The 72,089-nt window shown below is 41.6% G+C and overlaps 1 protein-coding gene and 1 long non-coding RNA gene across 2 annotated transcripts; one reads left to right on the top strand and one right to left on the bottom strand.

The window, feature by feature from the left end:
- Positions 1-8,765: 8,765 nt before the first annotated feature.
- Positions 8,766-21,086, bottom strand: STC1 (stanniocalcin 1). The gene is made up of 4 exons (XM_014789843.2): positions 20,758-21,086; positions 18,630-18,772; positions 17,751-17,962; positions 8,766-11,847 (listed from the first exon to the last, which is right to left on the bottom strand). Exons 1-4 carry the CDS (start codon positions 20,873-20,875, stop codon positions 11,577-11,579), a joined length of 744 nt encoding a protein of 247 aa, XP_014645329.1. The 5' UTR covers positions 20,876-21,086; the 3' UTR covers positions 8,766-11,576.
- Positions 21,087-27,877: 6,791 nt separating this feature from the next.
- LOC147915767 (uncharacterized) lies at positions 27,878-49,870 on the top strand. The gene is made up of 3 exons (XR_015553726.1): positions 27,878-28,168; positions 49,196-49,345; positions 49,444-49,870. It is a non-coding gene; the product is annotated as an uncharacterized LOC147915767 (long non-coding RNA).
- Positions 49,871-72,089: the final 22,219 nt, after the last annotated feature.

Raw genomic sequence — 72,089 nt, forward strand, 5'->3', positions numbered from 1 at the left:
CTGAGGAATGGGTTTGATCCAAAGCAGGACAGTTGGTTTTGCTCTGGTTCCTGAACCATGCACGACCTCCCCTACAGCAAGCTACCTTGCAAATGGTCGCCTTTGGTCATAAAGCCAAAGAGAGAGTGGACAGGGGCCAAAGATCAGGTATGAATCTATTTTCCCATTTAGAAAAACAGCTCAAAGTGTGTGCCATCCTGATGGCTTCATCATCATAGGGAAAGGAACAGCAAATTTGTACCCTGGTAGTGGTTTCCACTCAATAAAAAAATAAGAAAAAATTATGAACTGTTAGCACTTTATAGGGGTGAAGGGGGTTGCTAGTCCTGGACTGTGATGAGCACGGAGCCTGGCACTTAGGAGGAGCTGGGTAATTATCTGGCGTGGTATGTGAATTGTCTTGACCTTGAGTTGTGTGTTCCATTTGGCTCTATGAGCAAAATGATTCAGCAGTTTTCTTGGAAAAGACACATATTTATTAACTATTAAAATTATTGGGTGAATACATGAACAGCCGGTGATCAAATATGACAAGGGAATTTGATACTTTAATGAGGCCTTTTATATAAATATATGCAGTCAGAACATGTGAGAACACGTATCAATATTTTGAATCCTTTAAGGTCAAAACAGAGTAGTTTTACAGTAATTAAGTGACTGAATTGTTTAAAGCCTGCTTTTTGATTTTGGTTCTTTAAAATTTTATTTTTGTTTTATTATAAAAATAGTACATTATAAAAATACTGAAAATAGAGAAGAAAACAAAAACATCCATAAAACAAAGCCAAAATGGCAAGTAAGTCTATGAAACAAAGACAATCACTTATCAACATTTTATTATGTAACCTTCTAGTCTTTTATGTAGGGACATATGTACATATTTTCACAAAAATGAGATCATATTGTACATACATTTTGCTAAGTTCTTTTCTCACTTATATATTTTGAACTTTCTCCTGTCTGTAAATATGCTTTGTTTTCTTCTTAATGACTATTATTTCACTACAGTTTCTTTAATCAGTCTATGATGATATATATAATTTTTGTTTATTTGGTAACAGAAAAGTTTTTGTAATAAATATCTCCATAATAAAGTGTTGCATATGTTCATTTCTAATTCTACATTTCTGTTTGTAGAATTTCTAGTTTAAAGGTTTCTGTAAAACTCTAAGATATTGTACAGGTACTGATAGAATATCCCCAAATGGATTCTCTATTTTGCGTTCCCATCAGTAGTGTTTGAGAGTTTTGTTTTCTTCCAACACTGATCAACACTGGAAATTATTATTTACAAAATCTTTTCCAGTTAGACAGTGAAAATGTGCCTATCTTGAATCTTTTTCATCTGCAACAGCCAATTGTATTTGTTCTTTTGGAACTTGCTTTCATTTCCTTTTCCACTTTTCTTACCAGAATGTTGATGCGTATAGATGCTAAGAACAATTTGTGTGTCTCACATATGTCTTGCTGTTGTCCCAGAACAAAATCTTCTGGAAAGAGAATGATCACCTTTTAAGTAAGTTAACTATGCCACATTCTTACTCGATTAAATTTAACAAGTATCTATTGAATGAGTACCTAGTATGTGCGAGGCACTGTGCTAGACAAAAGGCATACAATTTTGAAAAAAGACACTGACGTGGTTCTCAAAGAACACATAGTCTAGTGAGGGAAGAAAAACAGGTCGTTAGTCAATTTAAATTCTCAAGTATAGAAGTAAGCACCAGAAGCTTTGGAAGCAGGTAGAAAGAGTACCTAACCCTGTCTTAGGTAGCCATAGAAGGCTTCTTGGAGAAAGAGATGATTTCACTGAGACCCCCAAAATGAATACCAATTAGCCAGACATGGAAGTATGTGTGTGAGAGAGAGAGTGTGTGTGTGTGTGTAAAATGGAATAGTACTAAGGAAGTATTATTGTTTTGTTACTGAAATGTTATTAACAAAGATCAGGGAGAGGAAGGTAAATGACTGTAATTGCATATGCTACATACATAGCTGGAGCTCACAGTGAGAGAAGTAGGATCGGGGTTGAATTGGTTAGCAAGAGACAAGGCTGAAAAATAAGAAGTGGCCAGATTGTGTAGCATTTTGTATTACATACTAAGCAGTGTGGATCTTTTTCTGATGTTTTAGAGTTGCCGTTGATCGTTTTCAAGCAGTGGAGTGACAGAATCATATTTACTCTCTGGAAAGAACCTTCTGACCCCGAAGAGAGGAATGGATTTGGGGGTGAAGGCAGGATATTCCTGGAATCTGAGAGAGAATTTAGGGGGCTCTTGAGAATGGGGCTTAAATCAAGATAGTAGTAATGTGTACATGGATAAGTGGACAGATTAGAGAGATAATTAGGGAGAAAATCAATAGTTATTATTCGCTGAAAGGAGTGAGGAGAGAGGAGTCAAAGATGGTACCTATATTTCAGGTGGATGAAGGTGCTGTTCAATGAATTTGGGAACACAGATGAGGAACAAGTCTCTGGGGACGAAGGAGGTTTGGAGAATTCCATTTCGGATACATTATGTTTTTGGTGGCTATCATATATCAGAGTGGAGGTATCTAGTTGGATATGTGGAGCTGAAGTGCAGTAGAGTTTTCAAGGGAAATACAGAGTTTTGAAGTTATATTTCACATAACTTCATAATCATATGTTTACTCATAAACAGGAATTGAAATATGGGAGTAGATGATAGTACCAATAGAGAGTACATATAATGAGAAGAAAGGAGGGGCCAGGATAGAAAGCTGAGAAACTCCAACATTTAAGGGATGGGAAGACGAAGTAGAGACTAAGAGGGAGCAGTTAGAGAAAGAAAAAGTTTTGTCATGGAAAGCCTTTTAAGGAGGACAGAATGTTTATCAGTGCCAAATGGTGCAGATTAATCATGTAAGATAAGGATTTTAGATTTAGCAACAAGAAGTATTTTGATCTGGTTTAGAGTCATTTCAGTGGACGTGGATGCCAGACTCTAAAGAATTAAAGAGTGAATGGCAGGCGAGGAAATGAAGAAAATAAATGCAGACATTTCTTTAAAGAAGACTGATTGTGAAAGGACGAGAGAGAGAGGGTGGTAGCTGAAAGACTAGATGGCTCTGAGAGGAAGCAGAGAGAGAGAGGCTGCTGATGTAGGAGAGAGAGGAATACCTGAAGAGCAGAGATCCTGCATGAGGGGGGAAATGGTTGGGATCTAGAACTCAGGTGGATTCATTATCCTGAGACAGGAAGAGAGATTCTGCATCTTTTGTGACAGAAAAAATACAAAAGCATAGATGTGGATGGGTATAGTGGCAGAGAATTGAGGGATTTTCCATGTGATGGTTTCTATGTTGTCTGTGCAGTAGGAGGCAAGATTTTCTGCTGGGCGTTAGAAGAAAGGTGGTTGGGTGGGAGGTTTGAATTGATTGGAGGTTTTAATTGTTGCTATGGAGAGTGGAAAAGGGAGCTAAACAGGGATGGATAAGAAGATTCCCAGACAGCGCTGAGGGTCCTGTTGAGCCTGAAACTGACAAATTTTAAGTGACACCAAATCTATGCATAGTTTTACGATTTTTTTCTCTAGCTGAGAAGGCAGACTCCAGGGCTGGGATTTTTCCAGTTCAGTGTGACAGAAGACTGATAGGGCAAGCTATCTGAGGGCAATGCAATTGCATGGTTGAAGTGATTAACCATGGGTTCAGGGCTGGGCAGGGAGTGGATGATGACAGGATGGGGGTTGAAAGATCAGGAGAATGTAGAAGGGTCAAGGGCCTGGGGGTGAGGGTAAGGTTTAAAAACTGGTGTAGTGCAAATACATGAGTAGGAGAGCTGTAAGAGAAAGGATGTTACAGTCGGAAGGGGAGATTTTGGATTTAAGATTTCAGAATTGTTCCAGTTTTGGAAAAGGATAATATTCAACATATTTTACTGGTCTGACATGGACAATGACCAAGTAGAGTAAACCGCACACAGCCATACTGGTGTGCACCTCTTGATTCCAGGGTATGGCTAAGGGGTGGAGCTGAGGAAGGATTGAAAGTTTGAGCACTGGATGAAGCATTCCCAAGAATACTGAATTTGTTCAGATTGATGATGTGATTTGAGAATGAAAAGGAAAATCATGAGCCTGTTACCAATATCATCGATAAATGAGAGACAATTCCTGTCAATACTGTTCCAAGGTATTTTTGTGCTGGATAACAGTGATAAAGAGAGGAAGAAAGTGGTATAGCTAGACGGCTTGTGTCTTAGTCCCTTGGGGCTGCTATAACAGAATGCCATAGACTGGGTGGCTTAAAAATAACAGAAATTTATTTCTCACTGTTCTGGATGTTGGCAGTTCAAGATCAAGGCATTGGCAGATTTGGTGCCTGGTGAAGGGCTGCTTCCTGGTTCAAAGCTCAATGTGAACCGTCCTCTCACTGTGTGCTCATGTGGCTGAAGGGGTGAGGAAGTTCTCTCAGGTTTCTTTTATAAGGACACTAATCCCATTCATGAGGGCTCCACCCTCATGACCTAATCACCTCTCAAAGGCCCCAACTCCTAATACCATCATCTTAGGGGTTAGGATTTCAATATATGAATTTGAAGGGGGATACAAATATTTAGACCATAGCAGCCCAAGCCTCATTTGGTCATTTTATAAGCCAGTGGCAGAATTATAGTCTGGAGCAGTACTGGGAGAAAGAGGCACACAGACACCACTCGCCAACCTTGACATCTGGAAGAATAAGCAGCCGTTTGAGAAGATTGCAGTGGATAGTGTTCTTTGAGAACCACTGGAGGGGCTGTTAAAAGAGAGAGTGAAGATACAGTAGACTGTATTCACCCTGGAATGGGCAGAGTTTGGAAGGAAGAGAGCAGCGGCAGGTTGACTCAGGGGGAAGGGACATAAAGCAATGTGAGAATATGCCAACAGGAGGTGGCTAGATGTTGGAGAGGCTTAGATCTGAGTGGTGTCTTTGGATGACCATGATACAAGGCATGTAGGTATTAGCAAGCTGCAAGGTTTCCAAATAATTAGTCCTAGCAGTCTCCTAATGGATAGGGGATGGGGAGGAGAGGAGGTCAGGCCAGTGTGGAGGGAGTGAACCACGGCCTGGAGTGATTGTGCTTCCAAGAAATCCCAAGACAGCTGAGCAGGCTGTCATTGGAATTGGTTCCAAGATTTTGACCAAATGTTGGAAACACTGAGAGTCTCTTGTGGGACATATACTGTATCTGGTTTTCCTACAGCAGAGTACACCTGCAGCGTGACTTAATTGTGCTAGAGTTGAGAATAGCATTCTATCCTCAACTGGAAGCCACAAATCCCTTAGCACAGAGTGGGGAGCAGAGATGCATTTAATTGGCAAGCAAGTGTCTGAATTAGTGAGTTCTCAGCTTAACCTGCTGCATGCTGCCCCCAGCTACAGTGTCAGGGAGCACATAGGTCCTCAGTTGATATGTATTCAATAATTGGGCTTCAATTAGTTGTTTGCAAAATAGAGTGATGTGCACTGCTTTTCAGATTTTATGGTAGAGTGGGATGGGCTTAGCCAATATCTCACTCTGGCCCTCAAGTTCTTCCTTGGGGTAAAAAAATCAAAGGACCATGGGGAACACAGTTTATGGCAGAACTTGAGAATAGGGAGGAAGAAATAGTGAACTGAGGGGTATTATAAGAATAACTACATGACAAAATAACTAAGAATACTGAAAACATGATGTGGCTTGGCTTGCAGATGGTCATATTCCTTCTGTGTTCCAGCTCTGTAGTATGATGTCTTGCACAGACTTAGCAAATATCTAAACAGGTTTATTGATGAGTCTTTTGTTGCTCAGTTTACCAGGAGAAAGTAACAGAAAGTGTATACTTTTATCAGGGCTAGTGCTGGAAAGAAATATAATTATGTGGTATTGTTACAAGCTGGCAGATTTAAGGATACCCAAATGGCACCTAGAATTAGTTTCTCTACTCACCATGGCAACATGCCCTCCATTCCCCAGCATACTCTACTATTACTGCTAAGTCCCCAGCATCCTACTGGAGGAAAAGTCATGAATTAGTTGGTGGTGGTGGAAAGATTTCCTTCCTTCCTTCCTACCTCTACTCACAAATGCTTAGTGCATGCCAGCTTTGTGTTAAGCACCGGGAATACAAGCATGACTAAGTCCTCTTTCCTTGCAAGCAGTCTGCAGTGCAATTCGCTACAAGCTTGGCTATGCTGGGAAAGGCTTGCCAGGTAACATGGACTTTGGCGAATGAAAAGGAGTTTGGGGAGAAGAATATTCATTAGAAAGAATGATATGTATGAAGGTAATATGTGAAGGTAATGAGGCAGAAAAGATCATGGTGTCTTTGAGGGAAGAATGAGAAGTTAGCATTGACAGAATCTAGGGTGCATGCTGGAAAGAAGGGCCCAGATTTTTAAGGGCTTAAATTTGAAGTCAAGATGCTTGATTTTTATCTTCTAGGCAATGGGAGCTATTAAAGCAAGGAAGTGAAATGATCATACTTGCAATTTAGCAACATCCTTGTAGTGGCTATGTGGAGGTCTGGAGGACTGAGGAACTGACTCAGTTATGTCGAAACAGTTGGGACCTTGCTACTCAAAGCGTCCTCCGTGGAGAATCAGCATCAGCATCAGTATCACCTGGGAGCATGTTAGAAATGCAGACTTATGGGCCTCACCCAGAGGTACTGAATAATTTTACTGAGATTCCCAGGTGATTTGTATGCACAGTAAATCTGAGAAGCACTGATTCAAGAGCTACACTGATAGCTCTTATGGCATTGATGTAGGCCCCATGGGAGGGATGGCCTGACCTTTTTTCTTCTCTTATATCACAGATTCATGGAACATCCATGATCTTTTTAATACCATTTTTGAAAGACTGATACAAATATAAAAAACATTTTTTAAGTATATTTCAATAACTTGAGAAATTCTATCCTTTTAAGCCATGGCTTTTCAAAACATTTCAGTCCTAGACTGTTAATGTGTAAGTGGATTCAGGGAGGCACACACAAGAGACTATTCTTTCTGTGCTGTTTTATTTCTTAAGCTTGGTGATGGGATGCAGGTGTTCATATATTATAATTTGCTGTTCTTGGTAGGTTGCAATATTTTATCATTCAAATTCATGAAATCTTGATTAAACAGTAATGTTTAGTGATCTACAAAAGGAAAAAGAGCAAGAACCTTCATCCAAAATGGTACCTCAAGACTCATGTCAGAGGTGGGAGTAGAATCTAAATGCTGGTGATAGTATTCATGTAAATGGTAATAGTTACATTTGTTGAGTGCCCAATAAATACTATTTTGGGGGTAATTGCCATGTGCTAGCCACTGTTTTAAGTGCTTTATATATAACTCAATGTTCATGATCACTTTAGGAAGTAGGCCCTATTATTTATCTCTATTTCCTAGGGATATTTTCATAGGTGAAAAAACAAGGTGTGATGTCAGACACTTGGCCCAAGGCCACCGAGAGAGCCAAGGAACTAGCATTTGAATTCAGTTCATGGAAATCCCAGGTCTAAGTTCTTAAACACTACACTATAGTGCAGTATACAGCCTCTCCACATAAATAGATATTGATAGAAGATTGAGGATGAAAGATCAATGTACTCTTTTCCCTTGGCCAGGTCAGAGAAAAGCAAATGTAATACATTTTTGGCCTTGGAGTGACAACTCTTGTGCTATTTGTTAGCTGTCCTGTGCATATCTGATCTTGGGAAAAAGCAATCTGGAGCTAGAAATGAATGATTTTGGGAAAAATGTCCCCATTTGAATTTAAAATATGGAGAAGTCCACTAATTTAAAAAAAAACACCAACTATATGAGACCTCTCCTTGAAAAAACTAAACCACAGAAGTCCCCCTTTTTCTGTGACTGCTCTTGTAACCATCCTTCAAGACCCAGCTAAATGTCTTTCTGCTGTGAATCCTTTCCCCATTTCTGAGATAGAGGTCCCCTCCTTTTGCTTTCATCTCCTCTGCCTGTAATAGCAGCTGACACTCATCGAGCATTGCTGTGCATTGGACATGTTGTAAGCACTTTACTTATCTTATCCTCTTCCAACAGGTATATGGATAGTTACCACTATCCTCATTTTGCAGAGGAAGAAATGGATGTATTTTGAGAATAAGTAACTCGTCTGACATCGTGCAGTTAATAAGTGGCAGAGCCAGAATTCAAATCCCAGAAGGCTGACCCTGAAGCTGGATCCTCATGACCACAGAGCTATCTCCCTCCCTTGTCACATTGATTCAATAGTCTTTTTCCTCTCTTCTGACTCTTTCTAATCATTCATTTAAAGTATGGAGGGTATCCTGTGAGCTGGGGGCTTTTTCAGTGCTGGGAACACATTGGTGAACAACCACAGGCGCTTCCAGTCTAGGCAAAGGTGGAGGGCAAGGTCTTCTAGACAGTAAGAACAGCATCAACAAAGGCCTGGAGGGGACAGAGCACATGGTCCTGTCCAGAACTCCTGCATGGCTGGAGCATAGAATTCACTGAGTGGAAGGAAAGGGAAGTCTGAGCCTGGAGAGTTGAGCAGTGTCCAGGCCATAAACCTTCTTCTGTGCTAGTAAGCAGTCTGGGTGGCAATTTTACTGTGAGGGCAATAGGAGCCTCTAAGTAGTTTTAAGGAATTTGGAAAATGTTGATTTAAACTATATTAATTTACATATTAACACTTAATTAGTGACTTTAAAGAAAGTAATCAGCCATTAACTTCATGTTCAGAAAGTCTCATTCAAGAAGTTTTCAAAGAATAACAATGAAAGACATGGGGAAAAAACCAATAAAACGTTAACACTTTATTATTATTATTATTTATCTTAGAAGGAATTCACCAAAGGCTTCATATTATGCTATGGCATCTTTAATTATAAAAATAAGCAAATAAAATAACTTGCATCTGTCATTACCATGATATGTTTCATAACCTTTATATGCACATGGAGCTTAAAAATGTAATTTAACAATAAATAATGACATATACCAGATATGCTCACTGTTTATTCCAGTACTCAGCCAAAAACCTAAATATCATTTAAATTATAAATACATAATGCAAATATAATGGCACAAAAATGTCTAAAGTGCAACCAAATCACAATAGAAGAATCATGCAAACTGGTCTAGGTCAGCCCCGAATCACTCTGTGCAGCAAATACAAGATGAAGCTTTGGAAGTTTACGGGGGAGTTGGAGAGAGTGGGACGGGAAAAGAGAAGCAAAAAACTAGCAACATTGTGAGAACTGCTTCTTTCCGTAGGTGTAGATATATGTATTATAGATACATATAAGAATATTATTGTGGGGAGAAAAGGGGGGGTACCACGGTTTGAAGAGGTCACAGCAAAAAAGAGAATCTACTGGACTGAAGTAAGAGAATTTTGCTAGGAATACTCATGAACTACTCGTTGCATTGGGGTCCTGGCTTAGTGGGTTTGTGAAATAGACACAACACACAAACTTTAGTAGCTTTTCTGGTTTGGAGAAGTCAGCCTTGCTGGGGGGTGGCGGGTGGGCGAGGGAGGGAGGGGAAGAGTCAACTTAGAGTATGGTCTACCTGATTTTCAAGACGCTAAGGCAGTGTCCATATGTTTAGGGGCCTGGGGATGGGACAGTTCTGAGTATGAAAATGCTCGTAACAATCTGATGTCAGCACGCTTGGAGGCTGTGTGGGGACAAAGGCAGCAACGCTTGTGCTGCTGCTGCTGCTGCTGCTGGGTCTGCTGCAATTGCTCTTGGTCCTTGAGCAGCACGTTACTGGTTTTAAAGGCTTCACGGTAAAGTTGTATTGCTTTTCATTTTTCTGGAGATGTGCCCTCCCTCCTCCCACCAGGATCCCTATCACTCGATTTGGTCAAATCTTGAGTTTAGCCTAGTGAGAGTCAAGCACCAATAGTTTCTACCTAAGCGAGTTTGGAGTGGCCTCTACAGTCCTACCCCTACTCCCTTTTCCTCTATCAACATTGACCTTTGGTGGGCAGTGATGCTCATAAGGGACTGTTGGGTTCAAGGACAGTGACCCTGAGAAATTACTGTTGTTCATAGATAGGTTAATCATTTGGCTTTGGTGGTCGCCATCTTGTAAACATCACGCCAGAAATGATCAAACCACCAGCTCTTTTTTCCCTCTTTCTTTCCTTTTTTTTTTTTTTTTTTTGTGATCCTACAGAGATGGCCCAGCTGCCAGGACTACTTTGGCAGGCAGCGTACTACAGGACAAAAATGTAAGAGGAGTCTATTAAGGCTGGACAGCCCAGGATTATTTATACCCCCTCAGCCCCAAGTCCCCAGAACTAAAGACCCAAAGGCTGATTGACTCATTCCTGATTGATTTAATGGAAAGTCTCCCACCCTATCATCAGTTTGCCAGAGTACCAGGCACCGACGAAAGGCGGCAAGTCAAGAACTGCCACTTCCCAAGGCATAGTAGGCCCCATCACACTCTGAGTGGTCTAAGCCCAAAGGGATGCTCTTTTTGGTTCCTGTAATTCCCGGTTGGATGTGACAGAGCTGTTTCAGAACAGGTCGAAGTCAAGAGTAGCCTCTGGGTTGAGGTGGGCTGGGAGATTAACATCTTACCTGGGGTCCCTCAGATAAACCTGTTGGTTTTTCCTATCTCATATAGGCCCATCTTAAGTTTTGATGTTGCGTAAAACTACTTCTACCCCTTTAGTTATAAAAAAGGCCACAAGGAGCATTTATGTGAATATCTGGAAGTGAGATAGTTATTCCATTCCCAGGAAAAGAAAAATAAAGCTAAGTTACAAAACTAAATCTATATGCAATAAAGTTATTATATACTGCTTCGTTTAAGCAGAGTCCTCTGGAATTTATGTACAGTACACTAGTTTTCAGCTATTTATATTCCACAGTTAGACCTTAAGATTCTCTGGTTTTAAGACAATTGTTAAAGATACTTTTAAAGCTCTGAGCAGTTACAGTACATAAAGATGTTAGCTTTTTGTTTTTCATTAGATGCAAGAAGATGCAGGCTCAAAGTCTGGTTGGAGAGCCAGGCTTGAGCAATTTGGTAAATGTGTTGGAAAGGAAATTAGACACTGGAGGATCAAAACCATAAGACACTAGCTCATGAGAGATCAAGACTTCAAACATGACATTCATATTCGTCCATGGCCAGCACAGATTCATAACACGAATTCCATTCAACATCTTTATGAGCATTTGACATGCATTTAAATTAATTTGCTTTTTATCAGCTAACTCTACTGGGGCAACCATTCTAAAGGGTTCCACATCTTCAAATTACAATGACGGGGGAATTACATAAATGTTTTGTGTTTGAGAGTGGTTTGAGGGGAGCTGCGAAAAGACACGGTAGAAGAAAGTGATAAAAGAGGGTACTTTCTCCTGAGGAGAGGCAGAAAGATTACATGTATTCTGTTTGTGGGAATGCTGCCATTGCAGAATGTTGGGATATTGATTACAGAAGCCTAGTTTCATGCAATTTTCTTTAAAGGGGATAGAAAATAAGAACTACTCAAAAAAAATCAAACCAGGCACAGTACACTCAAAGTTGGCGTGGGAACACCCTTAATATGATACTAGTTTGGTGAGGTTGTGAATACCTCTCCCTGGTTATGCACTCTCATGTGAGGTGCGTTTGATATGGGAGGGAGAGGCCACCTCACCTCGGAGGTTCCTGAGGAGGACTTTCAGCTTCTGTGGCTCGTTGGTGCGCCTCCTGTTGAAGTCACCTCGCGAGTGTGTTTGGGCACAGTGATCTGTCTGCAAGATGTGAAAGAGACTGGCCATGTTGGGCCCAATTTTCTCCATCAGGCTGTCTCTGATTGTGCTGACCGTGTCTTCATCACATTCTAGTAGGCTTCGGACAAGTCTGTTATAGTATCTGTATTGGGAAAGAGGGCACGTGCGACAATCATTCAGTAAGAGCAAGGCAAGACCCAGGCTTTCATCGGGGCTCTAGCCAACACCCGTACCAAATGGCCAGACCATACAAACACAAATAGTCCATCAGCTGAAGGTGGCTGTTGCTTCTAATCTTTATGCAATGTCTTCTTAGCTTGAATGCATATGCTTCCTGGATTTACCACACAATGCAAGCCAGCTCTGTTTTCATGTTTAGGGCTCAGGAGATTTAAATCATACTTTGAATAGTAGGCTGACAGTGATGTCTAAAATTTTTGAAACAGAATCATGGAGACAGATGGGATCACAGAGGTCATTCAGTGACTATTTCATCATCTCATTTTACGGAGAAGAAACTAAGCTAGGAGAGCTACAGCGACTTGTCTAAGGTCATACAATGTGCTGGTGGTAGAAGCAGGACTTAGTCAAATATAATGAGGTGAGCCCAACGCTCAACACGTAGTAATAGTCATTACACATGAATTTGCAGTTATTTTGATGCTTCTTGGTAATTTTTCCCTTTTCTTGGTGATGTGTGTGCAGGTGTATGTGTATATGAGTGCATATTCTGACTAAACTCCTATTTTCAAAAGAGGCCCCTGTCTTCAGTGTCTCTTGCATGTTTCTCTTCAGTCTAATTTCCCGAGCATATACTCAGCTAGCCTTGCTACAGGCTATTGACTGACCCCATTTTCAGTCTTCCTTCAAAGAAGATATATTATAGTCAGAGGGCCAAATGCCAGGCAATAAGGATATTTTAATGGAAAGACTGGTGGTCCTCAATGGTCCATGCTTCAGTAATTCCAAGAAGCCTTCTCCCACTGCTCTAGCTTTTGCCGCCCTCTTCCTTTTTTGGACATTTTATAGATATTTGGTTTAGCATCACACACGTTGGCATTTGATGGATTAGGGATGGTTTTGCTTTCCTGACTAGACTGTGAACTTATCGAAGGAAGGATTCGTGTCCTTATTCTTTGTGGCCTCATGTGCCAGTGTTATAGGGCTATATTGCCTGCTCACAGTCGATCTGTTGATTTATTTTGTCGCCACTGAGGAAATGGAGCTTTAAAAACATAATTCTCTCCAATAAGTCATGATTCCCAGAATAAAAATTATCTGTAGGTCTGGTAAATTTTACTAAAAACTTTGTGTATGGTATAAATTACTTTCATCTTTGGTGCAAGTTCTTTAAATACCCCAAATACTGCAGCTAAGTGTTATGGCTCAGAAAGGATTAAACTGTCTAATATTTATAGCATATAAATTACTCGTCCTGTTCTTGGGAAGACAGTTCAGGTATCTTCCAATTTGAGCTGGGATGCATTTTCTCCATGTTGAGGTGGCAGTTGTCAAAACCCATTAGCTCTGTGTTGATTAATAAGAGACTCTCCTGGTGACACTGATCTGCAATATTCACGTGGAGAGACTTTTCCTCAGAGAAGCCCAAGGATCACCGGGGCCACAAGATCTCTCATGAAAAGGAACCTGTTTATTTTTAACTCACACCTCACAGAGCACAGGATCAAACGTCTTTCTAGAATAGCTTAACCCCCGAGAGAGGTCCTTTCAAGGATGTTCGGTAAATAGAGTGGAACGTGGGTAATGAAGCAAAGCGGTCACCCTTCTGCGAGTGAGCAGAATGAAGCTGGGGACTGAAAGAGAAGTGCTGTGTCTGGGTCTCAGACACAGTCCTGGCTCTACCCCTCCCACGAGGGAGGATTATATCCAGCTGTTGTTAAAATTGGGATTCTCTGGCACAGAAACACATTTTCCAACCCTTTGGAATTATAAAGCACATGAGTCAAAGCAGATCTCACTTGGATGGGGAAATGGGGAGAAAAAAATGGTTTTGGAAAAACTGAGAATAAACTACTTTGTACCAACAGTTTCAGACATCTACATACCCACGTAGACCCCTAGGCATCTCTTTACTCTTGAGTTCTGCTAGGACATGGATCCCCTGGATCTCTGGGTCTACTGCACAGGGTGATTAGATCCTAGAGAATAAGGTTGCTGACTCCTGACCCCACTGTTCCCCAGTAATGACTTTATTACTTAGAAGTTAACCCTTCCACTTCTAGAAAGATCTATTCACACCAGATGACCTTCCAAGTGGGCTGGAGAAGATTGTCTTTCCTTAGATCAACATCGAATAGCTCTTGTCTGGATGAAGAAGTCTAACACCAGTAAGGAAACCAAGCTTCTGTAGCTAGACTTGCCTCTTAAAGGCCAGATGTGTCCCTCTGGCGCTATTTTGTCAAAGTACCTACTCTCTGTCTCTGAGGGCTCCTATCTTTCCTGTTGCTTTCTCTGCTGGCCCAGATATGACACCTGTTCTTGGCGTTTCTTTACGATGACCCTTGCCAGCCTGACTGCCCTTAGTGACTCCCCCCAAATCTACCTTAGCTTCTCTCAGGGAGCTTTGCTAACTCAACAAGGGCAGGCTAAGAGAGCTCCTTAGAACAGAAAATGTCCATGCCTCTGTCAGCAGCTCCTCCACGTCTGGAGAGCCTGTCAGGCTGCCTTGATGTCAACACTGTTAGCCAGAGTGAGCAATGGGTTAACCCTGTGCCTTCCATTAAGGGCTAGAATATGGCATTGACCTCTGGGATTATGTGGGTTAATGAGACAGACTTTTCCTATCTGTAAGTTACTGAGTAAGATTATGTAAGAGATTACTGTCTTCAGCAAAAATTGGCTTAGCAATTGCCACATATTTATTGTACCAAGTCTTGATGTTACTATAGCTATTGGTAAGATGTGCCTTCTCTTTGAGGAGAGAATGTACACACGTTTAATTGCTGATCACCATGGGGCACATTTATCCCATTCTGCTTGGTTTTCTATTTTTGGATTGTGGATATTTCCTGCAGGTTTTACTGGCTGCCATTTTTGAAGTAGAAATCAAATAGCTTGGCTCAAGGCCACATGAGTTCTAGGCCCAACTCTGGCATTCCCTAGCTGTGTGACCTTCAGCAGGTCACTCCCCTCTCTGGGCCTCTGTTCTTTAATCAGTAAAATGAGCCAGTTAGTCTAGATAGCCTCTATGGTCATCTCCAGCTATGACAGTCTATGTTGCTAGAGATTTGATACACATATTCCTTCTCAATTTAACAAAAAATAGTGCAGCTATGCTTAAGGCCCATCCTTTGCAGAAAGAGTTAGAACTACTTAAGAAGATTTCTTTCTTCAACTTTTCAGGGGGTGGTGGGATGTGCTGCAAAGAATTGGTGGGCTAAGTGTTCTGATCACCCAGCCTGGAAGGATCTTTTAAAGCATGTTTCTTTCCTCTCACTTTGAAAATTCCATCTCCGACTTTTTTTTCTTGGTAAAGAATAAGATCAGATATTCTCCATAGCTACTGTTTCAGCCATGCTTACCCAAATACACATACTGCCTAGGAACGTTCTGTGTGAGGGTTTATAAATAGTCCTTTGTTTCCCTTGATCAATATTATTCTTCTGTTTCCTGTTCCCTATCCATGCCCTAGAGAGTTGGAAGCTTCGTCGGTTTTCCCACTGTGGATCTGGATTGGCCTAGTTTCTTCCCAAGCCTCATACTGCCCAGCCTGCCTGATCAATTTTGCCTGATTCCCTCATGGTTGAAAGTGTAGTTTGCAAATTTAGCCAGGGGGACACTCCAGCTATCCTTTCTCTTCTAAGTGCATTTCTCTCATGGAAAACTTCCCTGTTTTGGATCCTGGTCCAGTCACAGGCTTTCAGATTCTCCCAGGCCCAATTCTCATGCTAGATAAGTCACAGGAAGGTGGAATGAACCTGTAACTACTTCCTTTCGCAAATCTGTGCCAACTGGCACAGCTTAGCGTGTCTCTATGGTGGGACAGAGGCTGGGAAAGCAGGATGTTTCAGGAGAGTGAGGAGCTTAAATAGAGCAAATCAAGCCCAGCATGGAACCGGAAATCGCAACAGTTCTGAGCAGGAATAATATTAGCCAGTTGAAGTGAAATAATTGAAGAAACGTAGAGTTGATGCAAGATTCTAGTCTTCATGGGATGGCCATTTTTTTCCACCTTCCTAATAAGTGTGATTCCCCTACGATGAAAGAGGGAGATAACAAGACGCCTTATGACTATTTTCTAAAGGTGGTGAAAAGAAGGCACCTACTGAAAGGAATAATGACCTGATTAAAAACTGTATTACTAGTCTCTTCTTAGATGGGATCCCCAGTCCAGAATCTGTACCATCATCTCTGCAGGACCTCTCCCTTCATAATGGAAGATGCTACCTCAGTTGAAATAGAGAGATTAGTATTACCTCAAAATTGGTTACATGCCATAGATCCTGAATTGTCACAGGATCCTTGAAGATCGAAACTTACAATAATGGCTTTGCTAACATCCCCCTACTCACCAGCTACCACATAAACAGATACTTTGTCCCTAGCCCCTGGACTACGAATTCTTTACTTCTTTTCCTTAGGGTGAAGGGAGTCTCCAACAAGTAGCCAGGTGTTTTTCTCCCCAGATGTAACAAGAATCTTCACTGGAGAATTTTAAACCAAGCTCAATATAAAGAGACAGGCCATTTGAGATAAATGCTTGATTTGATTTTCCTGTTTTGAGAAAATCAGTTAAGACTCCATGACAGAGTCACTTCCAAGGACTGAACAAACGATTTTTATAAATTGATAGGAGGTTCTGAAGAGCACTGATCTGTAGTTAAGAATGAATCAGAATTTTTACAAAGTTTTAATGTCAGGGGCCCTAACCTTTCCCTAAGAAGGAGCTACTTCTCCTGTCTTCCAGTTGCGTCCATGTACATGACTAAATCACCAGTGAGCCCCAGGGGGACTAGGCTGTTGAAGAAGAGGGGCAGCACCTGGCTAGGATTTTAATCAGGTAAGTCAATGTTAGCTCTCAGGTGGTTGGAGTAACATGTACAGGACTCATCTTTGTGCATATGTGCAGATTTGGCTGGACAGTCAAGGAATCATAGCACTTCAGGACTGGGAGTCAAGTTTTAGACTGCGGGGCATCACAGTGCACTGAACTTGACCAGCCTGCACTGCCCCTGCCATACCTCCATGCCAGCCTCATCAGCACCTCTCTTAACTTGATCACAGAGCAGGAAGCCCAGGTCTTGCTGGGAGCCTTTCTAGGCCACGGAATGAGGATGTCAGCCCTCATGTATATTAGGCGTTCACTCTTGGCTGGTAAAGATAGTGAACCAGGGGCACAGAAAAGCATGATGCTCAAACATGACTTGCTCAGTAGCTCCGCGTCATGTTAGAATACTAAGATGAGAATGTGGTCTGGGCAGTCACCAGAACATGATTCCATCATTGGACAGAGGAATGGGATAATATAGGCCTGGAAGGGAACATAGGAATCATCTAGTTCAGCCGTTTCACTTTTCATAAAGGAAATCTGTGTCCCAGTGAAGTGAGATGGCTTGCTCTGGGCCACCTAGGGAAATATCTGATTGGGCTTGGGACTGACTCAAAATACATGCAGATTTAAAAGTCTGCATTATGACATTTGACCAGGGTTATCACAACGGGCAATTGTACTGTGCAGGCCATGATTTCAGCCAAATTTGATGTCAAAAGCTTGTTTCCATAAACTTCACAATTCCCTCAGGCTTATGGCGAGAAACTGACAAGGAAAATGCACCCAGGGATGCTGCAGATGAAGCTTTCTATCAGCTGCATGGAAAGACTTTTCCTATAACCATGAAAAAAAAAAATCCAGGCTGCTTAAGCTGTCACAACCGATCACAAACATATTTTTCTTGCAAAAGCTGGGAAGACTGCAAGCTAAAATAAGAGCGTGACTGTGGCGATTTAACCCCTTCTGTGTCTGGCTCTGCCAGCCAACCACTCCCCCCATCCCCCTAATTGCAAAAACGTGGACTCATTTCGTACCTGTTGGAGAAGTGATTGGGGAGCTGGACGACTTCAGTGAAGGCCTCGGGGTTCTGCCTGGCGATGCTGCACACGTTCAGCTTGCTGTAGCACTCCTCCTGCACCTCAGCAATCATCCTCTGGAAGGTGGAGCACCTCCGAATGGCGAGGAAGACCTTCGAGATGACCCCGTTGGCGATGCACTTTAAGCTCTCTTTGACAAATGCTTTTCCCTATGAAGGAAGGGGGTAGGAGGAAAAGTTTTAGCTTGAACTGACAAGAGAGGACAGGGCACACAATATATGGAATTTAAGGGGACTCGCTTTGGCGCTGTATCACAGCCCTGTATGTCCTTGCAATGAGAAAACCGTATGCTGTGGCCAGGGTAAAAAAAAATGTCCCTACCTTAGACTACCTTGAGAATTGAGCTCCATAGAAATGAAATAAGACAAGAGAAGAAAAGAGATGAAGCATAATTGACCACCCTGCAGCTTAAAAATAGCCATCATATGGCTTTGTGTCCTAGGGATTGAGACTTCGATAACTCAAATCAGAAGCTGGAATGCTAGGGTCACACAGTGAGAAGAACTTCTTTGTTGGAAGAATATTTTTATTTCCTCTTGGAGATGCAAAGATTTGCTGCTCACCACCCCTCCCCCACAAGACAGCCTCTGCCAGCATGTTACAATCATGCATTAGAGTGGGCGGGGAGTGTCTTATACAGAACGTATTTCCTGGCCAAAAGTGTGTGTGTTTGTGTACACACGCTGGAGATGAGAATTTAGAGTGGGGAGGCTGAGAAGCAGAGCTGGTTCCCTACAAGGCTGGTTCCTAAGAACAACAGTCTAACACACTGTTAAAGACAAGCAGCAGTGGGAGCGAGGGTCAAGGTCTTATTACCTGAGTGTCAAATTTAGCAGCACTGTACAGGAAGGATTTACAGATGTCGTACATCCCATCTGTGTCACAGGTGGAGTTTTCCAGGCATGCAAAAGCCCCGCAGCCAACCTGCAGAGCACTGTTGAGGCAGCGAACCACTTCAGCTGAAAGAGACAAATCCATCCAAATGGGTCAAACTGAGGGCTGTCCAGAGGGTTCAAGTTGATGTAGTGCAAAATTCAAGGACAAGGGGTCAGAAGAACCTACCCTAGAAGTCTATGATGGGGCCAGGAGATAGACCCATTCAGAGGGGGTGGGGGGTGAGAAAGAGTGCGGACGGGCAGATCCCTTTTGCTTATGAGAGCCAGAGCACACGAAGGGGGAGGATGAGTTTTCCCTTGGTCGCACCATTACATACAATTTTGGTGTCTAGAGAAGTAAGTTGGAGCCTGTGGAAGGCATGTGCTTGAAGCAGCTCTGTAGATTCAAAGGGCATCCCCTAGAGCCTGAAAGCATGGGAAGGCAGAAGGCAAAGGGTAGGGGTCAGGTTTAGGAGGTGGAGGGGCCAAGGAGTCCACTTGGCTTCTGAAAATGCACTCCAAAGGAGTAAGGATGGGATTTTAGTCTAAATGGCAGAGAAGAATTGGCTGGGAGTCCACTTGGAGACCTTTCCAATTTAGGGCTTTTAACTTACCTTCATAGTGGCAGAAGGGAATCTGATCTGTTCATGTCTCACTCCAACCCCCACTATAGGACAGTGCTTAGAGGTATGCATAATCTCTCTGATATTAAAAGCCATTTTTTTTAAAAAAGAGAAACACAGGTGTGGAATAACAAGGCCAAGGCACCCCTTGTGCAAGACCTGAAGAAAACCGTAAAGAACTTGCGTGAGGCTTTCTACATTCTCGATAAGATCTCCCGTAAAAGTAATTTCTCTCCTACAGAAGGGGGGTGTTCTGGCAGGCAGCTAGGCAAGAAATAATCTGCAGCCTTCATACCATAGGATTCTCCTCTGAGATCAAAAGCATGGTTCAGTTAGGCTTCCCCTCCCCCTCCTACTACTCGCAACCTCTGGGATGTTATAAGTCATTTCCCTAATTATATATTTCCACGGGTTCAAATTATAACTTTGCTTTAAGCAGTTTTAATATGCATTAGGGTTGCTATTGTTTTAGGAAAGCTCGAATTGTGAATCACTGCATCTCTATAGCAACTAAGTACAAAAGGAAGTGAAGCAAAGCCCTCCTCTCGGCAGGGACCTGTGCTTTTCCAAGGGGAGCATGGTCTGCAGCATTTGGACACCTGCGATCCCATCTTTGCTGACGGTTGGAGGAGAGAGGGCAGTAATGGAAGAGAAGCAAGCTGGGCCAGTGAAGTCAAAAGGCAGAGGTGTCAATGCGGGCTTCCTAAGGACTCTCTTCCTATAGAGGCCAAGATAACACACGATTAACTGCTCCAGGAGTCAGGACTAGAGTGAGACCTTCCCCTCAGAGAAACAGCTGCTACATTTCACAAATGCTCTTTTTCAAGGGGCTCTCTGGCCGTGGGCTGCATCGGCGACTGAATGGAGGCAGAGAGAGCGGGGAGGGAGAGAAGGAGCAATGTCGGGGGTGGGATGTGTAGGGTTTTCTCTGAATCTGCCCTGCATTTGTCAGACTTGAGGGCTATGGTTCCGTAGATCAGTCTGCAAAGGCAGCTTTCCGTGTGTTCTCTGAAGGGGTAGGGAAGTCAAGTTATGGGGTCTTAAGGGTGAAGGAAGAGGGAGAGTATTAGACAAATCATGTCTCACCTTAAGATCAGCTTCAGCTTCTGGAAAGTAGAGAGAGCGCTTTGAAACATGCCAACATTCAAGCCTTTCCCCCGCCCCCTCCCCCCCAAGAGGGTACGTGCCAGATTTCAGGCAATCAGGCTAGGCTTATGCAATGAAATACCCTCAGCAGAGCGCCCAGCTTCTTCGTTAGTTGCATGCAATTTATTAAACAAAGGAGCTCCACTTCCTAAGGCTATTGGATTACACTGGCAGTTTATTGCCATTAGGCATGAAGCATATTTATTATCAAGATCAGCCGTCACAGACACAGTTGCAAAAGCGAGAGGCAAATGAGGACAGCTCTTTGGGGGAGAAACCGGTCCTGGGTTTGCCGCTTACCTGAGTTCTGGGCTGCCACCCGGGATTTCCTGGGGCTCACAGAATCATTCTGCTCCGCCTCATGGGCTGCAGAAGCACTGATCACCAGCACCAGAAGCACTGCTGAGTTTTGGAGCATTCTCTGAGAAGTTTCCGCTAAGTTGTTGGGTTTTTTTTTCCCTCCCCCCCTTTCCTCTTTCCCTCTCCCGGCTTGAGTGAAGATGTGGATCTGGATACACTGAAAGCCTAGGTGAGGATTTGATGAGGATTTTTTGCTGCTGCTGCTGCTGCTCCTGCTGACGCTTTTGCTGCTGCTGCTGCTGCTGCAGTCGCCGCTTCTTGCACCTCTGGCTTTTGCAAACTGGGGGCCCAAGAGCTGTACCCAGGGATTTTATAGCCGTTCTTATCGGTCCTCAGGATCAGGGACCAATCAGGTCCCTCAACTGGTCTGGCTAGCCAATCGGAGGGCACGCTCATTGGGCTGGAGCTGTTTGACTTCTTAGAAATATTTTCCAGCAAATTAAAAGTACCTGCTGCCAATGTTTTATCTGTGTATTGACTGTGTGTGCACAGATATGTGAAACAGCTCTTTTCACAGAATTAGGAGATAACTTTGTATTGATTGAAATGAAAATCGTATGAAAATCTCAACAAGGTGCTTTTGGAAATCTGTCCCTCTTTTTCTAAAATGAGCTAGTGGGAGGAAATAGGCAGCCTCTGCAGAATGGGGAGTGTGGTCTCTTTGGAGTCTAATTTAACCTCATCGCAGCAGTTTTACTTTAATTTTAACAGCACATTCTCCATGTTGTGAGCTACATACACAGCACCTCCCCATCTTGTCAGCATATACAGGGTCAGAGGTCTGTGATGCACTTTGGTTGTACGTGGGCATCCCGGGTTCTCACTCACATATAGGAGCCCTGGGAGAGGAGCATATATGAGGGGAAGGGCCCCGGCTGTGGCAGCTCTGACCTGAGGCCCCAGTTCCCTATTGATTAGCTCTATGATCCTGGTCAAGTCCTTTCACCTTGCTCAACCTCTGCTTTCAAATCTGTACAATGTCAAAGTTGGAGTCCAGCATTCCTTACGCCTATAAAACCATGATTCTCTAGTAACTTAAATGAACCTTGACTCCATCTTTTTAGTTACTCCATCTTTGCAGGATTGCAAACTCCAAAAGTGTTAGTTGCCATCGGTACACACATGCACACCTACACACACTGCACTCAACAGGGAGACATCACGAATGCCTGAAAATTAATAAACTGTGTATTCAAGCCCAGCAACTTCATAATCACGTTGAAACAATAAGCTGGCTGAAGCAAGACTAAACCTGCTGGGTAAACCAGTTCATTTCTTGGAGAGGAGGGGGCGGGCAGAACTGGGGAGAAGGGGTAGGAAAGGACCAAAATGTGTAGGAGAGAAGACTGATAAGCTCTAGACTTAACAGGAAAATTACAGTGGCATCACAAATCGTGCCTAGTGTAGAAGCCCACATTTTCTTGTAAGTGGGCTGTAGGCAACACTGAGGCTTGTCCCTAACTTGTAAAGGAGGCTAATGATCCAGGAGAGGACTTATCAGGGTAGAAAGGGGATCATTTAGAGCTGGGGTGAAGTGAAGGGATTAAGAAAGAAAACCTTTAAAAATTTTCAGGAGGTTAATAAGAAAGGGCCACTGGAGATTCATACAGACAGAGGCAGGAAAGAAACAGAGCCAGTGGTTTCAGTTTAAATCCTAAAATCTTCAAAGGTTGAACAAAAAGAGTGCCAACTCTATTAACCACAAACCAAGAATGAGCTTTATATGTATGTGGGGAGTGGGCTTGCTGAGTGATTATAGCCTCCTTTGCAAAAAAGGGTTGTTTGGAAAGCATGACATTTGCTAGGAAAAGGACTAGAGGGAATGAAGGATAAAGGACATATCTAAAGGAAAGAAAGGGAATTTTCAAATTTCCGTTAAATAGTAAGTACATTTCAATTTAGATAAACTGACAGTATCAGTATTTCCCAAGTACCTTCTGGGTGGTGGGGGGTGAATGGGGGCGGGGAAAAGAGAAGAGATATAGAAAAAGGAAAAGGAATGATTCTTGACGTTGAGGAGCTTGCAGTCCAGTTAGGAAGATGGTCAACCTCTGTCACATTTCCTGAAGGTTCAGGATGTCAGGACTTCGCATGGGGGAGAAAGGCATGGTCAACGTTGGTTAGAGATGTGGAGAAGGCGTCATGGAAAGATCTTCAAGGAAGGATCAGTGCGGGAGAGATGTGGACTGCTGTTATTGCTTTTTAAGAATTTAGGAAAAAGCCATGATGTTTCATTTTTTAAAAAGTTTGTGTTCTGGAAAGCTCAGAGGTCATTTTTCTTGCTTTAGGCAGGAGCGGTTAGACGTATGGCAATGCAATACAGTAGTTCAGTCTTCTGTTCTAGAAGGAGGACAAGAGGACAGATGCATGTGTTTTCTCCCGAGGATCTTCATATCTGTTCTTCAGCATTCTCTACCTCCTTAGCCAGTTTTCATTGTTAAGGCAGTACTGTTTGTTTCTCTTGCTGGACTTGCCCCATGTTGGTCTATTGACCTTGTAGGATGATGACTTACTTCCCACCATCCACATTCTTTTTCCCACTCTCTGGTGCTCCTACCAGAACACATTGTCCCCCAAGTGTCAGGATGTGTTTTGTGTTTTCTCTGATGTCGATTTATTGGTCCTCCTTATACTGTTCATTTGCTATCTTGTGCCTGGAGGCTCACTGCTGGAGTGCCAAGTGTCTCGCTGTGACAGATAAGCTGTCATCTGAAGAAATCCAACAGTGGTCAGCCACATTGGTTTGCATGTAACTAGTGTGAGCATCAGTGCATTTGAGGACGTCAAAGGAGGGAGCTGACGTCTAAGTAGAAATGCCTAATGTAAAGTTTCTTCCTGGGAGTTCAAGGATATCTGAATGTCCACAGTCATTGTGCTCTGTCTTGGACTTTGGTGTAGCAATGATAGAAGAGTCTTGGAAACTCTGGAGGTGATGTCCAGTTCCTTTGTAATTCCTCCTGGGTCTCCTGGGGGGGTATGAGAGAATAGAGAGTTTGAATATCAGATTTCAGAGTTCAAATTTTATCCTGCAGGCAACAAGGTATCATAAAGGGTTCTCGAGTAGGAATTGTTAAATGGTATGTTGAAATTAGTGTTTGGGGAAGATCTTTTGATCATACCTATGAGGGTTTGGAGGAAGAAAAGAATGGAGGTTATAAGACTAGTTATATCAGATCATGTTTATGAGGTCCTGGACAGCGATGGTAGCAGTGGAAAATGAAGGGAGGAACAATATGAGAGAGACTTTAAATAAAATGGAAATTATCAATTAACCTAAGACCTTTATTGGAAAAAATATTTCTCCCAATTTACTGATAACGGAGATAACATACATCAGGGTTTTTCCTTCTCCATTTATTGGTTATGATTTTTAGTTGACAAGACTATCCAGCATCTCCGTTAGGCAGGCACTTCTGGCGTTCTGTTAAGGTAGTAGACTTACCTAACAAAAGGACTTGACTGTGCTTCAGGTAGATGAGGAAACTTCCCAAGCCTGGCTGCAGGAGTTGGATGTGCCCCCAGGTGCAGTGAGTGGGAGGGGAGGGGAGCCTTTGCCTCCCTGAGCAGGGAAAGTGCAAAGAAGTGGGTGGGAGAAGCTGCCAACACCTACGGCTGGGTGATGATGCCCTGGCTGTGCCCGTGCAAGGCTGGCATGAGTTCAGTGAGAAGATTAAGCCAAAAATCTCTGGGGCTTTGTTGGATTTGGCTAGCTTAAAGCTAAGCAGTGAACGGCTCTTTCCCTTTTTGGTGAATGGAGCCCAGGAGCATGGTTTCTTGGTCAATGTTTCTTTTGTTGTTAACAGAGTACAAGACTCCTCCAAGTTGGTCTGCCATAGTGACCAAGATTAAAGCGTCATTGTCATTCTTCTTTGGGAATTCTGGGCCTGACTGCGTTGTCGGACTGTTGAGTCATGCCTTCCTAACCTCAAGACAGAGGAGGAGAGGAAAAGGAGGAAGATAAGGTGAAAAAGCTTATTTTCTTTTTTATATAAAGATGCCAGGTTTTCTGTGTGGACAGTCTCAAATTCTTGAGTGAATCTTTGCCTTTTTATCTGTCTGATTGCTTTAAACTCTGCCAAAAAAAGCAAGCCAGAAAATATATGAAGAGAGCAGACTCCCTGCCCCCATTGCTTTATGGAGGGTTGCTGAGTGCCTGGCACTCCGTCAGGTGTTGTGGGAAATTCGGAGAAATGTTTGACCTTTTCCTGTGCTCCATGAATTCCCAAGCTAGTTCTTTACACATGAATGTTGTATTTGAGGAAGAATATCTGTTTTCTGGAAATATAATACGGCAAGTGGGGTGGAATAGAGTTTACAGGTTTGAGTTCAATTAACATTTACTGGGTGCCTATCTACTCTATGCCAGGCATTGCTGCAGATGCTTCTTATCAGTGAGAAAAGAACCACCATCCTCTCTTCTCTTTCCGCAGGAAAAGCCCAGGACCCGGAGAGAAGAATGGCTCACCCATGGTCATAGAGTGGATGGTTGAGCTATGTCTCCTGAGATTTGCTTATTATGGAAGTAGCTCTGGGTTCTGCAGTTGTGTGACCACTGCAGTGGTGGAGGGAGTATGCATGCCCCTGGGGTGGGGTGGGGCAGGAAAAAGAAATAGACAAGATGGCCTACCATGTTTAAACCAGAACAGGCAAGTTGAAATTAACCTTTGCGCCTGTGAACATTGACTTCTTATTCCTGCAGCTATAAGTTACGATGTCACTTTATATCAGGGAGGACGAATTCATAGTCCTAGGGCAGCCTGCAAATCTTCAGTTTCACACAAAGCTCCTGAAACAAGTATAAGGAGGACGTGAGTGTCTTTGAATCTTATTACCAATAGCCCTTTGGAAGACCTAGATTGACATTACTCTGTTGAGACACATGAGGGCGCTCAAACCAACCAACAATGAGATATTTCTTTCACATTAAGAAAAATGTTGTGAATCCTAGCTATGTTAGATTGGCCATTGTTTCAGGCCACTTTGTAGGGGGATAACTTCATTTGTCGTCTAGGTCACTCACCTGTGACTTAGCCAATGAGCTTGCAGACTAGCACGGTCCTACATATTTGGAAGTTTTGCAATATATACCTTTCTTTATACCATCCTATTACTGCCTAATAGGGAAATAGGTTGCAGGCGAGTTTCTTAACTATTCTGCCCCAGTGCTGAGGGGAGGATAATATCTGTACCTAACCGCTCAGGGCAGATGCAAGGACACACCAGATAACACACTTTGAGCTCCCTGCTTTAAAAAAGGGATTCTATTTCAAGGTGGTAGTAAGCATTGCTCCCCATGAATGAAGAAAAAGAAATTTCTTTGACCCATTTTTCTACTTAGCAGTCTTTCTTCCAGTGGTCTGCAGCCAGAGGTCAAGGCTGAATAACTTTTCACTTTATTTCTGACACTTTTTCGTAGCTGTCCTACTGCTTGGAAATCTCCCAGAGGAGCGTGGGAGGCAGACTTGTGCACAAGTGCTCTCCTGCTCCTTGGTCCTGCCCCAAACACCTTCCTGAAGAAGACATTTGCACTCTGATAGAGGCAGGGACTGGTTTGGAATGCCCGAGGCGTAGGGCAGACCTGTCACACTGCACACGTCTGAGGAAGCCTCCACCCCAAGCTCAATGCAAACCCCTCGGCTAGAGATCAGGGCTTCCCACTTGTGGCCAGCTAAGCCATCCGTCAGTGTGTCCTCACGCCCTCTGTACCTGGAATGGTGCTAGCACTGTGAAAGCACAGAAGTACAGCAGGGGATGAGACGTGGAGGCCCGGACCTGAACACAAGACAGCAAACGCACGGTGTTCAGCTGTGAGCTACAGTGAGTGAGGCTGATGGATGATGCCAATGAGTTCGTGAAATAGAAATTTAAAAAATCCACTCCAGCAAACCGTGCTGAAGCATCATTCTGACATATTTAGCCTGAAGCCAGCTTGTTATTTGCAAAATGCTGTCCAAGTGTAAAGAAGTGTCTTGCAGCCACTCCTGAGTGCTAGACAAGTCTGTTATTACCAGTTTATTGGCTGAGAAAGGAGGATATGGAGAGGGAGCAACCTTTATACAAAGTCACCTGGCAAGTCACCAAAGGGGCCAGACTACAAGATTATAGATTTCTTTACTTGATGTTTGGAAATCTTGCCAAGAAATTTATTATGGCAATTCAAATGCATTTTATAATCAAGTCGCATTTAACATGCTTTAGGCTAAAGTGCAATTAAGATAAAGCAGTTCCTGGCTCTGGATGGGTATCATGGGAGTATCAACATATTCCGATTACTCTATCACAATAATAAGTGCAGAATGCAGAGTCAGAATTTACACCATAAGTGTTTTATAATGGTAGCAAAAATGGTCACCAAGTGCCATTTCGTTTGCTTTCATGGAACACTGTTTTTGTCAGCTGTTTGGAAAATCAACTCTCTCAGCCCTCTTAAAAATTAATTGTAAGGAAATTTAGTGGAATAAATGGAAATCCAAGTGTAAAGGAAACACACTCTGGCCTCAGGCAAACATTTTCTTGAACATGTCATTCCGCACTCTCTAGTGACGATAATAGGAAGGGGGAGGCAGAGAGAGAAAAAGGTGCAGCTTGGGAGGAAGTGGTGAAATCCTTAAGGGCAAAAATGTCATCAGGGAAGTCACTGCGCTCAGACAGAGAAATTTAGCTCAAAGAAGTGTGGAGCAGTGGAATATTATTCTTTTCATATAGCAAATTTTCGTGGCTCCTTCTCGTATTTGTGCTTATAATAATTTCTTCCCATCCTTGTAATTGATTGTCTTCACTGTTTCTCTTGTTAGAGTAGCAAAGGAAGGGACGTTTCCTTTGCGTGTGTGGTTGGGGGGGGGCTGTTACCCTTCATTTGGTGTTTAAATCACTCACAGCAGACTTTTGCAATACAGAAAACAATGGGAAATGAGCCACACTGTTAATCAAACGTTAGAAGTGAGAAAAGAGTATTTCCTAACATAATATTAAACAAATCTTGAAAAATTGATTTGAAGAAAGGGTCAATGTTTTGGGCTTTTTAAGTCATAGCTTCTCTCTCTTTCTCTCTTTTTTTTTTTTTTGCCTCCAAAGAAGTAGAGAAACAGACTGAGAGTTTAGACTTATTCCATGATCCAGATGTCGTTCCAGATCACAGAGAAAGGTGCATGGACGCGGAGTGATTTCTCTCAGGAACTAAGTTGCGGCCCTCAGGCATGAGCTCCTCGGCTCTACCCAGGCTGACGCTGAGCAGGACGTGAGGAGCTGCCCGTCGACAGGAACAAGGCTCTGAGAATTTGTACCTCTCCTTGTTGTGTCTCCTTTCAAACGAATGAAACTTCTTTAGAAGACCTTTAGAAGCGGTGAGATGGTGAGATTTTCTTTCAGTCCCTCTCAAACCCCTTCCCCCACTCCTTAAAATGTTGCCTTTTGCTGTGAATTGGAAAGAACCACTGAAAGCCCAGAGCTCCTTTTAGAGGCAGTGAATGCGAAGCCATCAGCTGTAAAATAGGCGCCCTAAATGGCTTTTCACGGGGAGGGGTAGATTTACCGAGAAAGAGCTGTGCCTTGCCACAGGATTCTGTGGCTATTGCCAGAAAGGATTTGCTACAAGGTTAAGAATCCACACCCTACTGAGTCCTTGGGCGCCGCACCACGGGTTTGTAGAAGGTGGGGAGGGGGAATCTCCCTCACTATTTAGTGACTGAATCTGACTGCTGCTCTCACACCAGAGGCTTGCTTTATAATTTTGGTTCTTAATTGGTGGAACCTCCCTAGCTCCAGGGTATGTGTGTGTACATCTCACGAGTGTATATACATGATTTAAAGGTATGGCCCTTGTCAAGGTAACCAATGGCCTTTCTAAACTCCAGGCTCTGGTTCTAATGGAGCCCCTGAAGCACAGCATAGCAAATGTACTATGATGCACCCACGTTCCATGAAAAGTATATTTTTATGTAATTCTATATGATATGTTGAACAGCAGTTGGCCAGTTGAGTCAATGTTACATTTTATAGATGTTTACTTGAATATCCGTTTCAAATTTTTGCAGTTTTCTGATTGTGTTTTTCTCTTTTGGAACCAGCAAATTTTCTCTCCAGTTCTCAATCATCTTTAAGCCTTGAAGAGCTCATAGATGCTGGGCACCATCTTGTAGTGCCTAATGAATAAGTTGGTTCTGAGCTTTTGGTTTAAGAAGGAGTTATCAGACAGGCCTAGGAGACCCATGCGTTTAACATTTTGTGTTCCAAGAGGTAATAGTCTTACGAAATGCACCAAGAAAAAAGGACCCCATACTGAAATCCATTTGTGGGGGAGAGTGGTTTGCTATGAGCGTCAACATATTGAAGTCACGTGGAAATCCTGCAATAAGAAAGCTTTTAAGTTGTTTGATCCAATGTTTCCCAAATGTATTATTCAGAAAGCTTTTTTTTTTTTAATGAGTAACACTATTAATATCCTGCAGGACTAGTGTTCCTAGGAACTAACTTTGGGAAATGCTGGTTTTAAGCCGGTTAGCTCCCACTCACCTCCTCTGAGTTCACCTTGGTCCTGCTCTGGAGCAGCTTTTATCCCTGCAGCCTCAAGCTCCCTTCTTTACAGCTATACTCCTGATTATATCTCCTTTCCTTGAGTGTCTACAGGGCTTTAGGTGCTTGACATAGCTCATTTAATCTTCATAATAACCGTGTAACACAGGTATTACTATGCATATTGTACCTACAAAGAGAGTGAGGTTCAAAGACGCACAGTCACTGAGAAGTAGTGTCTGCATTCAACATTGGGTCCGTCTGACTCTAAAGTGCATGATTCTAACCAATGGCATCCTATAGAAGAAAACTAAAACACTTAATTCGGATGTAAGTATATTTAGGAAAACAATAGAAAGAATGTGTTTCTCTTTAGGTTTCGGAAAACTCCACCTTCAACTGAACAAAACTCTTCCAAACTGCCTGTTGGAGCAGAGCAGGGAGGGAAGGAGCACAGGCCCTCCTGCATGGTATTTCTCCTCCAGCTTAGAAATTCTTGCTGTGGCTACCAAGGATGCACGATCATCAGGCCAGGCTGCACCCAGTTTAGGAGGGCTGCTTCCTTTGGAACTTCTTTGCTGGGTTCAGCTCCTCACTGGCTGTCTCCCTTCCCCCCACCGCACACACCTCCTTGCTTCTTCTAATAATCCCTGCTGAGTTTGCTGCTGGCTGCCCAAAATACTGCAGCACAGCAAGATCATCTGGGTTGCCCCTGTCTGTGTTCCCTTCGTTGTCCCATTGAAATTGTTCTTGCCTCTTGCTAGGGAATGGCTCAATCTCTGATTGAGGGTTATATTCTTGTCATGAAAAAAGCGAAGGGGGAGCACAATGGCTGCTTTGATGAGTCTGGGAGAGCTCAGTGGTTTCTTGGCTTTCTCTCTACTTAAAGAAAAGATCTTTATTACTGCTGTTCATTTGAAGGGTCCCCAGTCCTCCCTCTTCAAAACTGCTGTGGGCATTCTAAGCCATGCTTTTCCCCATTCATATGTAGTATAGTGGGCATACACCTGTAAAGTTTGCAAAACCTAATTTTTTTAAAGCACCTCTTTCTTAGAAAGGCGTCTGCGTGCCATCCAAATAGTGACTTCCCCGTTAGAGTGGTCTTTGGTCTGGTCTATAAGGCTAGGTACAGTCGTAGCCTTCCCCTGCCTCTTTCTCGGGGAGTGAGTATGGAAGGGACAGAAATTTGTACATGTATGTTCTCCAGGCTTCTTAACTGTGGGAAATGACAAATTTAAAAGCCAAATTATTGAAATAGAAAGGTTTATCCACGTTATTTTATTTTTTTCTTTCACACTATTTCTAAGCCAAGAACATCAGCAGGATAGGGAAAAAATATGTGTTGTTAAATATTGCTTAGACATTCGACATGTTATGAGGGAAGAAGGCCAGCCACTTTCTTATGTATACCATTATGTTCAGTACTCTATTAATAGCATTAGTTTGGCCAGGTAATAGTTACAGTAGTCCCCCCTGATCCATGGAAGATATGTTCTAAGACCGCTAGTGGATGCCTGAAACTGCGGATAGTACTGATTTGTTTTTTCCTATACATACATACCTATGATAAAGTTTAATTTATAAATTAGGCACAATAAGATATTAACAAACAACAACTTCTCTTTGGCATGTCCGAATTGCCAGCATCACTACTCTCGCACTTTGGGGCCATTATTAAGTAAAATAAGGGTGACTTGAACACAAGCACTGCGATACCAATACCGCCACAGTCAATGTGATAACAGAGAGGGCTACTAAATGCTAGTGGGAGGGTAGCATTTCCAGCGTGGATACCCTGGACAAAGGGATGATTTACATCCTGGGCAGGATGGAGCAGGAGGGCAAAAGATTTCATTACGCTACTCAGAACGGCAGGCAATTTAAAACTTATGAATTGTTTTTTTCTGGAATTTTCCATTTAATATTTTTGGACCGGATTGACTGTGGGTAACTGAAACCGCGGAAAGTAAAAGTGTGGAGAATGGGGTCCTGCTCTCTGTTTTTTGTTAATCAGACTTGGTACATTATATTGTTTTCAAAGAACCATTTGTTTTGGTTTTTATTGTCTTCTAGTTTTTTGTTATAAACTGTTAATTTCTATTTTTGTCTTTTTTATTTTTTTTGTGAGGAAGATCAGCCCTGAGCTAACATCCGTGTTAATCTTTCTCTTTTGCTGAGGAAGACCTGGTCTGAGCTAACATCTATTGCCAACCCTCGTCCTTTTTGTTTTCCCCCAAAGCCCCAGTAGGTAGTTGTATGTCATAGCTGCACATCCTTCTAGTTGCTGTATGTGGGATGCGGCCTCAGCATGGCCGGAGAAGCGGTGCGTCGGTGCGCGCCCGGGATCCAAACCCGGGCCGCCAGCAGCAGAGCGTGCGCACTTAACCGCTAAGCCACGGGCCAGCCCTCTATTTTTGTCTTTATTAATTTATTCTTGCCACTTTTAAGATCCTTATTTTGCTGTTAGTATTATGGCCTTTTGGATTAGAAGTTTGGTTAATTTATTGGAAAAATTTCCTGTTATATGATGCATTCACTATATATATTTCCCTGAAAGCAATTTTGGCCACGTGGTAAAAATTTTGTTATCTGGTACTCATTTATCATTTTTCTAAATAATTTGTAATTTCATTTTGGATTCTTTTTAAAAATAAATAATTATTTAGATCAATTCTAGTTTTCTAATTGTACCACTAATATTTTTAGACATATTTGAACTCCCGTTTTTCTAGTGATGGCTCGTGTTGATATTCTCCCCCAAGAATATCAGCATGCTACAACTTTCACTTTTTCCACTTTTACCATGTCCCAGATTGTTATCATCTGGGATTTTAGATCCAAATTCATATTAATATTTTTAAGTTATGGGTCAATATTTATGTAGCTTTAACTATAGGTTTTTATTGGATTCTCTGTGTGTTTTATTGGATCACTATTTACATATCCCATATTTTTCTCTTTTAAAGCACATTTATTTTGCTTGTTTGTTTTGACAGAGTAAATCCTTAAGTCATTCTTTCAGAGAGGGTCTCTGGTAAGTTTTCCGAGTTCTTACCTGTTGAGAACGTTTTTATTTTCTCCTCATTTAATTGTAGTTTGGTCAGACATAGAACTCTGTATTCAAAGTAGTTTTCTCTTAGATCATGGAAATATTTCTCCACGACTTTTTAACACCGTGTGTTGCAAGTGAGAATTTTGATGCCTATTTGGTTTTCATTCCATTGATGGTAAGCTACTTTTTTTATTTTCTGGAAGATTTTGGTTTTCCTATTTATTTTTAGAGATCTGGAATTTTGTTAAATTTGTCCAGTTGTAGGATTTTTGTTTTGATTTATTTTTTTTATTTTGACTTTAATTTTTTGTAAAGATAAAACATTAACATGATCCAAAATTTAAAAGGCACAAAAGGTAATGTGGTGAAAAGATTCCCTCTGATTCCATTTCCAGCTCTCCCTTTCCTCCTGGAAACAAGTGATGTAATCAACTTCGTGTGTAGCCTTCCAGAACTATTCCCCTTTTGTGCACCCCCAACCCCCCGTGGTAGCTTATTATATACATTGTTCCATGTTTTGGTTTGCTTTTTTCTATTTAACACCCTGGAGAACAACATATCAGAACACACATAACCACTTCTTTTTGGTGCCTTTATGGCATCCCACGTATACATACGTATTATGGATGTGTTGTTCATTTTTCTCCAATCTTGTTTACCCTCTGTCGTATAGATGAATAATTTCTATTACTCTGACTTCAGACAGACTGGACTAAACATCCAGGATGACCCATTCACATGACTGGTGGTTGACGCTGCTGTCAGCTGGAAGTTCAGTTGGAGTTGTCACACACAGCACCTACACGTGGCCTCTCCAGGTAGCTTGAACTCTCATTCCACGGCAGCTGCACCAGTGTGCCAAAAGACACAGATAGAAGCTGTAAGGCTTCTATCAGCTTGCCTAGGAAGTCCTGTTATGTCACTTCCACTGAATTCTACTGATCAAAAAGTCCTAAGGTCAGACGGTGGGAGAGTGGCACAGTCACTTTGAAGAAGAGCTCGTAGGATGGGAGATATTGTTGTAGCCATCTTTAGAAAATGCAATCTGTCACAACTTCTTTAGCGTCTTTGTCTGCTGAATATACCATCTGGGTCATCTTGGTTTGGGTTTCTATTGGTTACTTTTTTCCCTGGTGATAGGTTACATTTTCTTGTTTCTTTGTGTGTTTAGTGGTTTTTAACTGAATACTAGACATTTGGAATAACACACTGTAAAGATTCTGTATTCTGCCATCTTTCTTGAAGATTATTGAGGCATGTTTTAGCAGGCAATGAAATTATTGGCTGATCAGATGAATTTGTGTAAGCGTGATTTTACGCTTCATTTGGGTAGATATTTCTCAAGCTCCACTAAGTATTGGCAGTCCCCTGTAACAAAATGAATCTCAACTTCCAAACTCTCTCTTCCATGAAGATCTCGTCAGGGCTTGGTTTAAGGCATTGTTGGTTCTAGGAAGGTCTGGAATAAGTCTTACACTAGGGCATCATCTTTACTCCTAAGGAAAGCTTTTCTGGCCTGATGTTGGAGTATTAATGAGGACTCTCCACTCGGGCAGGGTCAGAACCCCCTGATACCACTCTTAGCTCAGCACAGCCCAACCTCTAGAATCTTGATTCCCTTCTCAACTTTGTAGCACTTGCTGTCTGGTAAGCCTTGAATGGAATTGTCCTGTGCAGGTACAGCCTACCCCTCATCATGAAGGTACCCAACACAGATTTTTGGAGCCCTCCACTCTGTATATCTTCCTCTCTCTTTTGTGCCTTTCTCTGTAGAATCCATCATTTCAACTGCTCTGAACTCTGATTTCTGCCTCCTCAGCTCAGCAGGACTGCAAGTTCTGCTCACTTCCTGAATTTCCCTTTTAGAAATTGCAGTCTTATCCTGCCTGTCATCCAAGGCTTTAAAAGAATTACTTCATATATGCTGTCCCATTTTATAGTTGTTTATGGTAAAGAGACGAGTGTAGTATCAGTTACTCCATCACGGCCAGAAGCAGAGGTTCTATCAGTCTTATTTATGACCTCTCAGTGTTTTGTTATATTTAGAAAAACTGTCTCATTCTGAGATTACAATAAAAAATCCTCCCATAATTTTTTCTGGTACTTCTATTTATGGTTTTAATTTTTAAATATTTTAATCTCTGATCTAAGATTTACTTTGATGATGTATGCTATGAAATATGGAGCCAATTTCATTTTTCCCTCAAGATGGTAGTGCCCAAACCATTTATTTAAAAAATCCTTAATTTTTAACCACTTACTAAAATGCCTCTTATATAATTTACTGTATTTTAATACTTATTGGAGTGTATTTCTTGACTTTCTAGTCTGTTATATTGGACTAGTAATTTGACTTTCTAGCTGTTCACATGCTAGAATATCATTGTTAATTGTAACTTTATAATGCATTTAAATATGCAATAAAGATATTTTCCCCTCATTAATTTTCTTTTTCATAATTATAATAGCTCTTCTTGATTATATATTTTTCCATATCAACTTTAGAAACAACTTGTATTGTTGAAAAATCTCATTGTTATTCATTCAGTTTATAAATTAATTTAGCAAGAATTGTTATCTTTGTGATGTCATTCTATTTAAGAATGCATATTGCCATTTCATTCAGTTAAGTGTTCTTTTGCATCCCTCAGTAGCACATTTCTTATTAAATTCACATCTAGGTACGTCTTTGTTGTGATATTTTTCATATAGGTCATTTTTCTACTGTACCTTCTAGTTGGTTGTTGTTTGTGTATATGAAGGCCTTTGGCTGAATAGTATTCCATTGTATGTATCTACCACATTTTCTTTATCCAGTCATCAGTTGAATATTTAGATTGTTTCCACATCTTGGCTATTGTGAATAGTGCTGCAATGAACACCTGAGCGCTAATATCTCTTTGAGATCCTGATTTTTATTCTTTTGGATAAATACCCAAAAGTGGGATTTCTGATCATATGGTAGTTCTATTTTTAATTTTTTGAGGAACCTCCACACTTTTTTCTGTGGCAGCTGCACCATTTTGCATTCTCACCAACAGTGCACAAGGGTTCCAATTTCTCATTATCATCACCAACACTTGTATAAAGTTTTAGTTAAGCAAGATCTGCTGCAGATCTACAGATCTGCTGTACAATATCGTACCTATAGCCAACAATACTGTATTATACAATTAAAAATTTGTTAACAGGGTAGATGTCATATTAAGTGTTCTTGCCACAATAAAATAAAATTTTAAAAATGAGAAAGCCTTTGGATAAAATAGGTTTTGGTCCCTCATTTTCAACCAATTTTTAACAACTCCCTGTGATGATATTGATATTACCCCTTTAATCTAGCAATATTACATTTGAAAAATTAAAAAGAATTCTCAAAACAATAACAAGTGATATTAATTACAATGTAATCCCTCCACCTTGAAAAGTGAATAAATAATACAAATTCTCTTTTAACTCTTGAAGCAGTTGGAGTTGGTGGATGCTTTTTACTTCATACTTCTCAGTTGATGAGATTGCTGTCATTTGGTTTATCTCTGCCAGGACTTTCAACTTTCCTTTCTGAACAGTTTTGTCTTAATGAGATTCAAGCCAGGAACTTGTTCTTTGGAGCTCCAGTCACCTGAATAGGTCATCAAGCATCCCAGGATGATAGTCCTGGGCCATCAGCAACGTGATCACCAGAGACATCCAGAATGGCCAGTGCATTTCTTCCATCCCATAACTTCATGTGAATCTCTGTGAAATAGCCTGAATGCCTTCACTCCCTCTTTCCCACCGTTACAGTGGAATTTGGACCCGTCGGCTCTTGGGGTGCTTTGTGTTCACCTCTAGCTATCTGGCCTGCTCAGTAGTGGACATGGCAGCTGAGCTACCTACACTCCCACCTCCCAGGTCTGGGCATCTGGGACTTACCCCACCTTCATTTTTATCCTGGGAAGGTAAGAACCCAGCCACCAGCATTTCTGGAGATATTGTGAAAAGAGGGCTGGAGTCTAGCTCCCTTCCCTTTGTGGGAAGTTCCTCTCTAGAACACTCTGTACCCATGCAGACCATGGTGCAGAAAAAAGATGATGGTAGACTCTCTTGTAAGCACTGAGGGTGCTTAGCTCTAGCAATATTGTTCCAGGGGGCAAGTTCCTTATCTCTGATGCTAATGATATTAGTGACACAACCTTCTCTAACTACTGCTACTGTTACTATCACCCTTTTATGTCTTCAGACCTGAGAGTGTCAGGCAGAAGGTTCAGAACCTGGAATAACTCATGTCGCTGAGGGGTAAGGTCGTCGTGCAGTTCTGGATGCAACACTTTCCTCCACAAGCCTGGGGGCCATGCCTCTCTGCTGCCACCACCAGGTAGCCTGTCCCACACACTGGCCTTCCAACCACTTGGAATGGTGCTCCCTTTCTCCTGTGTTTTCAAAAGGATTTGTGTATTATTAAAGTTTGAGAAATGGTGGATAAAGCATTGTCTCTGGACAGCTCTAGTAAAAATGTTAATATGCTCCTTGGCAGGATCAAAAGTTAATGTAACCCCTTCCAACATTCACCAACAAATCTGTAGACTGTATCAGATTAGCCAGTTATCCTCCATCATAGCATAATAGTGGAATTAGCATGGAGCCAGCTGCATAGTGATGAAGAAAGAGGCTCAGGATTTGTTTAGAATTTACTAATCCCATACATGAGGTGCTTGCCTTAGTCTGTTTGGGCTGCTATAACAAAATATCACAAACTGGGTGCCTTATTAACAACAAAAATTTATTTATTACAGTTCTGGAGGCTGGAAGTCCAAGATCAAGGCCCTAGCATGGTTACACTCCCATGAGGGCCCTCTTTCTGGTTCGTGGCCAGCTCCTTCTCACTGTGTCCTCACGTGGAAGGGGCTAGGGATCTCTCTGGATCCTCTTTCATTAGGAACTAATCCCATTTAGGAGGATTCCATCCTCAGGACTTAAGTACCTCCCAAAGGCCCCACCTCCTAATACCATCGCTTTGGACATAAGGAGTTCAACATTTTAATTTTGGGGGACACAAACCTTCAGACCATAGCAGTGCTCAAGGAGAAAAATAAGAGAATAGTGGAAGGCAGGGAACAGTCTTCTTTTTTTTTTTTTTTTGCTGAGGAAGAATCTCCCTGAGCTAACATCTGTGCCAATCTTCCTCTATTTTGTATGTGGGTTGCCACCACAGCATGGTGAGTGTAGGTTCATGCCTGGGAACTGAACCCAGGCCGCTGAAGCGGAGTGTGCCAAACTTAACCACTAGGCCATGGGGCCCGCCCCGGGAACAGTCTTCTCTTAATCTACATTTTGCCTTTGTATGGGCCTAGTTTGGCAAAGATTTAATGAATATAAAAACTTACCATGACTATAGATAGCCCTTTGCCTGTGAGGCCAATTTTTATCCACTCCCTTCCCTGCTTGGTCCTCAGGTGAGCATGACGAGCCTCAGTTTCACTCTCTCCTTCTTATTCTTCACAGCATTGTGCTGGGAACCCTAATTTGGTTCACTCTCAGCGTTTTATATTTGAGGAAACTGAATTCTATTTATCTCAAAGTGGCTTTCCCAAGGCATCTTATCATGCAGCATGCAACAGACACAGGGTCCCTTAAAAACATTAAACCCCAGCCCTCCCAGTATGGTAGTGGAGGACAGAGTACCTATGTGAGGATTCTCCTTCTGAGACCAGCCTCAAGGGATCTAAGGATAACTTTACAAGAGCTGCTGGTGAGCTTCCTTACATGCAGTCTGACTTTCTTGAAATTTTTGAATAACTTTAAATAGAGCCACAGTAACAGTGAAAGCTTTTGACAGTGACAACCCTGGGGTTAAGCAGGCTAATATAAAGAAAAAAGAAACTTATGAGTAGAAAATGTAAGAAACTGGGAGAAAGCGATATGATTTGATTCCAGGCATGTATGTAGGGAGTAGAGAGGTATTTGTGTACCTAGTATCTCAGGGCGAATGTAGTCTTGAGAAGACTGGGAGGGAAGCACACTGTGGAAGTAAAAAAAGTAGATCTCTGGAGACTTCAACTAAAGACGAAACTGGAGATTAGAGTCATGACTGTCATGACTGTTCGCTTCCCCATGGTTATTTCTTCTTTCTTCTTTAATTATCAACAGTTGGTTTAACTTTATTGTGTATCAGTTCTCTTTTATTTATTATTATTTTTTTTATTTTTTTATTTTTTTAAAGATTTTATTTTTATTTATTATTTCCCCCCAAAGCCCCAGTAGATAGTTGCGTGTCATAGCTGCACATCCCTCTAGTTGCTGTATGCGGGACGCGGCCTCAGCATGGCCAGAGAAGCAGCACGTCGGTGCGAGCCCGGGATCCGAACCCGGGTCGCCAGCAGTGGAGCGCGCTCACTTAACCACTAAGCCACGGGGCCGGCCCTCTTTTATTTTTTTTTTTAACAGAGATTACTTCCAAAGAATTTACCTGTGTATCTATCTACCTATCCATCTATCTATCATCTAGTATCACACTTTGGGCTGCCATGGCATTTTTTTATGGTTTTATTTATTTCTCACATTGTATTGTAATTGTCTCTTTACATGTACTTTTTTAAACACCAGACTGAATTCCTTGGGGAGAAAGTCCATGTTTTATTCAAACTCTGTGTCCCTGGGGTCTAGCAGAGAGAGCTTTGGGATGAATGAATGAGCTCATAATATGGAGAACAGAGTAGAGACACTGCCTTTATTTTAAATTATTGTGTGTGTGTGTGTGTGTGTGTGTGTGTGTCTGTGTAAGCTAAGTGGCTAACAAGTGGTACCAATAAACTAATAGAAGAGTTGAGAAAAGCAAGAGTACAAGAAGGCATTATAGGATTTAGGAGCTCAGCTCATCCTTGAAGGATGGAGAGGAACTGGATCAATGAATAGGATGTCATAGGATGCTTGAGGAAGGGAGAATGATGTGAGCTAAAGTGTGGAGTCAGGAAAGTATAAGGTGTATTTGGGGAGCAGTTTGGATGAACATGCTCAAGATGGATGATTAGTGTTGGAGAATGATGGGCAGAAGGCCCAAAGTTTGGTCAGGTCTGTGAGCATCTTGAATAGCTGTAAGAAATTCATATTTTATCCCTTAAGTACAAATGAGAATGTTGGGGTATGAAGTGAGATGGAAGGTACTAGCAGCTTTGACACGAGAACTGCCACAATGAAAGCACAGGGGTAAGAAAGAGTTTAAAAGCACTTTATTCATTCCATACATTCTTATATGTCCTGCACAATGCTAGCTGCTAGGGATACAACACGGAATGAGAGTCATGAGATTCAGTGAGCATCCACCCTCAAGAGCTGTAGAAGAGGCAGACATTTACAAGACACATGATAAGTGTTAAGAGGTCCACATGAGAAATGCATCTGACACATCTTTGGAGGATGGGCAGGGAAGGTTTCCCAGAAGAAGTGACATCTCGACTGAGTTGCAGATGGTAAGTACCAAGTTGCCAAGTAAAGGAGTGTTTCTGAAAAGGAAGATCCTGAGTGACATTGAGAGGGGTATGGCACTTTCAGGACATCCCAAGTAGTTTAGCCTGGTTTGAGTATGGAGAAAAAGAGGATGCTGGAAGTGGTGATTGATGGAATTGGAAAGGGGAGCATGAAGGGCCTGGATTGCAACTCTAACCTACTTAGAGATTGCACTGTTAATATTTAAAATATTCTTCTTCCTTATACCCCCTCTGAGATGTTTATCAGGTTGCTATTTTTTCATACCATGTCATCTAAATTCATCGCATTCTCTGTTCCCCTACGAGTAAGAGCTTTATTCAGGCACCCAAAGAAACCAGTGGACTTCTGTCCACAATGTACAGAGACTCTAGTTTCCTCCATTGATAGTCTAAATTTTATTAATAGATTTCTAATATTATTATCATTCTTGAGTTTCTGGAATAAAACTTGTTTTATTAAAAAAATATTTTTCTGATAATTGGTGGATTCACGTACTACTGCTCTATTCCAGGTTTTTGCCTACATATTTTGTCAAAGAGATTGTTTCGCAGCTGTGTTTTTGAGTGGTCAGATGTCAGAAAGAATAAGTATAACTTGGTGAAATGAATCATCAAGTAACTTTCCATTGTTTTCTATGGTCTGGTACATTTTAAATAGTACGGGAATGATCTTTCCCTGAAATCTCAAAAGCTTTGTTACTTAGTAAAAAAAGCTTCTAATGGAATCTATAGAATTTTCTACATATAAAATGTCATCTGCAAACTTATTCCTTTCTAATTCTGATGCTTTTTATTTCTCTTTCTTGCCTGATTGCTCTGGCTAGGACTTCCAGTACTACGTTGAATAGGAGTGGTGAGATTGGGCACCCTTGTCTTGTTCCTGATATTGGAGGAAAAGTTTTCAACCTTTCACCATTGAGTATGATGTTAGCTGTGGGCTTGTCATATATGGCCTTTATTATATTGAGGCACATTTCTTCTGTACCTAATTTGTTGAGAGTTTTTATCATGAATGAATGCTGAATTTTTTCAAATGCTTTTTCTGCATCTAAGATGATCATATGATTTTTTCTTTCATTCTATTAATGTGGTGTCTCACATCTATTGATTGTGTATGTGTAGTGTAAGTGCCTGACAGTTGACTTTTTTATTGTAATACACGTGCACAACATTAAGCTTTTGATTGCTGAGGCATCCACTTCAAAGACAGCTAACTCGAGTAAACACGCTGCCAGCCAAATGACTAGATGAAGAGCCTGGCCGACACACCCCTGAAGTTTTCTTTGTTTTAGAGATCTCTAGGTGACTTAGATAACTGACTGACTGCTTGTTTTTCCCTTCCCATGCTTGAATTCCTGCTCTTATGTTTTAAATTCACCAATAAAGAGTGAACCCATGAAATTCTAGGCACCCTACACTTGGCTGCAATAAAAGCAGAATCCCAGGCCCATGCTCTCTCTCTCTCTACCTCTTGCTGTGTGGCCCCAGGTATGCCATGTACTTTCCAGGATTTATGAGTAATAAACCTTGTTTTTTCCCCAAAGTTCCCTGATGATTATTGCTGAAGTGCATCTTGCAATCATAATAAGAACCACGAGGGCCTGTCCAACCATAGCATTGATTCCAAAAGGGGAAATGTCTGTGCTGGCTTGCTGCAGGCCCAGGTGAGTGCCTCTAGGCATTTCTAGCTGATAGTATCATCATCGATAGGCTTAGACAGCACAAAGCAGTATGTTGAAGCATCCTTGCTTCCCAGGGATAAATCCCACTTGATCATGGTGAATGATCCTTTTAATGTGCTGCTGAATCCAGTTTGCTAGTATTTTATTGAGAATTTTTGCATCTGTATTCATCAGGAATATTGACCTGTAGTTTTCTTTTCTTGTAGTGTCCTTTTCTGGCTTTGGTATCAGGGTAATGCTAGCCTTGTAAATGAGTTTGGGAATGTTCTCTCCTCTTCGATTTTTTAGAAGAGTTTGAGAAGGATTGGTGTTAATTCTTCTTTAAATGTTTGGTAAAATTCACCAGTGAAGCCATCTGGTCCTGGGCTTTTCTTCATTGGGAAATTTTTGATTAGTGATTCAATCTTCTTAATTGGTCTGTTCAGATTTTCTGTTTCTTCTTGATTCAGTCTTGGTAGGTTGTATGTTTCTAAGAATTTATCCATTTCTTATAGGTTGCCCAGTTTGTTGTTGTATAATTGGTTATAGTAGTCTCTTATGATCCTTTGTATTTCTGTAGTATCAGTTATCATGTCTCCTCTTTCATTTATAATTTTGTTGATTTGGGTCCTCTCAGAAGAGTTTCTGATGGTGTGAATCTTCCTCTGATAGCAACTTTTCCCCTAACTTTTGCTTACTTATATAGTGCTCGTATCTTCTTATTTTTCCAAATAATTTGTCATTGTGGTTAGTATTTTCAATTGTGTCTAGAAATTGCTTAAAAGTGTTTTCTAGTTTTTAAATTGGTTTTCCCCCATGAATTAAAATGTGTGCTATAATTTTCATTCTTTTTTAGAAATCATATTGTGATCGTAGATTTTGGTCTAGATCAGGGATAAGCAAACTTCTGTAAAGGCCAGACGGTATGTCTTGGCAGCTGTATAGTCTCTGTTGCAATTACTCAGTTCTGCCATTCTAACAGGAAAGCAGCCATAGACAGGATGTAAACAAATGAGCTGTGTTCCAAATGGTTATGTTCCAATAAAACTGCGTTTACAAAAGCAGACGGTGAACAGAATTTTGCCTGTGGGTGATAGTTTGCTGACCCCTGGTCTAGACTACTTTTGATTTTTGCATTTTAGTGACTTTTTAAAAATTTTAATGTATGATTAACTTTTATGAATATTACCTGATCCCTAGAAAAGAAGGTGTATTCTATATATGTATGGTATAATTTTGATCTCTTAAATCTCATTGCACATAATTTAGGCCATTCTAGCTTTTCTTTTTTTGTCAAGTTTCTCAGCCTTTGACAAATCAGGCCATTTGTATCAATTATAACTATTTTATTTGGTACAAATAAAATTTTTTCCAGTTGTCCTCCAAAGACTTCCAGGAGAGTACTAAAATGTCTTTCTGCAAGAGACTGCGAACTGGTAATTCATCCATCCATTCCACAGTTATTATTATTTGGCCTTCACAGTGTTTTGTTTTGTTTCTTTGCTTTAATTACTTATCAACATTTAGATATTTGGAGATTTTATATACCATACTCCATAAAATCTGAGATGCCAGGATTGATTTTAAGAAGTGCCATTATTTTATATAGCACCAAGAAAGAAAAAAAATTGCTGCCAATTATAATTGTAAGACACCATTGATCGTAAGACATCCCGATTTTAAAAATGTTGAAATGTGAAAAAAAATGTGTATCCTAGAATCAATGAATTATGGTAAAAATCTGGATTTGTGATTTCCTTTATACATGGGAATGGCTGACTGCATTGGGACCACATTGTCAGAACAGTCATGAGGCTGGAGTCGAGTACTAGCTGCTCCTTTTGAGGGCTTTGAGCTTTGCATGTTCCACAATCCCCACCTGGCCCACTAATTTATGTAAGTTACCTGCAGGTGTGACCCCTGCTCTACGGCAATAGACTCAATCCAGAGGCACGTTTTCCCTTCCCCATGGAAATAGATGACTCCTTGCAACACTGGAGAGAATACTAGACATCTCATTCTGCAGCATTTGAATTGTGAGGACTCCACCAGCATCTGGAGCTTCCTTGGTTAGAGAATAGGTACTTTTATATAGTATGTCTGCATGATGAAGGAGACTCACCTCAAGGTGCCTCCCAGAACACAAAAGTGTCTGCCCTTTATCTTTAGATAGATTCAAGCTTTTAAACTAACAATCATGGAAAGCATGGTTTTGCTGTCATAGAATGACAACTTTGTCCCTATTTCCTGCTACTAAATGATCAGAAACATTGAGGAACTTTCTCAGTGTAAGGCTGGAATATTTCTTTAAGCGATTAAAGAAATGGACATTTATGTGTCAAGTAGGCTTTATTTTTAATATAAAGACAAGAAGCTAAATTATTTTACTGTTCAGCTTTATACTAAACACCTAGCAATCCCATTTACATATTCATTGTCAATACTACTCTTTAGCACCATAACATCAGCCTCTTTGGAATGTTATGCTTTTAGCTATGAATTCTAATTTGTCTATCATAAATACAGCTATCCCTAGTTTATTTATTGCCACTTACCTGGATATCTTTGTTGTTCTTTTATTTTAGAACTTTCTGGGTCACTTTGTTTTAGGTTTGTACCCGGAACTGATAGAGGATGGGAGGCATGGCATTTCCCAGCATGCACTGCTTATAGGGTTTCTCTCATCTCTCTCTAGGGTACAGTGCTTCAAGCTCACTCCTGCAAGAAGGTCCCTTCTTTCAGACCACTTATGTCTGTAAGATATCTTTTCCTACTTGTTTCAAAGAGTGAAGCCTGGTTTTACCACAAGGAAAAGTCTTGTTTGGGTATTTCCAACCCCCCTCTCCTCAGTGGAAATTACTAACAGAGTCTGATGTTACATTGTCTCTAAGTCTTAGTTTTTGGTGTAGTAAGTTTTCATGTTTCTCTGCACCTGCAGTGATGTGTTAGTGTGAATCTGGAGAGACAGGCATCATTTTAACCAAGAAGTTCTAAGGGTTGTTTTTCATCACCGATCCCTCCCCAGCTAGAAAGGGAGTTACCAGCTGTGGGTTGATGTTTCTGACTTCAGTCTCTTTTTCTGTTCAGCATGAATAATTTGGGGGAAAACAATTTTATTTTTTTTGCTTAGTATTTCCCTTTCAAGAAACATCAAGTACTTTATGACCATTACTTAGAAACAATGCATAGTTTGTTTGGGTCTTGTGTGTTTGGTATGAGTGTGTGTTTTTCTAAACAGATGTTGAGTAAAATCTTCAGGTCATGTGTGAGGCAGAATCCTTAGAAGAATGCTTCAGAGCCCTGCCGACTTTAAACAACTTGTTAAATCCATTGTTTATTAAAGTGAAACAATGGAAAAGAGGAAGTGGTGGAAAGCTGCTTGGTTAATATTAAATGAAAGTCATCCCTCTCCTCCACATAAGACATTGCAAACCACAATGGATTATAAGCTAAACGAGGTTTTGAGAGCAGGTTCAGAAATCTTTGAACCAAACCAAATCAAAACACAGCCCTAATGGCATGAGTTTATGTGAAATGTTTTTGCCAGGTTGTTTTCTGCGGCCGGGAAGTGAGTCTGCAAGAGGTGGATTCTCAGGGTCAACCTTGGGACTAGTCTGCCAAACAGGAGAAGAGGGGTAGCTGGTACCAGCCTTGAGAAAAATGGATTTAAGAAGACAGGGAAGATTTTCCCGCTGGACGGAAGATCTGGTTCCACTTTAGGTTGACCGAGTGCTTGTTTTTTAATGTTTCTTCAAGTAAAATCAAACATCCACTCCAATCAGGCTGCACATTCCCCAGGAAGCCGAGCCACGGGGCAGAGGAGGCAGGGTTGGAGGGATAAGAATGATTACAGGTTTCTTTACCGTGATGGTTAATTTTATAGGTCAACTATTCTAGGCCACAGTACCCAGATATTTGGTCAAACACCAGTCTAAATGTCACTATGAAGATATTTTTTAGGTGAGATTAACATTTACATCAGTAGACCTTGAATAAAGGAGATTACTCTCCATAATGTGGGTGGGCCTCAACTAGTCAGTTGAAGGCCTTAATTGAAAAAAGATTGAGGTCTCCTGAAGAAGAGGGAATTCTGCTTCCAGACTGCCTTTGAACTCAAGCTACAACATTAACTCATCTCTGAGTCTCTAGCCTGCCCTGCAGATTTCAGACTTATCAGCCTCACAATTGGCATGAGCCAATTCCTTAAAATAAATCTCTATCTGTCTATCTATCTTTATCTATCTCTATCTATCTATCATCTATCTATCTATCTATCTATCTGTCTATCTATCTATCTATCTATCTATCTATCTATCTCATCTATCTATCTATTGGTTCTGTTTCTCTGGAGAATCCTGACTAGTACACTTACCAAAGTATAAAGAAGATACATTACTCCATAGGCTACTTAGGCAAGTGCCAACTCATCCTTTCTTTGGTAATAATTCAGCCACCTTCCCCAAACCATGTGATCAGTCTACACCTGAATCTGAGAAGCTCCTAGAATGGCTCCCCATTACCCACAACGGCAAGTCCAGACTTCTCGGGCTTTGAGTTAGGACCTGTTAAAATCTGGCCTCATATTCAAGATCCTACCCGTTATCCTCTGACACAAAACCTCTGCTCTAGGCTGATGGTTACCTGCATTTGCCAGAAGAATTTCCTCTGGCACCTTGATAGTCTATTTCTCATGCCTGGAATGTCCTTCTGTCTTTTCTTCTTCAAATCTTTCCACTCTTTCAAAGCACAGCTGAAGTTCTACCTCCTCCATGCAATCTCCTCTGACTTTTCCTGTCTCTCAGCTCCACTTGTAATCTCTAGTCTGCCTCACATAGCAATTACTTGCTCTCCAATATTGATTCAAGTATGTGTATTAACTCAGCTGGAGGCTCCGGGAAAGAAGACACCAAGTCTTTCCCTCATTTTGCTTACCTCATGGTGCCTGCGAGAGTGCTGAGCACATGAAGGCATCACACAGTCCTTGACAATTGACGGCTGAGAGAAGGTCGTCTGGGGTTATGCAATTTAACTTTACGTCTCCTAGGCCCACAGCTACATGTTAAATTGTGTAGTCTGCCACATACTTTCTCTTAGGAGGAAGGGGTCCTGTTTTGATGTGGTTTAAATGTGAACGATGCCAATGACTTTTTAGCAGTTATTGTCCATCTCACTCACTAGTAAATTGCCATTTACTGCCTTGTGATAACTCCTGGTATTATTCTCTTTTGAGGCATTATTTTCTTATCCTGCACTTTAATATTTCATCAATGTATATCTCAGAGTTAAAGACTTAGTATGCCCCACAGTACCCGGCACACAGTAGGCCCTTCATGAACCACACCATGGTGTAGAGAGTGTGGGGAGATGTTCTACTCTTTGCTGTCATGGTCTACCATGTCATCCCCATACCTTTGTTCATGCAGCTTCCTTTGCCTGGAACACTCTTCTTCCTCTTCTCTGTCTAGAAACTCCGTCTTATCCCTCAAAGCTCTGCTTGAATATTGCTTTACTGTGATGCTTTTTCACTCAGGCTGTATTTGTTACTCCCTCCTAGAGGTCCCTCACAGCTCATAATTCTGTTGTAAATTGTAGTTATCTGCTTCTTTGTATATCTCTCTGTGTCCCAGCTCTCAGTAGGACATCAGGTTCCTGAGGGAAGAAACTGTGTTTTTCATCTCTTAGACCCCAGTCTTTGGCACATAATAGATAATAAATTCTTCATGAATGAATAAATGAAGAATGAATGTTAGTCAAAATAGTTGAATATGCTTATTTTTGGAGTCTTGACTTGTGCATAAGGTGGAAGTTGATATGGTACAGTTTGAGGAGAGCTTCCTGATTTTCTATATATCTTTTCCAACTGCCCTCTGATTCTTTTCTCAATGATGGAAGATCATATTTTCCTTTAGTGAAGGACAATGCCTTTCATTTTGCTATGACAAAATGGGAGAGGTCACAAATCAACTGTTGCTCACCTTGAATGGTCCTATAAAGAATACTAGCCCTTTCCTATATGTAGACTTTGGTGAAAGATGGTGAGGAAATCGAGGTGGAGCATTAGAGTCCTGAATGCCTTGATGAGTTGGGTAAGGCATCATAGGAAAGGATGCTGGAGATTCCAAGATGGTCTCATTTGGCGGCACTGGGAACTCTTCTGTGGCACTCTAAGATCACTGGGGGAGAGATTTTAGTACCCCTTGCAGGTACACATTGATGTGTCTTAGTTATACCAACTCTGCTACCTTTTATTTACACAATCTCATATAAAGTATTTAACCTCCCTAAGTCTCAGTCACCTCAGATATAAATGGGGTTTGTGATATATAACTCAGAACTCACTTGTAGGGGCTAAATGAGATCATGTACATGAGAAATGGAACAGACTAGTATGTTATTTCATATTTTTTTCCAGTCATGCCTAGTACATAATGGGCATATTTTTTGAATGTCACATATTGCACATATGCAGTGCATAACTTGTGGCCATGGTTGGGATTCCTGGAAGCCTGTTTCATGATTAACCCAGGAAAAGGGTTTGCAAGCAGAATACCTGAGCCACCTTTACTTTCTCCCAGTGAGGACTGTATTCCTCACTTCTGATGACCAGACCCAACCCAGCGGACCTCCTTTTTTCCTTTTGCCCATTAGTGCACACACCTTATTTCTAGAACACTTTATTGTCACCTGTTGGATAAAGAAAACTTGGCAATTCTTTTCTGAAGGCCTCTGTCTGAAGACAATGCAGACTAGAGTGGACCATGGCCAAGGATGGCTTCTTGGAGCACAGTCATGCAGCATATATTTTCATCAGCCTTTGGGGACTGGCCATGTTGCATCCTCTTACCACACAGGACAGTCCCCTGACCCGAGGCTGTACCTGCTCTTGCAGCTCCTTTCCCAACCAGAGGTGGTTCCACTACTCCTGAGCCCAGATAATTATTCATTTTTTAATGCTCAACTGATTTTTGAGAAACTGTCCATCCTTTGCTGAGCTACGAGAAGAGGAGGGAGTTGAGTTTAGGGATGAAGGGCTAGTATTCAGGGATAACAAATGGGATGGAGATAAGGTGAGAACCTAGCCTTCTGCATGATCCCCTGGACACCACAGAAAGGATCCCACACTGAAATCAGCTACCTTGTCTTGGGCATGTGCCATCTGCCCCACCTCCCTGCTGGCTAGTGGTCTCTCGGAGCCAGTATCTCCTGAATATGCCTTGGGCAATGGTAACTAGCAGGCCCACAGATTGTAGCTAGTCCGATCGAGAAAGTTTCTTCAGGAAGGAGGGAATCCTACACAACAGGAAATGCATGGTGGCAGGTGGCAGGGTGTGTTGGATTTTTGGTACTTTGCCTCTGTAATTGAACAGCATATAGATGTGGTTGGTGCGCTGGTGTGATGGTTAATTTTACGTGTCAATTTAAAATGTGCCCAGATATCTGGTCAAACATTATTCTGGGTGCTCCTGTGAGGGTGTTTTTGGATGAGATTAACATTTAAATTGGTAGTTCTAGTAAAGCAGATTGTCTTTTCTAATGTGGGTGGGCCTCATCCAATCAGTTGAAGGCCTGAATAGAACAAAAAGGCTGACCCTCCCCTGAGTGCGAGAGAATTCTTCCTGCCTGACTGCTTTTGACAGGGATATCAGATTTTTCCTGCCATTGGACTTGAACTGAAACATCAGCTCTCCTAGGTCTTGAGCCTTCAGACTGGAAAAACACCATCAGCTCTCCTGGTTCTCAGGCCTTCTGGCTCCAACTGGGACTAAACCATGAGCTCTCCCGGGTCTCCAGCTTGCCAACTCACCCTGCGGATCTTGGGAATTATCAGCTTCCAAAATCATGTAAGCCAATCTCTCATAATAAATCTCTCTCTATATACATCCTATTGGTTCTGTTTCTCTGGAGAGCCCTGACTAATATACCTGATGTCTCTGCACAGCCCTGCACTATGCCCAAGATCTGGTGATGGGCCAGCACAATTGAAAAAAGATGTAAAGTTCACAGAGAGGTTGTTCGACCAGCTCGTGTGGCCCTGTCTGGTGCCGGATTACTAACTCCTGTCTCGTGTTACCAGTTTGGCAGGATCAGAATTTCTGGTTCTCAAGCATGGCCTGACCCAGGGCCAGCTCCTGCTCTGTCCATGTCTCCCAGAAGGGGATTTCTAGACCATAGAGAATCTGAGGCCTCTCTGACAAAAGGCGTGGAGAGAGCTTCTGCCTAATGGGCCTGGAAGGTGGCACGTAAGGATAAAATCAGTCCTATAGTAGGGCATGAAGGGAGCCGGAACAACTTCGTGGCATAACAGGAACCCAACCGGATTTTGTGAAGCGCCATTTTCACCTGTTACACTTCTTGGTGTGTATTCTGTAAACAACAATAAAATATTCTTTTTGACTCTAAGGCTATTTTTAAGTGTGAAAGGTTCAGAAACTTTTGCCAACTGTGAATGGGATGAGAGTCAATGGAGAATTACTCTTTGAGTGCCATTTTACTGAATCATGAGGGTACGTATCTAGAAGTCTAGGGTAGAATGGGGTCAGTGGAATAGCTCCTAATTCTATTTCCACTTTTAACTCAGGGCGTGACCTTAGGAAAGTCACTTAATTGCTCTTGGCCTCTCAAACAGTGGTCCTCTTAGTAACTCTCAAGTATATTAACTGTATTGTTAACTAAAGCCACCATGCTGTACATTAGATTCCCCAGAACTTATTCACCTCCAACTAACCTTACTGTGGTAATCATTTCATGATATATACATATATCAAATCATCATGTTATACACCTTAAACTTACACAATGTTATATGTCAATTATATCTCAATAAAGTTGGGGAAAAAAAAGAAATGTGAAAAAAATGCAACAAAAGCAAAAAAATAGTGATCTTCAAACAAGCAACCCCTGCATCACCTGAAAGCTAGTTAGAAATTCAGAAGCTTGTGCCCTGCCCCAGACCTACTGAATCAGATCTGCGTTTTAACAAGATTTCCAGATGATCTACTTACATGTGAAAATTTGGCAAACACTGGTATGCAGGAAAGAGTACCACATTTTGGACTTATTTAGAAACTGCTGTTTTCTTGGTCTGGACACTCCTGTGTGACTTTAGACATGTCACTGGAACTCTCTGAGCCTCAATTTCCCTATCTGAAAACTAGGGATAAAAATCTATGCCTACCAACCTGATGGAGTTTTTATGATGATCAAATTAATATAAAATGTCATATGCATGTATTGAGTGACTTCTGTGTGCCTGGGCCTGTGCTAAACACTGCAGGGCAAAGAGATGAATAAGACGTAAGAGATGGTGTCCAGGAATCCAGCTTACAGCACAATGAGAAAACATGTATGAAAAGGCACAAAGGGCTACCTAAATGTTAGCTATTATTAGTATTAATGGTGATAATAACACTTGCCCTACTTATGCTGCATGGTTATTATTAAGCTCAAGTGAGATAAAGCATGTCAAAGCCATTTGAAAAGCTGAAAAGTACTGACGTAAGAACTTATTATTAGCATTATTACTGCCATCACTGAGTGAATGATAATTAAGTCTAATAGGAGAAAACCTAGATTTAATTACGTTTACTCAGGCCACAGAGGATCCTGCAGTTTAAATATGGGACTCTTAGCTGGACATGCAAGGGGATTCTCGCTTGCTTTTGGTTCTTTAGGGGAGCTACATCGAAAACTAAGGGTCTGTTAGTATTTCTGCTATTTCAGACTATCTGATCCTAGAAGCAGGGATTTCTTTGCAGTTTATTGGCGACTCACTGAAATGCATCCACCTGTGAGGTGGAATGTTCTATCTGATGGGCAACCTGACAATAGCACCACCCTGCCGATAAGAATGTGGTCAAGTGGAAAAAATACAGGAGGCTTATGTTCTATGAGGTCCTCTGTCTGGGCACATGCTCAGGGGCAGTCTCCTGCTCTCGGTATTACTGTCTACAGAGTCCATGGCATCCTGCTGAAACCCTGGGTGCTCGTGGTGGGCAAAGGAACGTGGAAATTATCCAGTCTTCTTCAAGTGAAGACACTGGCCTAGAGAGTCCACCTGGCATATATAACTTGCTCCAGACCACACTTCAAGTTGATGGAAAAGGAACTTGAAAACTCGGTTGTCCTAACTCCCAGTCCAGTGTGCTCTCATTACCTCTTGATGTACTGGAGGATACTTTTTTGTTTGTTTGAGTAGCGAACATACCAGCAGGGAGACAGGTCTCACTGCAGTTCTGATTTGGATGTGTCTCACTTGTCTACCCTTTGCTCTTCGTTCTTGATAGTGAAGATGCAGTCCCTCCTCTTCTTCCTCACTGGCTAAAGATCTTCTCTCTTAATCTCGCCTGTGACATGGTCAGTGCAAATTTCAATGAGGCAGAGAAAGGGCAAGATTAACATTTCCCTCCTCTTCAATCCTCATGAGTGTTGTTTATTCTTTTTTTACATACTTACCACGATCTGCTTTGACTTTGAGTTATTCATATATGTGTCTACCTTTCCTACCAGATTATAAGGCTCTGGGGCTCTGGAGGTGGCAGCTCCACTGCTGAAATCCAGCTCTGTCACTTGGGCAAGTGACATTATCACTCTGAACCACTGTAAACTGAGATAAAAATCATATCTACCTTACAGATGGTGAAAATTAAATAATACATGTGAAGTCATTGATCTGCTCTAGTTACTGCTAACTCTATCTCTGCTGCTCTCAGACGTGCTTTGGGGGGTGGTTGGGGAACAATGTCTGATTAACCTCAGCCACCCCCTCACTTCCCCATGCTACATTCATCCAAGCGGACTCTCACAACAAAAATGGCCTGAGCTCCCAGCATTACAGATCTTTCAATCACCCACGGGGTCACTTATTCTATTGGTTCTTTTTTTTTTTTTTGTAAGGAAGATCAGCCCTGAGCTAACATCTATTGCCAATCCTCCTCCTTTTTTTCCCCCTTTTTCTCCCCAAAGCCCCAGTAGATAGTTGTATGTTATAGTGGCACATCCTGCTAGTTACTGTATGTGGGACGCCACCCCAGCATGGCCCGACAAGCCGTGGGTCGGTGTGCGTCCGGGATCTGAACCCCGGCTGCCAGTAGTGGAGCACGCACACTTAACTGCTAAGCCACGGGGCCAGCCCTATTCTATTGGTTCTTTTCCAAGGAGTTTGAAATTGGTTTCTTCTCTGACCTTTAACTACCATTTCCTATGATCTTTTGTTATTGCTTTTCAGCTCTGATGTCTCTCATCCTTGCACTGCCAAGCTCACTCTCATTTTGTTTTGAAGGATGGTGATGATTCATTCGGGAGAAAAACATTGTCTATTTACCTACGTGTGGAGTAATGTGCGCTGAATTGAGAATGAATGCCATTGGGCTTGGGATTCTTACCTGGCCCTGGCTCCTTACTCATGGAACATTTGCAGTCATATTTTTCTCATCCTGAAGCTCACAGCGGGAAGTGACCTTTTCCTCCTCTGACCCTACCCACCTAGACTATATGCATCTCAAAGGCAGGCGTACCTTGTACTGCTCCAGCCCTCCACAGCACCTTGCATCTAGTTGCTTGATTCATGCTTCTTGAACTTGATGCTCCTCCTTTAATTAAGAGATGTTTCCCCTTAGCAGCAGGTATTAGAATTCCTTTGAGTGTCTCAGCTCCTTTTCCTAGAAAAATGCCTTCTTAGCCCACTTGGAGTAGAAATTGAGCTCCAGGGCCTGGATGGAGCTCCAGCCTGTTGGTGCTGAGGTTTCTGAAGGAGAAAGATAATACTTTGCATAACAGAGGGAAAAGATACTTTGCTGAGAAATGGGGTATTCAGGAGGAACATGGGGAGGAATGGGGAGAGGGAGAGATCTCAACAGACAGGATGAGCATGATGGCAGAACGCTGTGTCCTTGATGTGATGACCTCTACCCAGATCCCAAATCACTGAAGAAGCTTGGTGTGACTGGCTCTCCTGTGGATGCTAGTGAAAGTCTGATTCTGCCTGTGGGTGGTTGGTAAGGCAGATCTCAAGACTATACAGCTCTGTGATTTCACAGAAACCTGGGAAGAGCGTCGATAAGAAATAAACTTTGGACTTCTCCAGACCTTGGAAACTGAGGTCCGGTGCAATGTGTGTGGGGCGCAGTAATTCAACTCATGTAAGTCTAGAATGCAAGGGGCAGAAGGCCCTCAGCTGACCTCTGGATTATACTCCTGTTGAGCCTGGCACAAAGTCACACATTTAAAATGATATCCTGCCAGGAGTTTTTGTTTCCTTAGATAGGGAAAAATTTCAAGGGGAAACCGTTGACACCAGAAGGCCGCTTTGGTCACCTCATCTAGGCGTCTGTGCAAGCTCCCATTATGCCCAGCCATTAAGCTGACTTTAGGCACTTGTTCTACTGCCGTTCTCCCTCCTGCCCTCTATCTCGGTATATACAGGTGGTGGCTGTGCTACCAGGCATTTGGGGAATCTTAATCTTGCTTGTGTCGTAGGTAGCTATCACTTGCTCTGCTCACCACCACCTCCTCTTCGGTCGAGAGCTGTGGAGCTAGGCTGGCAGTGGATCTTGCAAACCTGAAAAGGGGTCACTAGAGCATAGAGTCCATGCTCAATTTCCTTACCTGCATGATGAGGAAGAGGAGACAACCAAGCAAACCCATGTGCATATTTTCAGAATGAACAGATGAAGGTTTCTGAGTTTCCCAAATTATCCTTTCACAGAGCACCTCAGCAGGCTTTCCCGTGCTCTTGCAGCTGTGCAGCTGACAGCAATTGCTGCAGGGATACAAGATTGTAAGAGGTGGATCAGTTTTTTTTTTCAATATGCCTTAGCCACAGCTGTTCAGATATTTGGTTTCTTCTAACGTTCTTTCTCCTAGGCTTAACCAGAGGAGGCGTTTCGTGAAGCATAATGCAATATAAATTAAAAGTTTTAAATTAAAAAATGGCCTGAAATAATTCTTGGCTTAACAGAGAAATCAAAACTGCAATCCCAGCCTACTTAGAAAAGAACCAACAATGAGAATCCTACATATCAAACTTATGCCAGTGTTGTTCTCGAGGGAAATGTCACTGTGCTGAATGCTTTCAGAAGGAAACAATAAGAATTGAGATGAATTAACCTGAGAATTGCAACAAGTTAGAAATGATATACACCTGAGGAAAGCAAGAAGAAAATTTTGAATGTTGATATTATTAAATTAGAATACTTAAAAGTAATATAATGGATTAATACATCTAGTAGATATTACTTTTAATAATAATAAGATAGAACAAACTCTGGATAATGTAAATTACAAAGGTAGTGAAAATACAAATATTTAATAGGAGAAGAAATAGGATATACCCTAGAGAAAGAGGGGATTTAAAGAGTAAAAGAAATATTATGGACAACTTTATGTTGTCCATAATTCTGGATTCTGGATTCTGGATGTCAAGATTCTAGAAATACTACACAAATAAATGATTTTCTTATACCTATAATTCACCAAGTTGAGTCAAGAAGAAATGCAAAACAAGGACAAAATAGTAGCTATAAAATAATTGGAAAAAAATGTTTAAAAGAACTACTTCTTAAAAAAAGGTCCCGGTATGTCTAGTTCTACTATGTTTTTCTTTTCAATTTTTAAGGAAACCCAACAATCATAAAAGAAAAATCGACAGATTTGATTACATAAAACCTAAAAATTTATTATGGCACAAGATATAAATAAAGTTTAGAGTAAAATGATAAACGAAGAAGAAGGGTTACTATTCTTTGTATGCCAAGAGCACTTAGAGATTAATAAGAAAAATCACCTGATAAAATAGGAAGAGTTTATGAACAAATAAGAGAAAAGGAGATACAATTTGTCAATAATATGCAGAAAGATACATACCTTACCAGGAGTGAGGAAAAACAAAACAACATTGAAATACTGTATTTCACCAATCAGACTGGCAAACTGGAAGACTTATTTAAACCAGTAAAACATCCTTTGCTGACAGGGAAGTGGGGAACTAGTCCTCACACACAGTTGTTGGGATTATAGATGATTACAACCTTTCTAGAAAGTAATTGGCAACCTTTCCTAAAAGTGCAAAATGTTGATCCAGAAAGCCTAGTTCTAGGAATTTGTTTCTCAGAAATAGTTACTAATTTTTAAAGATAAATGTATAAGAATATTTATTACGCCGTTACAATACCAAACGTTTTGAAAACAATATGAATGTTCAATATAGGGAGATGATTATATAAATTACTAAAGTAGTAATACCCAATTAATTTCTCAAGCCCAAATCTCTGCAGCCATCCTTTCCTTCAATTTTCATGCATACGCCATATCCAATCAATCAACAAATTCTGTTGCCTTTCTCTGAAACGTGATTCCAAATCTGAACACATCTCTCCACTTCCACAGCGACCCCTTGGTCCAGCCCCCTCATCTCTGCCCTATCAAAGACTCGAGAAGACTCCTGTGTGGTACCCCTGCTTACACTCTGCTTGTCCTGCCATCTATTGTATGTGCACAGGTGCCAGGTGAGGAATTTAAAATTAAAGGGTGCCACCCTCTTGCTTGAAACTCTATAGTGTCTGTCCTCCCATTGCACTTGCAGTGATATCTAGTCTGACCACGGCTTACAAGGTGTCACTTGATCCTGTAGTTGACCATTGCTCCACATCATTTCCTCCCCTTCCTCCCTTTGCTCACTTCTCTACACAGGCTTCTTGCTGTTTCTAGGTCGTATATAAGGACCTTTGACCTTGATGTGCCATCTGCTTGGAACACTTTCCCCCAGGTTATTGGCATAACTCTCTCCTTCGCTTCCTCTGCATCTCGGTTGGACTTGACCCTTCTCAGACCTTCCTATTTAAAATAGCAACTCTCCTCTGATCCTATCTACATGCTGGCACGTTCTGAGGAAACACAAGTCCCAAATCTAAGAAAGCGCTGAAGTGTAGTTTAAATCATTGTTAACTTCTCTCAAACAGCTCCCAAAGGGGGGTGACGGCAGTATCCCCTACACCAATTTAGGTTCTTAAGCGCCAAGCACTTCGCACAGGTGTCTTATTTAATTGTCACCACGACTCTTTTCATTAGTATTCTGTATTTACAGATCACCAATCCAAGGATGAGCGAGGGTGAACAACTTGCCCCTGATTTTCTGCAGTGTAAGTGGGGGATCCAGGATTTGAATCCTGGCAGTGGGGCTCGGCTGCACTGCCTCCCGGGGCACTAGGCATTTCTTTCCTTCTCACTTCTGCGCTGTCTCATAAAGCACAGCAGCTGTCTCGAGGCTCACGTTTCACTCTCTCAAAATTTCCCCAAACTTCTTCCTAGAACCCAGCGCACGCTGGCTAGTTGCTCTCCCGCACTCTCCTCCCTCCGTCCTGGGTCTCCGCCTCCTTAGCTATGTCCAGAGCTCAGGAATCCTGGCTTCCTGAGCTCTGTATCACTATCTACTTTGTCCTCATTTGCACACAAAAGCCCAGAAGGCAGCCGGGGCGTGCCACCCGCTCCTACAAAGGGGAGGACAGGAGACAGGATCCTTGTTCCACTCACTTTCAGGCTCCTAGGATTTGCCTCTGCCAACCTCCAGCATGAGCACACACTTGCTGAAACACTCCAACTGGACCTGATTTCACCTCCCTCTCAATTTCTATAGAACATGTTACTGATTCCATTTATTTCACCCTTGTATTTAACAATACAAGGCAATTGGTGGCTGTGCTGCCTTGAGCAAGTAACTTGACCACCTTGTGTCTCAGTTTCCTCCTCTGTAAAATGGCGAAAATAATATCTACATTTTAAAGATTTTATTTATTTATTTTTTCCCCCAAAGCCCCAGCAGATAGTTGTATGTCATAGCTGCACATCCTTCTAGTTGCTGTATGTGGGACGCGGCCTCAGCATGGCCGGAGAAGCGGTGCGTCGGTGCACGCCCGGGATCCGAACCCGGGCCGCCAGCAGCGGAGCGCGTGCACTTAACCGCCAAGCCACCGGGCCGGCCCCAATATCTACATTTTAAGTTCATGGTAGGGACCAGAAAACAAAAGATACCTATTAATACCTGACATATAGCTGATACTCATTAATTGTGAGTTGATTTTGAATCAGAATCTGAGGGCAGAATATGTCTCGTTCCTTGTTCTTGCAATGTTTAGTCACTGTATTAATCCTGAGGAAATCATTGGAAAAGAAGCCTAAATTTCACAGCAAAGGAAATGATTCCATCAAGATTACATGGTATATAAAAAGCAAAACAAGCAAACAAACAAAATACATGTAAGCGTGCTTCTACCCCTCCTGGGCATGACCTCCACCTCAGACATTTCTAAATGGAGCCTTCTGCAGACCCCTTTGAGCATTGAATGCAAATGCATAGTGTGATGGATAAAGAAATGGACCAGGAGAGGGGATCTGAGTTCTGATCCCACCTGCCTCTACCGAGCTGTGTGATCCTATTCAAGGCACTTACTTTCCTTAGGACTCAGTTTTTCTGTCTTAAAATGGGAAATACCCCCAAAACAAACAAACAAACAACAACAGAAACTTTCTCCACTTGCTTCATAGAGTGGCTGGGTCAAGAAAGATAACTATAGTAAGGTATTTTGTCAATCATAAAATATTATAAAATATGAGAGATTATTATAGTAATTTTACAGTCTTCCTTTCAACTGAAAAACAAATGCAGCCACAGGTGAGCACTCCTCCTGGTGCTGGACTGCCAGGCGCAGTCTGGAGATGTTGAGCAGCTTCTGCTGCTCCTTTGGGGAGATGCTGCTCCAGGGAACTGCATCAGCATCAGGATTAGGAAGGGTGTGATCAACCTCTGGATCTTGAACCACGACTGACCTCCACAGGCCATTTGACTGCTCCCTTTGCCTCTGACAGGACTGTGACTCAGCTCTGGGAGTAGGGAGGGGAAAATGCCTGTGGTCCATGAAATGATCTCAAAATTTCTCTCTCTCTCTCTCTTATCTATCCATATCTATCTATTTTTTTTTTTAACCATTAGTTCTTGATCCAAACTCCTCTTTTTGCTGCAAAGGCTAGGTTTACTCATTGTCATAAAATAGGAATGCTCCAGAATGGCTCCTTGCCACACAAAGACATATATCTCTCTATTATATTTATTTCTATTTATCTGTCTGTCCATCTTCCATCCATCCATCTATCCATCTATCATTCCAAACTTTTCAACCCATCCATTCAATCCTACCTGCTAGAATTTATCCTTTTTCTTTATCTTTTGCCTATCTTTGAGGCCAACCTGGAATAGGAATGATGGCTTCCATCCAAGGAAGCTTCATTCGACTTGTTCTCAGTCAAGTGGTGGTCTAAATTTGGAGCCCCACAAGGTTTTGAGGATGTCTTTTGACCTTTGGATGATCATCTGAACTCAATCCAAACCTTTATGCTTGAAGACTCTGCTATTGTTAATTATGGCTCCTGTTCACTGCTGGTCAGTCACCTGGCTGTTTTCCTTTTGTCTGGGAAGTGACTTTGTACAAATTCCCTGGATTGTTTAAAACCAGCTGCATGGCAGAGGCTGGTTGATGATGGGTGAACCAAAGAAGGTTGATAGCTTTCAGCTCAGCCTTCCCTGGACCAGGGCCCAAAGCTCTAGGCTTTGCATAAACTCAAATGCAATTTACTGAAGAGCAGCTTTCCCTAACAATTGTTTATGGTACAGTCTGAGCTGCAAAAGCCTCATGACAACTCTGGGCTGGAAAGCACAGGGATAGGTGTGGCCAAGAGCGGCAGTGGGGATGGGATAGCTGATTATAGCTCACAACCCACCTCCCCCATCACTGATGGAGCTTGGCTTTGGCGGTTTGATTTTAGTACATCTCAATTTAGTCCCCTCTACACTGAATTCTAGTTGGGGACTTGAGAAGGAGCTTTTATTTCATTCTTGGCTTAAAAAAACATAAAGGCAATATGTTCTTTTAAAAGAGAAAACAACAAAACAGGTTTTGCAAGGGCTGGATTTTCAGTTTTGGAGTTTCCTACACATCTGTGAAAAGCCTTGGCAAGGGCAGCCCATGGCTATTTAAGGTAAAAAAAGGTCAAAATAATATGCTATAGTTGTGTAGATGTCTTTTCAACAATCGTTGATGGCATACATAACCTCCGCTAGGTCATGTGCTAGGGGAACAAAGGAATACAGCAAGGTCCTTACTCTCAAGGAGCTGACAGCTTAGTAGAGGGAGATCAACACTGAGTAAACTCACGTAACAACCCACTGTTCATGCCACATACCACGGACCTGCATCTCTGCGGGCGAGGGGACGGAGGAGACGATTCTGCTGTGTTGACAGTAGGGCCCTTAGAAAAATGGAACAAAAATATTGTAAAGTATTCAAGGTTGAAGGGACCCTAGATTTTATATACTCTTGTGTAATCCTTCTGAAGTTGAGAGAACTTTATCCCAGATGTGAACTGACTTGCCTAAGGTCATGCAGCTAGGTGAGCAGTGCAGTGGGTCTAGGTTGCTACCCGCTCAGTTCTCAGGGCAGTAGGGCTGTTTTCCCCCAAGACAATATCTTGTACCCTCAGGAAGGGACCTGAGCACTTGGACAGGGTGCTGGACGGTGCTGGTGAAGACCTCACTTCCTCCTCTGTCCTGCACGCAGGGCAAATTCCAGACCCACCGGGCCTCCAGCCTTCCTCTCTGCCTCTCCCACTCTCCTTCAGTGACGACCAGTGCTTTGATGCTCACGGTCTCTACAGGAATCAGGTGTTCTCACACACTCCAGTGTTACCGGGTTCTTTCTTTAAGCTCTCTCGGGGTATAGCATTTAGTAGGAGGTCTTAGGAAGAGTAGCTAACAGGAGACTTGCAGGCATTTAGTACAGATGTATTTGGGGGACGGGAGAGTTCACCTGTGTGCTCTCAGTCCCACTACACCGAAGACCACTCAGCAGCCCTAGCTGCAGCCGCAGTGAGAATGGGGGGAGAAACCTCCGCTCTGCTGGCGGAACCGTTCCTTAGGTCGTGGCCGTGCCCTGGGACTCCGCCATCGTTCACAGGGGAAACTACGCAGAGCAGTGGCTCTGCTTTACCGGAGAAGGCCCAGAGCAGTGAAGGGACCGCTCCCACAGCTGGTGCGGCAGTGCTCACGCTCCCTGAGGGAGGAGCGGCTTCCTTCCCACGGGCGTCTGGCTCAGCGCGGACGCCCACAGGCGCTGCGAGAACGGCAACGGCGGGCCGAGGACCGGGCTGGGAGGCCGAGGCTCTGCGCCACGTTTAGATGCAGAGGCATCGCTCCCTGTGCTCCTGGTGCTGAGGCTCTGCGCCACGTTTAGATGCAGAGGCATCGCTCCCTGTGCTCCTGGTGCGGCCTCGCCCTTCTTCCCTGCGCTGCTCTCAAGAGAAAAGCAAACAAAAGTATTGCCCCCCTCGCCCCATATTTGACAAGCACTTTATGTTGTGGGCTTATTTTGTTACGTAATTCCTGGTTGCTTTTTGGCTCTATGTGCAGAATATTAGCTCCTGGGACAGCTCTGTGTGTGTATGTGTGTGTTTTCATCTCTATATGTCAACACACTAAAACATTCAAGTCCCACAGTTTGGTTCACGCATCTGAGTTTGGTAATATTTGATTTCTGAAGGCCTGGGTCCCAGAGTGTTCTAGACTAAAAGTTTTGCAAGATGTTTAAAGTGATAGAATCTTTACATAAAAAAAAAAGAATCCCCAAAATTGTGGCCAAGAATATCTATATCTATGTCTATATCTATCTATTTATCTATATCTGTCTTTAAAAATATAGTATTTATCTATTGCTTTTTGCCATGGGTATATTGCACCTGGCGCTTACTATATTGTGTGTAAATAATGCTAGAAAAGAATCAAGGATAAGGAGTAGATACAGGAAGGGGAAAAAGGAGGAAGACATGTATATTATATATATGTATAATTATATATATATAATTATATATTGATGCTCACAGCCAATATATATATTATACATGATTATTATATAATCATGTATAATAGAATGATTGACTAAATAAAAATTTTTATTTTGCCTAACACACACATGAACAGACATATACATACTTACACATATTTACAGTGCCAGCTAATAAAACAGAATTTATATCAGTTTCTGGCAGAGATCCCGTCAAGGCCATAGGTCTCTAGTGGTCATATGCTTCACAGGAAGAAGCACGGGGCGCTGGACGAGAGAGTGGCTGCTGCTAAGGTTGCAAGCAGCCAAGTGCTGCCACTTCCCGGCACTACAAGCTTGGGAATATACTTGCTATGGACCTCAGTTTCCTACTCCATAAAATCAGGGGAAATGACATTATCTCAGAGGACTGTGAGAATTTAACAAAATCTTAAATTGCTTGGCACATGGCCAGCATTCAATAAATGTTAGTTCCCTCATAATCTTAGAACTCTGTCTGCACATTATTATGAACTGAATGTGTGTGTTCTCCCAAAATTCGTATGTTGAAACCCTAACTCCCAATGTGATGGTATTTGGAGGTGGTGCCTTGGGATATAATTAGGTTTATATGAGGTCATGAGGGTAGGGCCTCCGTGATGAGGTTAGTACCCTTATAAGAAGAGATACCAAAGAGCTCTCTCTCTACCATGTGAGGACACAGCAAGAAGGCGGCCGTTTGCAAGCCAGGAAGAGAGTTCTCACCAGGAACCAAATCAGCCGGCACTTTGATCTTGGACTTCTGGTCTCCAGAACTGTAAGAAATAAATGTCTGTTGTTTAAACCCCTCAGTCTGTGATATTTTCTTCTAGAAACCCAAGCTGACTAATACACACAGGATGGTATTTTATTTCTATGACCCTCAATCCTGGGAATAGGTGGGACTGGTGTGGTTCCTATTTTATGGATGGGGAGCTAGAAGGCTCAGGGAAGTCATGAAGCCCAACGTTTCTAAGAAAGGGTCAGATTCAGGATTAGATTCCATGTCTTTAGTGTCAAATTTAGCATTCTTCAGTGATACCACACTACTTTTCTATATAATGATAGAGGCTGTAACGTCAGAACTGGAGATGGTATGGGGTTTAATTTTATTTCCTTGTTTCTGATTCTAGTCCTTATTTGGATGACATCAGTGCTTCTCAATTTGGGGTGATTTTACCCCCAGGAAATATTTGGCAATGTCTGCAGACATTTGTGATTTTCTCCTTTGTGACTGAGGGTGAAGGGTGCTCCCAGCATCTAGCGGCTAGAGATCAGGGATGCTGCTGACCATCCTGCAGTGCGTGGCACAGCACTCACGGGTGAGAGCCCTGGGTTATGGTAAGACAATGGGATGCATCCTTCGCCTGTAGATGACGACACTTGTGTTGTTTGCCTCCTGCCCTGGACTCTGCTGAGTTTGGGAATCAACATCTTGCTGTGACATACAATATAAAGCTAGAAGAGGAAAACACAGCCAGTCTCGGAAATAAAAGTCCTTGAACACTTTTAAACAATGTTACAGCATTGACAAATTCATATTAAAATAACAGGAAATATCTAAGATAAAATATTTCTCAATCTTATTACCTAATTAAATCATCCCATACATACTTAAAATGTGAGACTTCATAACCATCCAAATCCTAAGCTTATTAGTAAATATTCATCTGATTCTAGAAAATGGCTGTGTAATCCTAGAGAACTGACAAAAAATGTTCTAGAACCCTCCTCACAAGTCTTTTATTAAAGAAATGAACTGATGGGCCAGCTTCAGTGGCCTACTGTTTAAGTTAGGCACACTCTGCTTTGGTGGCCTGGGTTTGGTTCACGGGTGCAGACTTGCATTACTCGTCTGTCAGTGGCCATGCTGTGGGGGCAGCTCACATACAAAAAGGTGGAAGACTGGCAACAGATGTTAGCTCAGGGTGAATCTTCCTCAGCGAGAAAAAAAAAAAGAAAGAAATGAACTGAAACTTGGATTAATTGTATCCTCTGCTATTTGGAACTGCTATAATATTGTTTGATAGAAAAAATAGAAATAGCAAGAAAAATAAATTCATAAAGAGATTTAATTGTGAAAGGAATTTCCAGGGCATTTTCTGGGGTCTGTACAGAGTCCCACAACTCCACTCTCTGTAGGTTCTGGATCAATCTGGTATATGATATAAATGATACTAGGGCCTTGTGGCACTTCAATTTTCCTGGACAGATTTAGCCTGACTTTGCCAAGGCAGAAAAGTAAACCCAGAAAAATTTGCATCAGCACGAAGGATTGGAGGAGAAATGTTTCAAAAATGCATTCTTGGGGTTCCACATTAATTGCCTGGAAAAATCAATACCCCAGTGCTCTATGTAATAACGTTTTATTGCAAAACACCCTGTATATGTGAAAGATTGAGTTGACAAGGATGTAGCGGATGTACACTCCAGCATGTACATTTTATAGAAGCTAGAGTTTACTGCAAGAAGCTCAGGAATCCATCCTCAACAGAGCATCCTGGGAGGTGTTAGGCTGGGGATATCTGATGACGGTGGCCTCCAGGATCCCTCCCCCAAAGCACACTCAGACTGTGGCAGAAAATATTCTGCCTTTTGAGGAGGAGGTCCAGGGTGGCTTGGCAAATCTCCTTTTTAAAAGTAAATTATTGTTTTCTTTAGAAAAATTTGAAATCCATGGAAAACTTAAGAAAAAACAGTATAATGTTTTGAAAGCTGTAATGAACACTATGTACCCCTCACCTAGATTTCCCAACTGCTACCATATTGCAACATCACCTCCATATCACCTTCTCTATATAAACACACTGCCTTGTGCCAAAGCATTCAAACCATTCATAAGTAGGCTGCAAATGTCATGACACTTCACTCCTAAATACTTCAGCATGCATCTCCCAAGAAAAAGAGAATTCTCACACAACCACGCCATAAACAAACCTAAGGAAATTAACATGAATTTAATATTATCACCCAACAAACAGTCCACAATCAGATATTCCCAATTGTCCCAACAATGCCCTGTATAACTTTTTGCTATTGCATTGCCTTATATGTGTCTCTGGTTTCTTTTGATCTAGGACAATTCCCAAGTGTTTCTCTTTTCTTCATGACATTGAAGCTTTCGAAGGGTCTGAGATTGGTCCGATAGTTTCCTCATGATTAAATTCAGGTCAAACAATTATGGCAAGAACATCATGTAAGTAATGTATGTATTCATTGTATCACACGAGAAGGCATAAAATGTCAGCTGTCCCACTATTGAGGATGTCAAACTTGGCTATTTAAGCCAAGGATAAGGTGGTGACCACCAGATCTCTCCACTGCAAAGCAAATCCCACCCTCCACACTCCCCGCCTTTCCTAATTAATAGTAATCTGTGGGGTGATACCTTGAGATTTTGTTTTTAACATACATTGATGAGCTTTGCCTGAATCAATTATTACTTTGCAGGGTTTTCTAATTTCATTAGTCCTCTTACATTTACTAGTTGGCGTTCTTCTGGAGAAAGAGATTTCCCTTTCGTTCTTATTTTTCTTCCCTCCCTTCCCTCTCTCTCTCCCCACCACCCCACTTCTCTCTCTGCTTCAGGTGTCAGTATTGACGTACACGTTTTTTCAGTGGTGTGGTTTACTACCATTGTCATTCCTTCCCCAGTTGCCCCAACTTTGGGCAACGAGAGCCCTTCACGACAGTTCCTGTGTTCTCCATCAGTCCTTGAACGCTTGCTTACTTTCCCGTGCAAGAGGTGTCAGGCTCATCTTGTTCCTTCCCTGTCTAGGCCTGGAACCAGTGTTTCTCAAGGAATTCTGGTTCCTATTAGTGAGGATTGGTATTTAGAAATACACAGACAAACACTTCATACTTAAACATCCAGTTCACATAGAACATCACAGAATTTTTCCTCAGCTTCTCTCGTGCCATATTTGTATCTCCCTCCTCTCACAGGGAAAACCCTGGCTTCCTACAACATCAATTAATTTACACATTTATTCTACATCAAACAAAATAGTTTCAAAATTACCACACTAATACTACTAAGAACAGCAAGCCTAATGGTAAAGTTCACAATTTCTTTGCAATTTTTCTTCTTACGTTGTATCCCCTTATATTTGAGTTACATGAAATAACTATTTTTCTCTCTATACATGTGTTTTAAATTTGATATATAGTTAGGATCATTTGCTCCTATTTGTATTCAATTGTAGAGTTTGCTTTTTACATTATTTGTGATTTTTGTTTTTTGAATATATAAATCTTAAGATGGTTGGAAAGTCAAAACTATATAAAAAGATACATTCACAGAAATCTCATTGCTTTTTATATCCCCTCCACCCATTCCCAGGTAATAGGTAATCATTTTCATTTTCATTCTGGTTTTTCCTACCTATTTTTCCTTTTTATAAAAAGCAAATACACGTGAAGATATATTCTTATTTTCCCATAATTCTTTTATAGAAGTCAACATACTCTATAACCTCTCAAAAGGTTAATGTATAACATACAAAATGCAAGTCACCTCTCTCTTCCCTCCCCACTGTACTTCCAATTTTTGGAGCTATCCACTGCTCCCAATGTGCCATCTATCCTTCCCTGAAGAGTTCCAAGTGAGCGATGGGTTCTGTTTAGAGAGCATCTCTGGGCGCCAGATTGGAAGCTGTGTGTGATCTGACCGCTCTGCTGTCCCATAGTGCTTAGAATGTTTTCAGTATGGTCCAAATTTGTTTCAAGCTCCTTGTGCCTGCAGTGGTTCTTCATTCAGAAGTCTAGGTTCACCTTTAATTTTGACACAGCTTTCTATTACCTTGCAATTCAGGACTCTCTTGTCAGGGGCGCTTGATGAGAGAAAGGTTTGTAAACACAGTCCTCTCATTAGGATATTTTATAAACTGTGCCTTTTAGCATGATGGTGGTGTAGAATGACACACATCATGTTTCTCTTTTAACAATGCATGGCTTCCAAGGGGGCTTGTGATGGTTAGTTTTATGAGTCAACTTAACTGGGCCAAGTGGTGCCCAGATTAAATATTATTTGTGGGTGTGTCTGTCAGAGTGTCTCTGGATGAGATTAGCGTTTGAATCTGTGGACTCAGTAAAGCAGATGGCCCTCCCCAATGTGGGTGGGCCTCATCCAATCCCTTGAGGACCTGAATAGAATGAAAGGTAGAGGAAGGAGGAATTTACCCCTTTTTTGCTTCCTACCTGCCTGAATGGGCTGGGACTTCCATTTTCTGCACTTGGACTGGGATCTACACCTTTGGTTCCCCTGGTTCTCAAGCCTTTGGACTCTTCATACTGGAAATACACCACCAGGTTTCCTGGGCCTCTAGCTTGCAGACAGCAAATCGTGGGGCATAGCCTCCATAATCGTGTGAGCCAATTCTTCATAATAAATCTTTTCATACACACACACAATCATGTGTTGCTTAACTATGGGGATATGTTCTGAGAAATGCGTTGTTAGGTGATTTTGTTGTTGTGTGAACATCATGTTACCGCCCAAAAAGGGGGTTTGTCTGCCCGCCGCAAGACATGCCAATAGTCAAGAGGCAAGGTGGTAGGAGAAAAAGGACTTTTTATTACAGCTTGCTAGCAAGAAGGAAGATGGCTAACTAATGTCCAGAAAAAACCTATCTTATAGAACAAAGACTATAGGCCAGTTATATTGGGGTGGGGGGGCATCTAGTCCCAGGGTGGGGGCATCCATCTGATTACTGGGTGGAGGCATCTAGCCTCAGGGTGGGGGCATCCATCTGGTCTTAGTTCCTGGCAGTCTTTTGTTTTACTTGATATGCATCAGAGACTGGAGCAACGCCCTACACCCTGATGTTTCAGTTGTCATTGATGATGGCTATCGGCGTGGACTCTCTGTTCGGGGGTCATCACATTTCTAAGGAACTCAAAAGAACAAAGTTATCAACTTATAGCAACTGGGGGGGCGGCATAAGTCCAGAGTTAAGAGTCATTCCAAGTCACAATATGGTTTCCCCTCTACAATATGGCTTTCCTTATGTCAACTCTGTATTGAGCCGGTATCAATCATAGAGTGTACTTACACAAACCTAGATGGTATAGCCTACTACACACCTAGGCCATATGGTACTAATCTTATGGGACCATTGTCATATGTGCAGTCTGTCGTTGACTGTAACATTGTTATACAGCGCACAACTGCGTGTGTGTGTGTGTGTGTGTGTGTGTGTGTGTGTATACTCCTATTGGCTCTGTTTCTCTGGAGAACCCTGACTAATACAGTACTGAAAGTTTATGTTTGGTTATAAATTTAACAATTGGCTGAAATCACCACTAGGAATACCTTGAATGACAGTTCAACCTCTGTTAGAAAGAGCCAGGCTAGGAAGATCCTATTAATGCTGGAAAACCCATTAGTGATACAGAAAAGCAGATAGGCTGAGTAAGTAAGAAGGCTGCCTATAAAAGCAGCCTTCTACTAATTTCTCTTTGCCCCAACTGCATGAGATATCTCAAATTTCACTTGTTTTCTCCAAGCATAGGCTTTATCAGTGAAGCAATAGCACACAAAAAAATCCTTTTCAGGCTCTGAGCATCATCTCAGCAGAGGTAGCAGAGGTAGCAGAGCTGTGGCAAGAGTGGCCTCAAGGGATAGTTTGCTAATGCCTTGGAGAGAACTACAGGGTCAGGATGGTTGCACTAGGAAGGGGCTGCTTTGTTAGGTTGGAAAATGCCACATGAAAGCACGGCCCTTTTCCCCAAGGGGTTCTTGGAGAGGAAATCATAAACATAAGACTTTGGAGCATACTCCCCTGGAAAACTATTTATTGCTATAGATACATGGGCTTGGCTTGGGCATCCTGTCTCCAGCACAGCTGTAGTTCCAATTTGTTCTGCCTTGCCCAAGCAATTGGATCATGTCCTCACCAGGGCGTTGGCCACTCAGATAACTTTTAGAGACAAAGACCAGTTATTAGTACAAGTCTCTTCTGGTATCCTATGTATAGAATCCACGTCCTTCCACAATGCATCTGGATGTCAGCCAGAGTCATCATATGCCCTTCTCAAAAATGTCGCATCTTGTTCGACAGGGAATCAGTTTAACTCTGGGTCCCAGGCTGAATGGGTCTTGTAATAGCATTACACTTTATCAGGAGGAAAGCCAGAGAGGTTTTGCCCATAGCTTGAATGTTCAGACCGAAGATCTCCTGGGACATCACTTTTATCATCTTCTTCCTCCAAAAAAAAAAGCAGAATTATTTGATGATTATGAAGGATAAGACATAAGGAAAGAGTTTTATCTTTTTCCAAGCTCCCTTGTACAGAGGCTGGAGACGGTGACAAGAATTATCATCTCCATTCTAGATGGGAGTGGATGAGAGCTCTGTAAACCACACTCCCACTTTTCCCCAGATCACTTTGACGTCCTCAGTGCCCTAGAAAGTGGGAGTGGGATTCAAGGACATAAGGCAATGGGAGAAAGAGCGAGAGGAGTGAAAATTTGCTGATGCCTCCTATGTTCTGTAACATACCTTCGTTGTACAAACCTAGCAATAACCCTGTAAATTAAATAATCCTCTCCGTGTTCTACGGAAGGGGCAACTGAGTCTCCACACAGAATGGCTTGCCCCAAATCACACAGATAGTGAGGGGGGGAGCCAGGATTTGAACCTAGGCTTGCCCACCCTTTCCAGTAGATCACGTTGCCTCTCCATACTGGTGTCACAACAAAGGATCCTTGTAGAAGTGAAAACGTTGGGAAGAAATAAAACAATGCCCAACGCTGGGAACAGAGGCAGTAAAAGATACCCTCACTCCTTTCTCTCCATTCTCCCTTTCTGTTATCACAGGTTTAGAGGTAGAGTGCGGGCAGCAGAGGGTGGTACTTCTGTGGAGAGAAGTGAAGGGGAAACACATCAAGGACAGCTTGAAGGAGGACACTCGTGTGAGAATCTAGGGCGAGTGTCAAAAGGCAATTATCCTTTCCTTTCTCTTCTTTCTCTTTCATTGTTAAGACTTAAGCCCAAGAAGCACTCAGCTTAAAAGACACTGGACTATTGGTAGCTAAGAGGAGTGCTTCTCAAACTGTCTAGTCTCAGGGTCCTCTGACTTCATAAAAATCATTGAGAAACTCTAACTGGTTTTGTTTATGCAGGTTATATTCATTGATTTTTACTAAGGCAGAAATTAAAGTAGAGAAAAATTTAAAATATTTATTAGCTCATTTAATAATAACAATAATACACCTATGACATGTTAACTTAAATAACACATTTTAATAAAAAAGGACTATATTTGTAAAAAATTTAATGTGTAGAGTGGCTTTTTTTTCTTTTTGCAAATCTCTTTCATGTGTGGCTTAGAAGACAGTAGCAATCTCATATCTGCACTTGCATTCAGTCTGTTATGATACACTGTTTTGGTTGAAGTATATTTGACAGGAGCTTCGTACAAATGTGTAGTTGGAAAAGGGAATTTTTTTCTTTTTTTGGTAAGGAAGATTGTCGCTGAGCTAACATCTGGGCCAATCTTCTTCCACTTTGTATGCAGGACACCGCCACAGCATGGCTTGATGAGTGGTGTGCAGGTCAGCGCCCAGGATCCAAACCCATGAACCCTGGGCCGCCAAAGCAGAGCACAAGAATTCAATCACTGCACTACTGGTCTGGCCCCAGAAAAGGGAATATTTTAATAACTGTTTCAGATAACTGTTATTATTCTTTGATACTTCACTAAAGCTTAACAAGTGGTAGTTTCTTAAATGTTAATGCAAAGTGGAATGTGAAAACTTACCAATGTACTTTTTGTGCTTTGTAAAATTGAAATCTATTGGTCTATCTTGCACTTTCAATATATCTTTAATCATGCATGATTTTGTAATTTTCCTGCATTGGTTATTTGGAAGATATGAGTTCACTGAGTCATGCAAATCTTCCAAATGTTGATTGGTTTTATTAAAAAAAAATCACAGTCATTAATCACTAACTTCATCAGAAAAGTCTCTAAATATTGGAAAGCTATCAAGCTCATTACAGTGGATACAAGTTTTCCAGTATTCTTATTTTTTCTTGAAAGTTCAAATTTTACCATTGGCAACAAATACTGATGCCTGTTTCTTTTCAAATGACAGGCTCACTCTGTTTATTTTCAAAAAAATGTTTGCCAAATAAACAAATCTAAATAACTGTAGTATTATGGCTAGTGATTCTTTCAAATAAAAACGGTGCTCCATGAAACAAGCAGATAGTTCAGCTCAAGCTCCAACAACTACACAAGTGCCTTTCCTTGAGACAACCATTGTACTTCAGTGCGCACCAGAAGTGCTTTATGCATACTCCCCGTTTTGTCATGCTGAATGTTAAAAAGACAGGGCTCTGAGGTCAAGATTGGATAACATTACTACTTTTTCCCTGCTTCCTCAAGGACATTCCAAAGAGAAATTGGCATTTTTGTCCCCCTGCACGGATATGGGGTTGAAGAATATGAGAACTAGTAGAGTTTGGTGCCACTTCCTTGATTTATAGAAGTCTTCAGCAGTTTTATCCACTGTTGCTATTGCACAATCACTGATTGCAAATGTCAACATAGTTGGTCCAGGATAAAACATGAGATATTTAAAAATTATTTAACATTTTGAATATTTCAGTACCACTTGTGTGTGCTGTCAAGAACTCATATAAAACATCTTTGATCACTGTTTGGCGCTAATACCAGACAAATTCAAGCAAAACTACCAGTCTAGTCACATCTATAGGTTCATCTATAACAAAACAAAAGTGCAATTCTACAGAGGAGATACTAACTCAGTTTTCATGTTTACAGCCAAATAATTTGTCAGGTTACTGTATTTTTGGAAAGTGGTGGTGTCATGATTTCTTTAACCAACTTTTCATCCAGCAGGCGTTCAGCAAATGTCAAATGTAGAAGCTTTATTAAAGTCTCAGTTATTATGTTTGCTTCTGTAGCCAATGCTTTAGACATTGACTCTCAAAATGATGCCGCTGTTTAACTGACACCCAAAAGCTATCCAACAAGGTTCTGTTGCATAAAACACAACAGTTTAGGTGGTAAATAATTATCATTTATAAAACTGAAGAAAAGATAGCTTTCATTATATTTTTTATTTAAAAATTCTCCCAATTTCTTTGGAGTAGTTTCTTCTCTTCCCTGAGTGAAAGAACTCTCGGATATGTCAATTCTACCTTTTTCAGTATTAAGAGGAAGACAGCACACCTGTAGGTTGAAAGGTGAGTCTCTCATCTCCCTTTTTAAGCCAATGATCTATCCTAAAACACAAGGAAACATATTTTTAAAACATTTTTATTTATTTTAGAATAAAATTTTATTAAATTCCAAAATAATGTTTTGATAAAATTTAGAAAGTTTAAAAAATTAAAAAAATATATTTTTACAAAAACAGACAAAAATTATACTCATTTTTTTCTGTGCTTCCATATAGATATGAAGAAAACTTGGGGATTTTAAAATAATTTATTGGATAGTAAGGAGATAACATGGATTATAGATGGTATAACTGAAGGTAGCTAGAAAAATCTCAGTAGAAGTCTTGAAAATAAACTAAGCTAATCTCACGTATTTATATCCTAAACCTACAACTTTAAAAAATTCTGAAAACCCCAAGAATACACAAACTCATATTCATTTGCCATCAGAGCAATGACATCATCACAAATCATGGAGCATGAGGAAAATCCCT

This window comes from Ceratotherium simum, chromosome 12 (genome assembly GCF_057802395.1).
Source record: "Ceratotherium simum simum isolate JZ-2026a chromosome 12, ASM5780239v1, whole genome shotgun sequence".
NCBI lineage: Eukaryota > Metazoa > Chordata > Mammalia > Perissodactyla > Rhinocerotidae > Ceratotherium > Ceratotherium simum.

Bases quoted from the DNA above. Each gene is read 5' to 3' on its own strand.
- STC1 (XM_014789843.2), bottom strand. From the start codon at position 20,875: ATGCTCCAAAACTCAGCAGTGCTTCTGGTGCTGGTGATCAGTGCTTCT. The intron at 18,773-20,757 runs GTAAGCGGCAAA...TGTCTCTTTCAG, and splicing joins GGTGGCAGCCCAGAACTCAG to CTGAAGTGGTTCGCTGCCTC. The intron at 17,963-18,629 runs GTAATAAGACCT...CTTCCTTCATAG, and splicing joins CTGCTAAATTTGACACTCAG to GGAAAAGCATTTGTCAAAGA.